The sequence below is a fragment of the Cynocephalus volans genome, chromosome 13 (assembly GCF_027409185.1).
Source record: "Cynocephalus volans isolate mCynVol1 chromosome 13, mCynVol1.pri, whole genome shotgun sequence".
NCBI classification, from domain to species: domain Eukaryota; kingdom Metazoa; phylum Chordata; class Mammalia; order Dermoptera; family Cynocephalidae; genus Cynocephalus; species Cynocephalus volans.
This window is the reverse complement of record NC_084472.1, coordinates 75798766-75870854: the sequence shown is the minus strand read 5'-3', so window position 1 is coordinate 75870854 and position 72089 is coordinate 75798766. Positions and strand designations below refer to the sequence as shown.

Below are 72089 nucleotides of genomic sequence, written 5' to 3'. Positions count from 1 at the left end.
CTGGCAGGCGCCACGAGGTTCCAGCACCCGGCTCTTGGGGGGTCGCAGGATGCTTCGAGATCCGTGCGGGGGCTGGCGGGCTGGGGACAGCCGCGTCCTGGGCTTGTGCCGTAACCTTCCACTCCGCGCTGCCTGCGATCCCCCCGGGTCTCCTGGGGGAAGGGGATTCCAAGCAGCGGCGGGGGCCTTGGCCGGGTTCTGGATCGCTCGGGTCCCTGTGCCTCAGTTTCCCCCAGACAGGGAGGAGGGTGTACTAGCCGAGACCCCCAAGAGCGTGAGTGCGGGTTCTGCGTCGGGAGCCGGGAGGGCGCCGTGTGCTGATGCTGCAGAAGTGCGAGAAGCTGTGGGTGCCGCCGGCCACCGCCTCGCGACTGGATCTCTCGGAGTTTGTCGCATTTGACTCCATAGCAAGTTGACATCGAATTGCTGCATGGCGTGGAATGGGGAAACGTGCTTCGTAGGCTTAGAAAACAGTAATTGCAGACCTGATTTATTTTAAGCCTGACCATTAATCTGCCTCCCCATCCAAAAAGAAAAAAGAAACAACTTGAGCTTGCGAGTTGCAAGATTTATAAAGCAGGGTAGCGAAACAGAAGGTTTGCAGGTCCATTCTCTGCTCACACTGTAGGACATAATCTATTACGGTTGAATTGTCATTGTTTTTAAGGGTACTTGTTAACATAAAAGTTTGGTTACTGTAGCGATCTTTATTTTGCTTTAATCTTAGCTTTATTTTAAAAACTTGGAAACCTAGCATTGCAGAAGCACAGTGTTTTTTGTAGCTTTCTCACTTTCGTTCCTAGATGAAACATTTTTTTTTCAGTTGCTACTATGCTGATCATAGTAAAATTGTTCAGAATGAAATGCAAGATGGAGAAAGATTTCTTTTCAGAAGAGAGTAAGTTAGAACAATGTAGTTCTACTGACATTTATTTAAACAGAAAATGCAATTTGTAGGTCCCACTGCGGTTTGTATTGTTTTTTTCTAAAACATTTACTACCATTATACCACTATTAAGATATTGGATCTAATAGAGGCAAGGTAAACAAACAATCCTTGTTCTAGTGGGAATTAGTTCTACCTCTAACTAAAGCTAAATTTTCAAGCCTGTTTCCATAAGTACTACTTAATGGGTCAGTTGTTTTATTTATTAAGTTTATTACACAACTTCTTGTTTGCGGTCTTACCAGACCTTAATAGACTGTAGAAAGGCATTGACTTCGTTGGATTGTGAATAGCCTTTAAGATTGGTGGTTGCTTATAAGTCTGAGATGCCTCCAGCTCCAATTCCAGATACTTGGGTGATTTCCTCAAGTTGGCTTTATGCTGTGCTTATACACAACCAAGATTTAATAATAGGAAAGGCTTGAATCGTCCAGCCAGCCAATAACAACAACATAATTACCATTTGTATGGGTTAGACCTGCAGTCCTCTGTTTTAACCAAATTGGTTGGTGATGTTCATAGCTCTTAAATACATTTGCAGACAAATTTAGAAGTTTGAAAAGCCCAACACAGATATTGAGTAATTGTGCTTCCCTTTTCTATAAAAATGCATCATTTAAAATCTCCCATGAAGCACTGCATGTATGTACAACTTATCCTGTGTAGCAGTAAGTCTCGTGTTCTCAGGCTCTATTCCCAAGGGTCCTTAGCTTTGGGTTCTTCCTGACCTAGAGGAAGAAGCTAGGCCTCAGTTTACACTTTGTGAATGTGAGGTCTAATACAGTTCAATAGATGCCCTTTTTGATCTAAAAATCTTGTGTTTTCTCAGTGTTAGGAAAGAATGAAATTTAACCAAAGACTTATTTACACACCGCTCTTGGCTTCAGCAACTTCACTTTAACCTAACCTAAAACTAACAAAACTAACAGGAGCTAGGTTGAAGAGGGGTTTTATTATCACTAATGAAGAAAAAATAACAAAATAGACTTTGTATTCAAGTTACAAAACAGGTGATAATTTTTTCCCTCTTGTACTTCGCTATTAGGTCCTTGCAGCTCAACTTCTAGGCACATAAGTTTTAGTTTTATTTCCAAGTGTTGAGATTTCTATACTGTATGGTGGTGTTAGTGACATTAGACATTCATAGCAAACTACTGCCTTTAAAAATAAGTCTTCTCCCATTCATGTGACCTTAATTTGTTCAACTCCTCCTTTGGCTTGTAATTTAAATACTTGAGACTATTTAAATTTTTCTTAGTTTGGACTTCATATTCTTTTTTTTTTTTTTAATGAAAGAACTTCTCGATACTGAAATGCCAAATAAATATTGTAGCCACGTTGCTTTTAACCTTCAACACAACCCAGTCAGACTTGTTAGACAAGTGATTTTTTTTTTTTTTTTTTTTTGAGTTCAGAAATCATGCAGATATCACTTCACTAACTAGGCATTTAACCCAGTGCTTCAGGTGTGACTAGCCTTTTCTAGCCAAGCCCGTTGAGGATACTAAAAACTTTGACAGTATTTTGTAATCCATGGCAAATCACATTAAAGGTGAAAATAGCCTTAAGATGCAAGATTTTAAGTTTGCTATAATGCCTAGAATGGTTGAAAGATTAAGGGGTTTGGTTGATTATATGATAATAACCTGTTAAGAACTGTCAGAAGTAGTTTATAAGTTATATTCCAAGCAGAAGTCCTGTGAATTTATTGGTTTTTCCTCTGCCTCCACCTAAAGTCTTGACTCATTAAAATATCATATTAACCTTTCTTCCTCACAAACTTTTATAGTTAGGTCCCTGAGGCTGCAAAAATGAGTAAGACATGGTGATTCACAATCTAGCCCGAGAGACATGCCTGAGGACAAATAAATTACAGTATAAGTGCTCCAGGAGAGCTATGCATATGGGACTGAGGAGACAAAGTAGTGAGCCCCTTGGGTTGGAGGAGGAGACGGACCCGTGCAAGGGTGACATTTCCACAGGATCTTAAAGAATGCCTTAGGAATTGGTAAAAGTCTTCTAAGCAGAAAAGTGGACACTCCAGGAAAAAGGAACACCATTATAGTAGGCAGAATAATGACTCCCAAAAAATGTCCACTTTGGGACTTTGCAGATTAAGGATCTTGAGATAAAAAGATTACTCTGATTCCAATGTAATCTTGTAAGTGAAAGAAGGAAGCGTCAGAGTGATGCTGTGTGAGAAAGACAACCTATTGCTGGCTTTAAGGATGGCGGGTGGCCACAAAGCAAGGCGGGTGGACCACCTTGAGGAGGTGGCAAAGGCAAGGAAATAAATTCTCCCCTAGAGCTCAAGAAGGAACACCGCCCTGCCACCTCATTGACTATAGCCCATAAGACCCATGTTGAACTTCCAAGTCACAGAACTGCAAGAAAATAAATTTGTTTTAAGTCACTACGTTTGTGGTAATCCATTACAGGAGCAATAGAAAGCTAATACAGCCACTTGGAAAGAAAGATTCGGTGTGATGGAACAATGAGCAGGAGCAGGAGGAGGGGAATGAAATGGTCCTTTTATTGTGATGAACTCAATGTTATGCTAAAGAGATTTTATCTTATCATAAGTAAACAACAGAAAACCAGCTAAGAGTTTTTAAATAGCAACGTGAAATGAAGACTGCTACCAGATTTATTTTCCTAAAAAAGCAATGTATAGCTAAACCCCATGTTTCACTAGGAGGTTTAATAAAGAGGCTAACCAGAGGTGGTCAGTGGCCAGTAGAGATCTGGAACCAGCATGTTATAATTCAATTCTCTGAATTGACCCGAAATGACAACATTTGTATGGGTGTTTGAAATTAGGATCTTCTATTCACAATTTGTAGGACATAGAAAATAAAGCAGAAGGGCCAAGTCAAACGTTGACTACTTTGTTTCTGCTCATTGTCCTCTTGACAGTAGTCAGCTGTTGTCTATGCCATGCACACACAAGCAGGGACTGTGAAAGCTCAAATTTAACATAATTAACTTGAATGATGAGATTTCACATGGGTCAACTCTGACCAGTTGGTAATAGCTGCTTGCAATGTCTTGGGTTTATAGTGGCTCAGCTGGGAAATTGCCACAATCAATTAGCAATGTTTGCCATGGCTTCATATTTGGCGGGGGAGGGGTGACAGCTGTAATGCTAGATGACCTAACTTACGCGTTTGAATATAAGAAACCAAGTCCGTCTTTCCAGACATGTTCAGTCTCTTATATGTGCAAGGCCTCAATATCTGCCATGTAAAAACTTCTAGTCTGGTTGAGTTGATATCTGTGTCTGGAAAACCTAAACTGAAGAAATCTTGTAACAAGTGTTACAAGAGTGGTTGTGAATTGAAACTGAACTATATGTAAGAAAAAAATTAGAGAAAAATAAAATTTAGGCAGTGTGATAAAAGGAACCCTGATCTAGCAATATCTGATACTGGAAACAATATGACTTGATTAAAATATCTCCGTAAAAACAAAACTGTACTTTACAGTGTGTAGCTTCCATTTCCATAACTTAAGATTTTTACCCAGATGTCCTTAGTGTTGCAATAATTATTCTTTTCAACTGTAGAGTACGAGCTCCAAATAAACCATTCTTAATTGAATCTTATCTGCCTTGGTCTTTAAGATACTGTGCCCATGCTTTTTTTATTGCTCCTTCTCAGAAGGTTTGTCCTCTGCCTTCCCTGGTTTCTAACCATGGTCTTCTTGTCTTGTGACTCACTGTTCTTTCTGGGTAATTTATTTTCTCATGATTGAATCAGTCACCCATACACCAGTGTAAAGTAAGGCAAATCTTAACTAAAGCTAAAATGTCTCATTATTTTAGTTATACTAAGTTTCCATTTATATTGTCAGAGCTAGGTCTCAGACCCTCCAAACCCATTGTACAGACTGGGTCCCCAGACCCCTCACACGCAGATCCGTGGTAGGTAATTGGGAAAGATTCCAGGAGCTGTTGGCAAATAACATGAGCTCAGTCCTCAGCTTCCTCAGCAGTAGCAGCTTACAGGTCCAGCACCTTACAGGTCCGGCAGTGGCAGTGGCCTTGCAGAGGGTCCCAGAGGCACTAGCAGCAGCAGCAGCCTCCAGCAGCAGCAGTGGCCTCCCCATCCCCCCCACGGGGGGGCATCCCAGGGATGGGAGGCACCGTGGATCAGAGCCACTCATCCTTATACTTAAGTCCATAATCCAGGACACCTGGGTGTATATGCTCAATTACACTAGATGATAACCATGGAATACCTGAGCACATATGCCTATTTACATCAAATGCTCAGCAAGATTCTGAACATCTGAGGGGCCCTGACCATTTTTTCCTATATTTCCCAACAATCCACCCCTTCAGGGTCCCTCACTGTACAATCTACACGTTCAGAATCTTCTATGTTTTCCACAGTGTTCCCTTAGCGAGGATAACTGACCTTGCATTCACATATCCTATTCCATCCCAGCAGTCCCAAAAGTCTTTAGCTCGTTCTAGCACCAACTCAGTAGTCCAAAGTCTCATCTGAGACCAAAGGCAAAACTCCTTTCAGCTGTGTACCTGCAAAAATCAAAAACAAGCTTATCTACTTCCAAAATACAGTGGCACAGACATTGGATACACATTCCTGTTCCAAAAGGGTAGGAATAGACAAGAAAGAAAGACAGTCTTCAAATCCGAAACCCAAACAGGGTAAACATTAAGCACAGTGGGCACCTGGATCCCCAAAGCATTGGGCAACCTTGCTCCTACAGCTCAGTCAGGTGCAGCCCATTGAGCTGCCCTGGTGCCTACGGCTTTTCCAGGCCATCGTTACACCCTGCCAGCAGCCCCACAGTTCTAGGTTTCTGGCAGCAGTCCTGCCATCCTGGCTCCACTAGACATTTCCTCAGTGGGGGCTCTCTGTGGGGGCTCCAACCCTACTTTTTCTGCTCCACATTGCTCCATAGATGACTTCCACAGTGGCTCCACCCCTGCAGCAGGTCTCCACCTGAGTTCCCAGGCTTTTCCATACATCTTCTGAAATCTAGGTGGAGGCTGCCACGCCTCCATGCTCTCACATACTGCTGGCCTGCAAACTTAACAACATGAATGCCACCAAGGTTTTTGGCTTTTTTTTTTTTTTTTTTTTCCTTCGGAGGTGCTGAGACAGGATTGCTCCAGCCAGAGCGGCAGGGATGCAGGGAGCAGTTTGCCGAGGGCAATGACACATCAGATCTACCCTCCAGGACAACTCAGTGCCCTCCCAAACGTCTCAAATGCCTCTAGGGCATTTTTCCCTGTTGTCTTGGCTCTTAGTATCTGGCTGCCTCACCTCCAGGATAATGTCTTTATTTTTTTTTTTTTAATTTTATTTTGTCGATATACAATGTGGTTGATTATTGTGGCCCATTACCGAAACCTCCCTCCCTCCTCCCTCTCCTCCCTCCCACCCAACAATGTCCTTTCTGTTTGCTTGTCATACCAACTTCAAGGAATTATAATTGTTATGTCCTCTTCCCTCCCCACCCCTAGGTTGTGTGTATATTTATTTATTTTTAGCTCCCACAAATAAGTGAGAACATCTGATATTTCTCTTTCTGTGCCTGACTAGTTTCACTTAATATAATTCTCTCTAGGTCCATCCATGCTGTTGCAAATGGCAGTATTTCATTCTTTTTTATAGCAGAGTAGTATTCCACTGTGTAGATGTACCACATTTTCCGTATCCACTCATCCGATGATGGACATTTGGGCTGGTTCCAACTCTTGGCTATTGTAAAGAGTGCTGCAATGAACATTGGGGAACAGGTATACCTTTGACTTGATGATTTCCATTCCTCTGGGTATATTCCCAACAGTGGGATAGCTGGGTCGTATGGTAGATCTATCTGCAATTGTTTGAGGAACCTCCATACCATTTTCCATAAAGGCTGCACCATTTTGCAGTCCCACCAACAATGTATGAGAGTTCCTTTTTCTCTGCAACCTCGCCAGCATTTATCATTCAGAGTCTTTTGGATTTTAGCCATCCTAACTGGGGTTAGATGGTATCTCAATGTGGTTTTGATTTGCATTTCCCGGATGCTGAGTGATGTTGAGCATTTTTTCATATGTCTGTTGGCCATTTGTATATCTTCCTTAGAGAAATGCCTACTTAGCTCTTTTGCCCATTTTTTAATTGGGTTGCTTGTTTTTTTCTTGTAAAGTTGTTTGAGTTCCTTGTATATTCTGGATATTAATCCTTTGTCAGATGTATATTTTGCAAATATTTTCTCCCACTCTGTTGGTTGTCTTTTAACTCTGTTAATTGTTTCTTTTGCTGTGCAGAAGCTCAGGATAATGTCTTTAGCAAGCAGTTTCTGCTTCACCCTTGTGTTTTTCTCCTGCTTTTGAATTACTTCAATCAGCTCGGCTTCCACCGGCTATACACTCAGTCTCAGGCCATTTTTTGCAGTGTTCTCCCACAGTTCAAACTGCATTTTCCCAGACCATCAAGGAGTGGCTGCCCTGCCCCTGGGCACATCCGTGGCCATTCTGCAGCTGCTGCCTCAGAGACAGGCACGTAGTAACCCAGACTAACTTTCCCACCTTTTCACCAGGTGAAATCATACTTAATTCTGCAGGGGCACCCATCCTCGGGTCATCTGCCTATCTGCATGTGGCACTCTTTTCTCAGGTTTTACAGCACCCGGCTAGCCGTTGGGTTTAAGTGGCACCCCCCAAGCCATTTGCCTTCGGACAAACGCAACATGCATGGGTTTACTACATTGTCTCCCAGAGCACGTTACACCATCCACCTGTAGGTCCCATAGCTGTAGTAACCAGGGGCTCTCCCTGTTTCTACTGCTTTGTTTCCCCAAGCCAACCTATTCAACCTTGGTATATGGGACATAGGCAGTGAACTGGATCACCTGTTGGTTGCCCACCAGTCAGCCTGGTCCCACAGGCTGCTCGTGCTTCACTTTGATAAGCAGGTAGTTCCAGGAGACACAGTCCCCACACCAGCTCACCACTGGGTTTGACATCCATCTTCAGTGCTGGAAGCAAGGATGACCTATCACTGTACTTCAGCCTCCAGGGCAGGCATCTGTACTTCTAGTCTGTCTGCTTTCTGCTGCAAGTTTCAAAACTATGCCGCTTTGTGGGGTTTCTGGTCCATGGTGGCTTACAGTGCAGCGAGCAACAGCCAGACCCCATTCAACAGGAAAGTGGCCACCAGGCACCACATACTCAAGAGTAGCCACATTTCCTCCCCCTCCCAAGGGACTTCCTGCTTCTTTACCTGCTTGTCATCCTGCAATGACTACTTGAATTGCTGGGCTCTTTCACCTACCCGTAATCCTGCCAGGACTATACTAATTGTAAAGTAAGGCAAGTTATAACTAAAGCCAAAATGTTTTGTTATTTTAATTATTTTGGTTATACTAAGTTTCCATTTATATTGTCAGAGCTAGGGCTTAGACCCTCCAAACCCATTGTACAGACTGGGTCACCAGACTCCTCACACGCAGATCCATGCTAGGCAATTGGGAAAGATTCCAGGAGCTGTTGGCAAATAACATGAGCTCAGTACTCAGCTTCCTCAGCAGCAGCAGCAGCAGCAGCTTACAGGTCCCGTAACTTACAGGTTTGGCAGTAGCAGTGGCCTTGCCGAGGGTCCCTGGGGCACTAGCACCAGCAGCCTCCAACAGCAGTAGTGGCCTCCCCATCCCCTCCATGGGGGGACATCCCGGGAATGGGAGGCACCACGGCTCAGAGCCACTCATTCTTATACCTAAGTCCATAACCCAGGACACCTGGGTGCACATGCGCACTTACACTAGACGATAACCAAGGAACACCTGAGCGCATATGCCTGTTTACATCAAATGCTCAGCAAGATTCTGAACATCTGAGGGGCCCTGACCATTTTTCCTATATTTTCCCAGCAACCAGTCTCCAAATTTGCATCTTCAAACCAGCCTCGCAAGTGCATATTCCACCCATTCTTTAATTCATTGATTCATTCAACAAATATTGACAACCTGAGATCTTATAATCTAATGGAGGGACAGATGTGCAGAAAGTTAATGACAGCAAAAATATGAAGTTATGAGTAAATGTCTGTAAGAAAAGGGGTGTCTGGGGCTACCTGGGGAGCCCTGGAAGGCTTTTGAACCAAGACTTCAAAGCTAAGTAGGGGTAGGGGTTTGCCAAATGAGCAAGGTAAGAAAGGCAGCATAGCCAGATGCACAGAGGTGCTGTGGGGAACTACAGTCAGCCCTCCCTATCCACGGGTTCTGCATCCGCACAATCAATTGCAGATGGAAAATATTTGGGAAAAAAGACAATAAAACACAACAGTGCAACAATAAAAATAAATAAAAAACAAATACAGCCTAATAACTATTTACATAGCATTTACATTGTATTAGGTGTTACAAGTAGTCTAGGGATGATTTAAAGTATACAGGAGGATTTGCATAGATTATATACAAATACAGTACACCATTTTATCTAAGGAACTTGATACCTCAAATTTTGGTATCGATGGAGTAGGGGTGGTGGAAGAGGAAGAGGAGGAAGTTCCAGAGATAAAGAGGTGGCTGGGAATCAGACCATGAAGGCATGGTATGTGGATTGCAGGTAAGCAAGAGTAGAAGCAGGTCAGTGAGGAAGGAGTCTAACTAGAGTGATGCCAGTTAGAGATGATAAGCACATAAACCAGGCGAAAACCAGGTTATGGTAGCCAGATATTTAAGAGTGAGAATGACTAGGACTCGGTGATTGATTTGAATGTCTGGGCAGGCAAGGAAAAGAGGTATTTTAAACAACTCCCAAGTAATTATAATTGGATTATGTGTGTCAGGTACTGCAGGAATGCATAAGGCACACCTGTCTTGAGGGATTGTGGGCTTAGAGCAGCTCTCAGGGGCTCTCCTGCCAAGGATAGGACTTGGCAGCATCAGAAAGACTAACTTCCACTGCAAGTACTTAACTAGAAGGGACTTAAAGCAGGGAAGGAGCACTAAAGCCCATACATAGAACCATGTGAGAGCAGAAGTTGGAACCTTGTCATTGCAGGGCACAGACTTTGTAAGAGAGGCATAAAAAATAAAGAAGGAATCAATTCCCTGATGGTTCCCCAGCTTCTGAATAGAAGCATTTGGGGCTTGCTGATGAGACTGAAAGAAAATTGGTGTGAGGTAGAGTTTCCTAATTTCTGGATTGAGACAGTAACTCATTTAGGGGCTGGGCTGAAATTGACTCTTTGTAATCAGTGGGAAAGAGGAAAGCTTGCCCAGCAGACATTTAAATATAATCCCAACCCTTTCCTTCCATTGAGGGTTTAAATTTGCTGATGGTGGGAGGAAGAGCATAAGGATAGAATTTGCTTCTTGAGGAAATAAATGAGTTGGAGTCAAGTGCTCCAGAATTGTTCGTTGACAGCCCCCCCCCCCCCCCCCATTCAGGCCAGGCTAGAGGGCTCCAGCTGGGGCTAGTTCAAATCATTCTCATTGGTTCATTAAAGCAGTACCTCCTAAACAAGATAGGATGCATCTGTTCCCATGTCTATACCTTTTTGAAACTAGCGAGGGCTCTACATATGTGGCAGTAGGGACCATCCCAAGGAGACCAGCTAACTTCTTTCTTCCCCAAAGGCCAGGCTCTCTTGTAAGGAAGTAGGTATACAGTGCCCATGCTGAAAGATGCAAAACCCATTTTCCAGGGTCCTTAGCAGGGAATGGTACTTGAGTGGAGACTGCGTTAGTGTTTGGCTCCAGGGTTTACCCAGGACTTCCTTATAGGTGTTTACAGCCTAGGATGGGTGTCAGTGACTATTGAGCTTTCTTGCTTCTCAGCTGCTGTTACTAATCCCATTTTGTAAATGTCTGCTTTCCTGCTAACAGCAGGCACTGGGCTGCGTTGGGCTGCTGCCAGCCATACCTATACTTGCTCTTGCCCTCTAGCTGCCCATCTTTCTACTGTTTCTGATAGCAGTCCCAAGTTGGAGGGAAGGGGGGGTTGTTTTTCCTTTCAAGACTTAAACAACCCTAGATTACTTGGTGTCTGAGTCCAGCTCCTGTGAGACTTCCCAAAGGTAAACTGTTTTTCTCCATTTCAAAACAATTTCGGGGAACTTGGAATTCATTTTCAGAAAGCATTTGAATATTGCCAATCGTTTGCCTTCCCAGGGGCTGAGCATTCCTCCCTGTGCATCTGTACCCAGGACCTGCAGTGGACTTTGATTCCCTCTTGACTTTGTAGGGCTTCTCGTCCTTTTCTCCAGGTTGTGACTGCCTCCCTTTCTTTCCCTAGGGTGTTAGTTTTTGCTTCCTAAGTAATGGATCATCTGTCCCAGAGTCCTCTTTATCATTTCTCCTAAGAAGCCCCAGAGGCTCTTATTAAATAGAATTTCTGGAGGAGTGCCCCAATTCCCAAAATTCTCGAGATGGGCATGCACAGCAGATCCACTGCACGAGCTTCATGAAAACATACTGTAACGTAGATTTTTGTTAACTGGCATGTCATGTTTATTTCTACCCTTACTTGTCTAAACTAAGCCATTACTCCTGCTGGGAAAACCATCCTGTCTCTATTCATCCTTCAGTTCTTGGATAATCCCAGGGAATGTTCTGTGACCTTTCCAGCTCACCCTTCTCTGAACTTTATGGCATTTACCTAGTTTAGTGCATAATTACGTATTGCTTTGTATGCAAGTATCACTAGGATTCTAAGCACCTTTAAAGACCTGGCCTTAAACTTTTTTTTAATCCCAACAGCAAGTGGTACTAAACTGTTAACAGTGGTCTCATCAATACTTTGAGTTCCGTTTAATTGGTATGACTGGCTCCTGACTTTTTTTTTTATCACTTAGAGCTGACTGCCCAGCTAAGAGATCATTGAGAACACCTGGAAAGTACGCACAGTTTAGCCAGGCCTTTCCCATTAAAGCTGAGAGAAAAGCAAAATTCAAAAATTGTGTGTGGAAACTATTGAATCCCCATTTTCAAATTTCATCTGGTGGTTTTGTTTAATTACAATAATTTGCCTTATTGTCACATTGATAAACAGATAACTTTGGTGGAAGACCGATCTTAGGATATGCACTGAAGTCAGCTAGAAGATTATTCAGATCCATGGCTGGCCAGTTAGCTCAGTTGGTTAGTGTGGTGCTGATAACACCAAGGTTCAGAGTTCGATCCCTGTACCACCCAGCTGCCAAAAGAAAAAAGATTATTCAGATCCAACCAAATTCTGAAAAATATTGCTCTTATGTACAAAATTTAAAAATTATAAGTACCTGGACATTTATGTCCAGTCAGACCATGTATAGCATTTAGACAGTTTGCCCAAGCTATGGTATCACTCATTGATCACTGCATATAGGTTACGAGAGCCCTGGACTGAATCTGAAGATGTGGGTTCTGCAAAGACCTTCCCCTTGTGGCTTGGTGGCTTGGTGGCTCAGCCCTTGCTCCTTATGCTGTCCTGTGGGCAGCATCACACAGGCCTGTCCCTGTCTTAGAGTGGGGGTGAAGCTCAGATCGGATATCCATGTAGTCTTTTATAAACCATAAATGCTCGGTGAATATAATGGAAGTTATTTTCACACTCTGGTTAAGAATTAAATCAGGGAGAGTTTGAGTTACAGGATCTCTTCCGATCTGTTTTTCACTGCACTGTAGTTTTTAGTCAAAGAGTCTATGGGATTCAGAGAAATGTTCATGATGCAATTCCACTTTGTGATAATAGGCTGGTAAAAGAGGAAGAGGAAAAGCTATTTAATTACCCTCTCCAATTATTGAGTGAATTTTTTCAAATAGATAAAATTTTATTCTGATGAAAGAAGAAACCTTAGGTGATCTAGTTCCTACACTGTGATTCTGAATGGCCTTAAACAACCCGAGACACAAGGAGTGAGGGGTGGTTCAATATTTTGAAAGACAGACTAGGTAAGTGATTGCTTTTCATTGCAGCAGCAGCAATAAGGACATGTATTTCAGACACAGAAAATAGCCCCTGTGAACTTTCCTCATCTTTCTGCAGTCTCTGCCTCCTCCTGCTTGTTACATGAGCTTCTGCTCTCAGGACTGTCTTTGGAGTATACCAGCCTCTTAAGTCTCACTGTAAGGAAAAGATGTATTTCTGAAGACTGCCTTTTAAAGAAATCTTAGTTTATATTTTAAAGTTAGTTTTGTGGTAAAGAATAGACATTTACCTAAAACGTCTAAGAAATTGGTAGAATTTGTAAGAAATGCAGGGTAAATGTAGATGATGAGTAAGTTAGTAACAAGTCTAATTGAAGGGCATAAAAGTAGAATAAATTCACTCAGCAGATATTCAGGTGCTCACTGGGAGCAAAGCATGTTTCTGGACACTGGACTTACAGTCGTGAACATCATCAACAGCAGAAGCCCCGCCCTCCAGGAGCTCCCATCACAATGGGGCAGACACAGCACCGAAGTATGTAGTAGGTAATGCTGTGAAGACCAAGGCAGGGTAAAGGTAGAAAGAAAGGCATGGGGGGTGGGGGGCACTCTTTTACAGAAGGGTGACCAGATAGGGCCTTGCTGATAAGGTGGCATTTGAGCAGAGACCTGAGGATCAGAAAGGAAATGTTGGAATAAGCCTTCCAGGTGTCCTGAAACATAGATGGAGTAGTAAGTGCAAGGGCATATTCCAGGACTGGCAGAGCCCCGTGCAGCTGGTGGGGAGAGAGGGAGGCATGGAGAGGCTGGAAATGCAGACTGCAAGTCAGCCAGGGCCTACCCTCAGGCCAAGGGAAGGCCTTCTCTGACTTGCACCCTGGAAAAGGGGGAACCGCTGGAAAATGTACATTGTAATAATTTAAGAGTTTCAGTGTTCCATTTTCTTTGAGTCATTTCCCCATGCACAAAGTGCTACTAATCTTTAAGAAAATAAGAGTAAAAGTAATGAATGCCTGGTGCTAAGCACAGTCGACAAATATTTGTGCACCAACTGCATTTTGTTATGGCGGAATTTTGTTAATGATAAAAATTACATCCCCAAATTGCAAGAGCAGACACAGGGCCTCTCTGCAGTGAATTATCAAGTGAAATGAAGGTCTCAAGGCCTGAGATGGGGGCAGTGGTATTCTCTGCTTAGACCCCCAGTGGTACAGGAAAGAGTCACACAACCAGTGGTCTGTGGCCTGAAGAGAACAGTTTGGGTCAGTGGCATGGCAACCGGTGCTAGGTTAGTCGCCTGCCCTTAGTTCAGGTAGCGAGGTAAAAATAGTGAGGCATGCTCTTTACTCTGAGCTGCCCCAGGAGTGGGGTTGGAGGGAGAACCCTGCAACTGTGTCTGAGAGGACCGTTCCTCCCTGTCAGCCCATCTGGTATCAAGGAGTCCTGTAGGAATCTGGGCTGATTCACATCTGCTGTGGGATGAAGGAATCTGGAAGGTATGAAGAGGTGGGGGGTGTAATACTCTGGAAGCTTGAGCCTGTTTTGCCCTTCATTATATTGTCCATAATGTAAGGAACACACAAGAAGTTGCATTCCTTATGGAGAACAATTTATCATGTGCTTTGTGGTGCACAGGCTGTCTCTGTGGGTCGTCCGCCAAGTCACAAATGGCTTGGTGATCACAGTATTTTGCCTTGACGGTATTACTGAAATGCGATTTTTATCTGTACGTGAACTGCCTTATTCTTTCCCTCTTCTCACCACCCCTCCCCATTTCTTTCCTTCTCAGCCCCAGTCATAGCTCCGGTTGTCCTGGTCACAAAATGGTAGATTTGGAAAGGACCGAAGAGCTAGGTCTGTGGCTCAGAGAGACCAGATAATCCCAGGGGTCATCTACTAGTGATTCACAGAGTTGATGAAAGGAGCTAGTAGTGGCCTCACTCCCAACTTGTGGGTCTTGATGTTAAAATTCTAAACTGGTCTGCTCTTCATACCTCCACCCAGAATTCCTGTTCTTGACCTTAACCTCAAGGCCCATCCCGTTTCTTATCTGAGGAACCTGACCCTGCCCCTTTGCTGTATTGTAATCTCAGCCCCCTGTCTCCAGGGGAAGCTGCAGCAAGTTCTTCACGCTGGCTGTCCCTAAGAAAGCTGGGTGTCTTCCTATTAGGAGTTACTCTCTCTCTTGCTGGATACTGTTAAGGCTATCCTTCAGATTCATAATGAATTATAATAGCTTTATTACGGGCTGTCCCTCCACAGAATAATCAACCACTCTTTATAAGATTGTATGGGAAACTTCCCTCCTAGTTCCAGACAAGTAAGTTACATCTGGCAAGTTGGAAAGCCATCTGTTGCTCTCTGATTTATAGACAGTGTGCCCTGCAGGCTGCACAGGGGACCTGGGTTTGCCTCCTCCATCCGGGCAGAGCACTGGTCAGTCTGGGCTGTGGGTGGGCAGCTGGGGTCAGCACTTCAATGGAACACCTTCCTGATATATATGATCTTCTGGCCATCTTTCCAAGCCGGAGAGGAGTTCTGATTTATTGATGGGTCCAGGCTTCCAGATATCCATCAGCTCCTGCCTGGCTTCACTCTGAATATAGGAGCTTCTACAATAAATACAAGAACTTCTCGGGTAATGGGCTTGAGATCAAATGAAAACAAGGAAAATTGAAAGTTGGCAGTAGTAGTTCCAACTAATTTGTTGGAACTAGAATTAAAATTTAAGTTTCCCTATATGCACACCCCAAATGAGTAGGGAGAATGTTTTGAAAGGACATAATTTTTTTAAAGTGGGGGAAATGTTGGAAAAAAATATTCTAATGGTAGAGACAGGCAGAAAAAGATAGAAGGCAGCTAGAGGTGCTCTGAACCAGGTGTAGTTTGAGTATGGAATCTGCGAAGGATGGTGTCAAAGATTAAAGAAAAATGCTGAGACAGCGTCCTATCTCTTTTATCTGCATCATCATCTTTTTGGGGGATTGACTTTGCAGCACGAAGACATCATCTCCCAGTGCATCTATCCCATTTGTATTCGGTTTCCAGGTTTGATTTATCCCCGGATCATCAGATTTCTGAGGAAATGTTTCTCTGATCAATTAAGGATTTATATTAATTGGACCCAGAACTACTGTAGTCTATTTGTATAGAGTGAGAAATTGAAGAAGTTGAATATGTACTAAAACATCAATAAACTCTTCTAAAAGACATACCTGTGATTAGAATAGCTTTCATTGCATGTCTCAACTGCTGAAACAACTTAAAAAGTGCCTTTGTGGAACCAAAGATTTTAACATAATCCCTGGCCGCATCTGGGCGTGAGCAGTCTCAGGCTTTTTATTCTGGTTCTAAGCCACTAAATTAATCCCATGACCCTGAGCAATCATTTACTTTCTCCTGGCTTTCCTTTTTTCATCTTGTATAGAGAAAAACCTTTATGAAAAGACTTCCAAGTTTTTCCAGGTCTAATGCTCTAGTTCTGTGAATAGTATGTATGATAGACTGTTTTTTATCTCATCTAATAATAATCATTATATCCATAAAAGAGAACCTTTTTTTGTTTTCTTTTTTCTTTCTTTTTTTTTTTTTTTTCTTCATTTTGGCAGCTAGCCAGTACAGAGATCCAAAGAAGACAACCTTTAATATAATTTTTTTCTCTTCCTCTTTTTTGAGGGTTTATGATTCTCTTTTTGTCTTTAAAAGACTATAGTAACAGGTCCCTTGAATACATTCCTTCTGATCAGGCTCAACCAACACTTGAAGTTAGTAGGATATCAGCAGTATCTCACCTGCATATTAAAGTGATTTTTTTTAATGATTTGATGACCCAGGGCAATTTAAACATTATATTTCTGAGAACTTTATTTTAAATCATTCTTTTAATCAGGAAAACATACCATGTGGGAAAAAATGTGATGAAGATCCAAGAATGGTTTCTTAATATTCTACATCGTCAAGAATAAAATATTACAGGGCCGGCCTGTGGCTCATTCGGGAGAGTGTGGTGCTGAGAACACCAAGGCCCCGGGTTCGGATCCTATATAGGGATGGCCGGTTTGCTCACTGAGTGTGGTGCTGACAACACCAAGTCAAGGGTTAAGATCCCCTTACCGGTCATCTTTAAAAAAAAAAAAAAAAAAAGAATAAAATATTACAAAGATAGCATCTCTGGGCCTATAGTTCATTTTTAGGCTTGAAAAACAGTGATTTTAAACAGATCAATTTTTGAAAAGTATATACCTTTTGTGTATCAGAAAATAAACAAAGCATAAAATTCTGTAGTGTGGTTGTAGAGTTATAATGAGACCTTAATGGTGAAGTTCCTCCCTTGTTCAGTGAGCTCAAACATCTCATCTGGTGGTCATTCACAGCAAATCAGGGTATATATTTTGTTCTATCTATTAAGTAGCTGGAAATTATCCTAACACTACACAGTTAATAAGTAAATGGTGTACCCAAAATGCCATGAGGTCTCTCCTTAGTCTCTTTTTCCTCCTAAGCGCCAACTACTTAAAGACAGGCCCTAATTCTTCTCATGATGTGCTGACATACAGCTCTCAATTTGTTACAGTTTATATATTTAAATGTCATTACCACTGCTTGGCATCACAACACCCACCATCACCCAGGAGTTCAGAGAGAGGGGACAGTGAAGCCAGGAGAAGTGAGGGAACCAGGCAGGAGCTACCCTGGACTCTGCCGGGTCACTGTTAGCAGACAGGCCTTCATTCAAGTGTGGCTGCGAGGGGATAGTGCTGCCCAAGGCAGTTGTTAGTTGAAATTCTTAATTCGTGTATTTTTGTTCATTCCACTGACAGTGCCAGGCATTGGTTTTTGGTGAATGAAACACTCCTTTCCTAAGAAAGTTATCAGTATAATTGTGAGCACCACCGCTCAGGAGGTCTGGTGCTACTTTAACCTGCTATAAAATGGTCATTAAATCCTGTACATTGTAATTCCTGTACCTTTTTTGGTCTGCCACTTCTTTCCTTCCTCATTGCTTTTAGTTCAGGCCCCTGTTACTTATTTCCTTGCTGGATATCATAGTAGTCTCTTAGCCATCTCTACATCATCAGCCACACTATGATCAAAGTGATCTTTCTCAACAAAATAGCCATGTCACTTCTCCCTTTCAAAACCTGTGATTACACCCATCCTTGGCATTGCATTCCACTCCCATCATTATCTAGACCAGCCTATCTTTCCAGCCTACTTCCGCCTTGATTCTTCTACACACCACCTACTACTGCCTAATTATACACTTTCCCAATTGTTCCAGGTTCTCTCTAATCACCATTTCTTTGAGTATGCTGTTCTTCTTTTGACATAGCTTCTCTCTCCTAGTCCACTTGGTGACTCCTTTAAAATTAAACTAAAGGATCACTTTTAGAAAGTTTTTCCTGGCTCTTCCAGACTGCTTGGGTCTTCTCTCCTGTACCCCAGTGGCTCCTGACAGCCTTCGGATGGGGCAGTCACCACAGCATCTTGTAATTGTTGACTTACGTTTCTCTGTCCCCCTACTAGATTCTTGGATGACGAGTGGTCAGGACTGTGTCTTACCTTTGTATTACTCACCTCTGGCAGTGTGCCAGGGTCATTTCTCAGTTAATGTGTATTGATTTGTATTGAACTGATCTCCTGTGGGTACTTCCAAAAGTAACCTAAAAGCTATGCTCTTTCATTTTTTTCATGTGATGATCACAGTTGCCTTCTGAATCGGGTATTACGTTTGTGTGCTTAGAGGCATCAAGAATTTTTATACACAAATAGACTTCAGAACAAGTTGAAGATACGTCAAGAAAGGAGGGCAGTATGAATATCTTTCTGTAATATGACTTTGGACATTGAGATAAAACTTAGCTGATTTACCACTTTGATTCTGGACTGTGGTAATTACTGTAGGAATATTCTTGTTCCACAAATATTTGGCCTTTGACTTTGGATTCCCAGAGTCCATATTCAGAGGCCACTCAGTGTATGTTGATCTTGAAAGATGTTAGGTGAGGCAAAATGGTCCAGTGAGAATTTTGTTGTTATAATTTTTCTTAAAAATGGCAAAAGCAAGTCATTTTTAAATTCTGTTTTAAAAAAAGACTTGTGTGGATATTTTAAAGTATGATATATGGGAAAGTAAGTTGCAGAAATATGTCCCTAACTAAAATAGCATCGGTTGGCCAGTTTTGAAAAGTTAGCATTTATGAGTTAGTGAGTATTTGAGTGCCTCTCTAGTTCATATGAAGTTGTGTTTTCCCCTCCTTACTTCATGAGTAGAAACCTATCAAGAATGTGTCTTTAACCAAAAGACAGCTTTTGTGCCTGGGATAACATTCATGCTCAAGTGAAAATAGTGTAACTCTGTAGATATTGCAGCAAAATCCACTTGTGCATTTTTATGTGAATATGAATTATTTATCATAGTATATGACAAAATGCCAGTACCAACACTGCCAAGAAAAAACATATATTCATTTAATACAAAACACCCTTACCTAAGAGACCCTTTCCTCCCAACTCCAGAAATATGTGGACAATAGTCTTGATTATAGGTGGAGACATAAGAAATAAGACTCAACAAAGCATTTGATTAAACATTTTTGTATTTTTGATTTGTTTTTCCTTTTTTTCTTTTATTATTCTTTATTGAACATTTTTAGATGAAATACAATTGATGGGAGATAGGAAAGGGGTCAAATTAAGGAAAGAACATTTGATGTTTGCTCATTTTTTTGTCCTATTTATAGAAAATAAAGTATTCTATGAAGGTTTTCTCAAAGGCCATGAGCAAACACATGAAGCTTAACAATTTGTCCATTGTAGCTTTTGTTAAGCCCTGGTTTTGAAATCTGTGGTTTTTGTTCTTGTATTTTGAAGGACTGCATTCTAAGCTGCTGGATTATGGTACTTATGGTTTACTCTTTAGTGGCTAAAATATCTTTCACAATGTTATCGTGTTATTAACTAAACTTTTCATGATGCTGTCTGTAAGATCCCAATCTGACAAGGTGAAAAAAGTACATTTATAGAATATTTCCGCAGCGTCCAAAGTTACATGATGTCTTATGTTCTTCAGGCAATGCTTTGTAACTTAAACAGTTGCCTTTGGATTCTATGTAAGGGTGGTTTCATAGGCAAGTACGTAAGCATTATTATGGGTGCCCAATATTAAGAAAACCCTACAGAACTGTATGTGAGAGTTTCTGCCACCCAGGAGCTCTCCTTGTAATTGAGAAGAAGTTTCCTCAACATGAAACTGAAGAGGGCAAAGTCATATGCAAGGGAGAACTGTCAGAAGTTTGGCTCAGGCTGCCAAGTGCCGTGGGAAGGTTAGAAGGACTAGACCTTCCGTGAGTTATGGGATTTGTAGAAAGGAAAAGGTTGAAGAGAGGATGGATGCTGCGTAGGCATTCAACAAACATCATCTCTAGGTGTCCCCAGGCTGTCCAGTGCCCCCTCTGCCTACCGCCCCACCCCCCACCTGCAGCCCACAGCACCCGGAGAACATACAAAAATTCTCTCTCTCTCTCTCCAGCTGGACTGTGAGTGGACATGGCCTATGGTGTTTTGAGCTTCTTAGCACAACCCATCCCCTCAAATCCCTGGCCATGTGCCCAGCACATAATAAATACTTTTTTTTTTAAATGTGAAAAGGAATGATATGAAATATAGTGAATTCTTACTAAAGCTGTTAATTTATTAGTGTTAATCAGTTCATTGCTTTATTTTCAAAAGTCAATTTTGAAATTACACTTTTTTTTTTTTTTTTTTGTCTTTTTCGTGACCTGCACTCAGCCAGTGAGTGCACCGGCCATTCCCATATAGGATCCGAACCCACGGCGGGAGTGTCACCGCGCTCCCAGCACCGCACTCTCCCAAGTGCGCCACGGGCTCGGCCCAGAATAAAAACACTTTGATACAAATAACCTATAAATTACGCATTATGTTTTCTGTACCTTAGTAACTTTTCAAAAAAAGGATAGGGGTAAGAATAGGGAGGAGGGGGAAACCAGTTTTTTTAACTAAAATTCTTGCATTAAAATGAAAGTCTCTGCCTCTATACATCTTAAGTTCTCTAAGGGAACTAGATGCATTTTCAGAACAGTTCCTATATTTCTAGTCCAAAGTGCCTACTGACATCATTAAAATATGATACAGAGTAGCATCCCCTTCTCTTTATTCTTGCTAGCACAAACAATGGGTTTGAAAATAGAAAACCAGTGTCTAGGCTTTGTTTTAAAACAGCTCTTGAAGTATGTATTTTAAAATTCAGTTTGATCTTCCATGTGTTGCATTCTCCCTAATTCTGAAAAAAAAGTTATAGTGTATTTACTACATATTTATTAGAACCTGTCTCCCCCTTTATCTTGTCTCTGATTCTCCTCCAAGGTATTTAGCCAGGTGTCTGCTCTGGCTTGGGCAGAGTCAAAGATGAGTGACCCCAGCTCCTGCCCTCATATGCTCACTGTAGCCTATGCCTACTGTGGCAGCTTATGCACTCTCAGACCAAGTCCCTGCAAAGGACCCAGTGCTGAAAGTCATTTGTAATTACTTCTTGTGGTGAGATGGCAGGCAATGTTGTATTAAACTGGTTGTCTGGTTAGCTCAGTTGGTTAGAGCGTGGTGCTAATAACACCAAGATCTGGGGTTCAATCCCTGTACTGGCCAGCAAAAAAAATAAAATGTATTATCCAAAAACACGGTATGTCTTTTGCATGTCATAACTTAAAAATAGGCTTGAGAAACATGATTTTAATAAAGATATTTTATACTTTGTGCCCAATAATTGTTTATCAAGCTGAGTAGGATGTAAGTGCTTGACACACATTTGGTTGCAAGTACTTAGCCAAAAACAAACAGCTAGTAAAGGTGGTTAGATCTAGGATCCTGGCCCAGTCTTTCTAAAACCTGAGGCCATGCTCTTAGCAACTATTCTGTATTGAATATATCAGCTTTGCAGCCACCCTGATAAAAAGAAACCACAAGTTTAACCAAGTAAAGAAAGATATTTACAAAGTCATAGCAAGTTATCTGCCATGCCATTGCAGCCTAGGCTATCTCCCTTAGCCACAGGATTTCTGCTGGTGGAGTAATGTGTTGGCATTACTAGAGCACTAAGAAAACTCTTTTCTTTCCAACTGAGGAATGTATGATCTGAAGCTAATTTATCACCATCAAGTACCTCTTCAGTTTAATATTATACAGAATTGGAATAATAATTCCTGCCTTTGGAGAGATCTTTATTCATTCAGCAGACAAATTCATTGAGCATCTGATGCGTCGGGGCAACTTCAGACATTGCAGATACAAAAATAAATGAGACAGACACTATGGTCAGTACAGTATTGGCATAAGGATAGAGATACAGACCAATGGAACAGAATAACGAGTTTAGAAATAGACTCACACATATATGATTTATTGTTTTTGACCAGAAGTCAAAATAATCCGTTGGAGAAAGGATAATCTTTTCTACAAATGGTGCTGAAACAACTTGATATCCATATGGGGAAAGAGATGAACCTTAACCCCTTTGTGGCATGCACAAAAACAACGGGAATGGATCAGTGTAAAAGCTGACACTGGGAAGGGGCACAAAGGAACTTTTTGTGGTGGTGAGGGAAATGTTCTATACCTTGTTTATTGTGGTAGTTACATGGGTGTGTAGATTTTCAAAGCTCATTAAAATGAGTACCTAACGGGCACATTTTAGTGTATGTGAATTATACCTTAGTAAAGTTAATTTTCAAAAATAAATCATATCTTGTCACTCCCTTGCTTAAAATTTGCCTATGAACATTAGATGAGATCCAAACTCTAAGCTTACTCCGGCCTGTGAAGCCCTTGGTGATCTGGGCCTGTCTACTTCTCTGACCCATCTTGCAGCACTCCCTCTCTTCCGGGCTGTTTGCTTTTGTTCTTTCTTCCTCGAACACTCTTCTCCCAGCTGGTCCCAGCTCAGAGACCACCTCCTCAGTGAAGTCCTCCCTGACTGCTTAACTCAGCTCTTGAGCACATCATGGTGTGTTTTTCAAAGCATGTATCACTACTGAAATTCTTATTTATGCATGTACTTGTTTACTGTCTGCTTCTTCCCGTGAGACTATAAGCTCTGCAGTTAAAGATAGTTTATTTAAAGTTTCAGAATTGCAGTCAGCCCTCCATATCTATGAGTTACCCATCCTCAGGTTCTTCAACTGTGGATCGAAAGTATTGTTTTGTGTATATATACACAACAGAATACTATTCGGCCATAAAAAAGAATAAAATCCTGCCATTTGTGACAGTGTGGATGAACCTGGAGGACATTATGTTAAGTGCAATAAACCAGACATAGAAAGATAAATACTACGTGTTCTCATATGCAGAATCTAAAAAAAGTTGATCTTATAGAAGTAGAGCACAATAGTGGTTAGCAGAGACTATGGAGAGTATGGAGGTGGGGGGGGGGAGGTTCAATGGGTACAAAGTTACAATTAGAAAGGAAGAGGAAGTTCTGGTGTCCTATTGCACAGTAGGATGACTGTGGTCAACAATAAGATATTGTATATCTCAAAATATGTAGGAGAGGATTTTTAAGGTTTCCACCACAAAGAAATGATAAATGCTTAAGGTGATGGATATGTTAATGCCCTGATTTGATTATTACACAATGTATACATGTATTGAAACATCACATTGTACCCCATAAATATGTGCAATTATTGTGTCAAACAAAAATAAATACAATAAAAATAATACAAATAAAAATACAGTATAACTATTTACATAGCATTTACATTATATCAGATATTATATGTAGCCTAGCGATGATTTAAAGTATAGAAGAATCCTCCCGTATAATTTACCCATGCATAGGTTAATATGCAAATACAAGGATACTTCAAAAAGTTCGTGGAAAAATAGAATTGAAAGATAATATGAATATTTCTGTGAACTTTTTGAGGTACCTGCTTTTATGCTGCAATACCTTGTACTATGCCATTTTATATAAAGGACTTGAGCATCGGTGGATTTGGGTATCTATGGGGAGTCCTGGAACTAACCTCCCTCTGATACTGAGAGATGAATGTATGTGAAACTTTAGCATTTAAAGTTCTAATTTGGAAAGATGAAAGGTCCAGGGTGTGGCTGTAGGATTAGTGTATGAAATGGAGAATAGGGAAATCGGTTAGAGTTAAATCTTTGGATGTAGAAGTGCAACCACCCGCAATGTGACCCCGTACGTAGTGGTGATGTTCCCAAGTGTCTGGGAGGCAGATAAAGATCAAAAGCAGGGAATTCAGTGAGTGAGCAGGAGTTGGTAAATCATAGTAACACAGAGCAGAGAGAGCTAGGTGAGGTGGAGCTTGAAGGAGCAAGGGCTGTTGCGTAGGGCAGAGGGAGTATCCTAGAATCCGCAATGGAGGGTTAAGAGAATGCCAAGCTGATTCTGGTGAAGTCCTTCCAGATGCTGGCAGAGCCCAGTGACCACTGAAATAGACTGGAAGTCACATTTACTGGAAGAGAAGAGGTGAAGGAGCACCTCAGGTGAACACTCAGGTCATCCTCAGTGAAGACAGGTAAGGGGGTGGAAAGAGACCCTGTAGTGCCAAATGAAAGACGCCTGCCTCGGTTTTTGAACTGATGGTTTGTATTTTAGCTAGATTGCTAACATTTTATAAATAGTATTTTTAAAGTATGAACGCTAATATTTATGTGTGTATGGTTTGTTTTGTTTTGTTTTTAACAGGTTCTTAATCAAGTACCAACTCTATGGATCCAGGACAGGTTTGTCCCATGGCCTGCTCTGAACAGTGTGTTGTCTGATAGAAGATTCCATTGGCAAACCATCTCTCTGTTGCCTTACAGAACAAGCAAAGAAGATGGATCCATCAAAGAGCCATCTGACTGTGTGCTTTCTACCTTCTGTGCCCTTTTTAATCTTAGTATCCACTCTAGCAACTGCTAAGAGTGTGACTAACAGCACTTTAAATGGCACTGACATGGTCTTGGGCTCTGTGCCCGTAATCATTGCCAGAACTGACCATATCATAGTCAAGGAAGGGAACAGTGCCTTGATTAATTGTAGTGTTTATGGCATCCCTGACCCACAATTCAAGTGGTATAATTCCGTTGGCAAGCTGCTGAAAGAAGATGAAGATGAGAAGGAAAGAGGAGGAGGTAGGCTTTAAAGTTGTGTCAAGTGTCATAAAATATAAACACAGACTCTGGAGCCGGCACCCTGTTGTTCTCATGCCGTTCATTTAAAGATCTCATTTTGTCTTGTCTTTCTAAGGCCAGAGACGGAATATATATCCTTAAGGACTCAAAGCAGTAGTTAATTCATTTTTTTTACTCACTGACTTGGGAAAAAAAAGAGTAAACATTGAAGTCTTTAAAATGGCCTCTTGGAATTTTGTAATGTAATGCATTCAAAATGTTATAGAGACAAATGTAAAAATGGATTTTCCTTAAGTGTTCCATTTATAAAGGAGTTCTGTTTTCTTTCATGAAAATGGCTCGAATTAACAATACTGCAGTTGTTTATCGTTAAATGCCAGTTTAATTCATTGACTGTGGATTTAAAGACCACATTTCTTAAAAGGATTCTCTGTGCAAATTCTCAGCGTCAGGCTGGGATCATTCTGTGGCCCTGGAGACCTGGCCGAAGTTTCCAGACTCAGGCCAGAGTTAGGGAGGATTCAATAGTAAGAAATGGCATCAGGCAGTAGGAAAATGCTTGGTTTTAAATGAATGAGCTTCTGGCTAAAAAGTGAATCACCTTCCTAAGCACCAAACTTACACAGGAAAGATTCCAGCCTGAGAAATGGTTGGGTCATCCGGAATCAGCATTTCTTGTTTTAGATGTGAGAAGTAATTGTCTGAAAACCCACGTCTGATCTGATTGAGCAAAAGGAGTTAATCTACTTTGCTCAGCATTTACTGTGTGATTGGGGATTGGGGATGGGGGAGTAAAAAGACCATTGTTCTGAAGTAGCAGCTTATTTTTTTCATTCGTGTTGCTCTCCCCATTGCACAACCCTTTAACCAACGAACAATCCCCCAAAGAGTTTCTGCTCCAGGAAAACCTACATTTTTTATCTCTTTCCCTCATCTTATCTTAATTGCTCTGAAAAAGGATAGAGACTAATGCCTTATATCTCCTTAGGAGCTAAGTGAATGGGGTTTTCTTGCAACTACATACTGGTTCACAGCTGTGTCCCGAATGGTTAAGGCTGCTAGAAGTCTACCTGGGATGTGGGGTTGCACAATAGTGCTATCACTTACCACATTTTTTGTTAGCCATTCAGGGTTGTACAGACTAATAATAAAGATTCTTCCCATAAGTCAAAATATCATATATTATGAATCATATGTATGTTTAATGTAGAAGAAAGGAGCTCTTTCCCCACCTAGTAAAATTGTGGGATAATAGAAATTTTAAATTAGAAGGGACCTCAGAGACATTATAGTTCAAATCCCCTTCTACTGAAATTCGCCCAAGGTCCTGCTGTTATTAAGTGGCTGTGACTAGAAGCTTCACTACTAACAGTGGAGAGATGAGGGAATACCATCCCTGGGCCATGACTGATTTCTGTTCCTACAGCCCCTTCCTACATGACTGCAAGTCAAAAGGAAGTGACATCACACTTGTGAAAGAAGGGCAGTAACCATGGTAACATAAACACACTCAGACCCCTGTACCCGCTTAGGTCGTTCTGTGGGACCAGGCCACTGCTAGGGATATCAGGGTGACTGAATTGAGAACGAGGACTCCAGACCAGAATCTGCCTTTCACATGGACACCGAAGTAAAGGTTATCCCTGGGTATTAAAGAGTTGGGGCTAGGCACTGTACTGCTGAGTCCTAGAGAGGAAAAAAACTATAGTAACAGCATAATGCTGGGGCCTGAATTTCAGTCACAACATCTTGATTATTGTCCAAAAGTAGTACTTTACTGCTTCAGACATATGTGTGGTGTCTTAATTTAAAAGGCCCTTATAACTACTGACTCAGTGTTTGCAAGCAGAATCTGTACCTTGCCTTCATCTGTATATTAAAAGGGTTAAACTAGAAGGTAGTCACATTTGGCTCAATTTCCTTTGTTTGTGGGTGCTTACATGGTCTATAGCAGTAGCCTGACAGTAACCCCCAAGCTAGTGCCAGTCAAAAGCACAGAGAACTGCTCCATCAGAATTCAGCACTCTCATCTTTTTGTTATAGCCAGCGGTCTTGCTGATAAATCAGCTATTTTAAATCTCATAAGGAAGATGCACTTTAGATTTTTTTAAAAGAACTCATGATACTAGTACTTTATGTTCCAGCTCAGCTTCTGTAATTACAATGCATAATAATAGTAATTTCAGAGCATAAGTAGCATGGGGTAATATACAAAGCATTGTCCCTAACAACCAAACAATGCGTAGAAAATAGCAGAAATGAGAGATTGCTCATCATAAAATATTAGAATTTTAGTGCTGGCATGGCCTATTAGAGAACCCATAGCCCTTAACTTTTCATTTCTGATGGAAGAAAATGCCCATATTATAACATGAACATAGATTTTAATTTTCAGAGCGATAGGCTAGAAATTTAAATGGAGCAGTGTTTCATTTATAACTCAAGAAAGAGGTGATTGAATAGAGTATGAAAAATGCTAATATCCTAGAACCTTGCCTAGATATACTAGGACTACTGTTAAAGCCAAACTAACAAAATTAGTATAATTTTCATTAACAACTGCTGCCATTTACTAAGCCCCTGTACCCACTTACATATATTATTTCTAATCCTTATAGTAAGCGTGATGGTGAGATGTTATTAAACCTCATGTGCACAGGTGAGAAGCCAGGTAAGAGGAGAGGATACTGCACAAGCAGAAGGTGGCCAGCCAGTGTTTATCGGCTCTGTGCCCGACCAGCATCTATTTTCCTTTAGGTCTCTGTAGGTGAAAAATGTTGAAGAGCATCTAACCCAGACTGAGTGAGTGTGGGAAGAGTTCCTGGACGGAAGAAACATTATAACCACCAGCATCAAAGTTAGACAGCGTTAGAATTTGTGCTGTTGTGTATATGTGCACAGCATGCACACAAAAATATGTCTTCAAAATCATCTTATGAGTTGCTGAAGGAGCACACGCTACCATTCACTTTGTGATTAGCCTAGAAAAGAACAATTTCATTTCTTGTTTACGCTGAAGAAGTGAGATAGCTATTCTTCATGCCAGCCCCACTGGTCTTAGAAAGAATGGGGCCATTTCCTGTCATTGGCAGTAGCAGCAGCTGGTTTGCTTTGCTTCCCTGGTGTTTGTCACTTCACCTCCACAGGATCAGGAGAGGCTAATGTGTATCTCTATCAGGAAGAAGATTTTTTTGTGGTCATTCACCAAATAACCAGTTTGGGATGGTCCACCAACCATGTTACAGAAATAACTCAGCGTTCAAACATGAATAACCCACAAATGCCCACAAAATGTACTGTTTTCAGTTTTCCTTTTGCTAGAGGTGAGTAAAAATGTATAGCTGCTGAGAAGTATTATGAAAAAGTCCCAATTATTTCAGGTACTAATTATCTAATGTATTTTTTTCAGTGGCTTCTTATTAAGACTTTAAACCATGTAAATTCATATTAGCACCTTTTTCAGATGATACGTAACAATCCATTTCAAGAAAATCTGTATGGGCCCTTTTAACACATCTGGTTTGTTAGAGACTAGGATCGAAATTCTTCCTTTAAGTTAGGTTTTCTACTTTTCTGTGGATTTGTTTTTCATATTCTTGTAATGTCCTGTCATCAAAAACAATTAAGAATTTTCATTAGTAATGAATATGCACATGAGTAAACCCAGCTGAAATGCACAAAGTTCACAGTTGTCACAACTGCTACTATGGCCATTATAATAATGTTTGCCTTTAGTTTACATTGCTCCATTGTTTTTATCTCTCTGCTTTTGCAAAGTTTTTGAATAGACTGTGAAGTGCCATTTAACTAATTCTGCAAGTGACAGTAACAAGCTGTGCCAATCAAGTTTTGAGACTAGTTTATCACCTCCCTACTTTATACATATATATATATATATATATATATATATATATATATATATATATATATATATATATATATATGCATGCTTATACGGCGGTTAGTTCCCATGACATTAAATGTAAATTACCTCTAAGAACAGTGTGAAGTAGTGTATTAACCTACAAAAATGTTATACTGAATTCCTCATTTAGTACATTAAATACTTGAGATGAAAAACTCATCAAAGGACGTTAAACACAATTTATGTAATTAGGACTCCATTATTGGAAATTCAGAAGAATTGCATAAGTCTTTCTTTCAGCAAGTTCCTTAACTTTTCTGTGCTACAATTTTGTCATCTCTAAAATATGAAGGTACTTCAAAAAGTTCATGGAAATATGCGTATTATCTCTTAATTCTATTTTTCCATGAACTTTTTGAAAAACCCTGGTAGATAATTACCCTTTTTTACTATCAAGTGGGGTTGTAAGTTTTGAATAAACTATTGTGTATTAAATACTTAACATAGTGCCTGGAACATACCAAGTGTATTAGTCCATTTTGTGTTGCTATAACAGAATACATGGAATTGGGTAATTTAGAAAGAAAAATTGAAATTTATTGTTTACAGTTTCTGAGGTTGGGAAGTCCAGAGTCCATCTGGTGGTGGCTAGAGTGACCCAGGGATCTCACACTGCAAGATGGTGGAAGCAGAGAGAGAGACAGACTCTCCTCTTATTTTAAAGCCCTCAGAACCACACCCTTGACCACCATTTTTAATCCATTCACTCCTGCGCGATACTACAATTTAATCAGCTCTTCAAGGCTCCACCTTTCAATTACCATGATAGGATTTCCCACCCTCTTAACAGTCACCGTGGGGGCTGAGTTTCTAATACATAAAACTTGGGGGACACAATTCAAGCTTCAGTGAATTTGGGGGGAACATAATTCAATCCAATACACCAAGCTTTCAATAAATGCCAACTGCTATTATTATTGTTAATATTGTACCATATCCTCATAGTAATAGATTTTAAATACTTAAATTCCTGTTTCTTGATATACTGTATTTTGTTATGAAAGGAAATAATTTTCTGGGTAATTATTCTCTAAATTTCTCAGCCTTTTTTAAATTTATTTTTTGTTGTAACATAGTTGATTGTACATGTCTGTGGGGTATAGAGTTGAATATCAATACCTGTGTGTAATATGTGATGCTCAAATCAGGATAATTAGTATATTCAGCATTATTCAATGTAATCGTTTTTTGTACCCCTTTACCAATTCCTCCCTTCCCCTCCCTCCCCTTCCCCCTTTCCCACCACTGGTAGCCTCAGTTCTGTTCTCTCCTTTTAAAAGTTCAACGTATTATTGTGATTTTTGTGTCTTTCTTTCTTTAATTTATTTGCTTATTTTTTAGCTCCCACTTATGAGTGAGAACATGTAGTATTTCTCTTTCTGTGCCTGGCTTATTTCACGTAACATGATTTTCTCTAAGTTCATCCATGTTGCTGCAAATAGCAGAATTTCATTCTTTTCTATGGCAGAGTAGTATTCCATTGCGCATATATACCATATTTTCCTTATCCAGTAATTCAACAGTGGGCATTTAGGTTGATTTCAACTCTTGGCTATTGTAAATAGAGCTGCAATAAACATGGGGGTACAGGTATTCCTTCAACATGATGATTTCCACTCCTTTGGGTATATACCCAGCAATGGGATTGCTGGACCATATGGGAGTTCTGACTGTAGTTGTTAGAGGAATATCTATGCCATTTTCCATAATGGCTGCACCAATTTACAGTCCTACCATTAGCATAGGAGGATTCCTCTTTCTCTGCATCCTTGCTAGCAATTATTATTCTGTCTTTTTGATAACAGCCAGTTTAACTGAAATGAGGTAATATTTCAGTGTGGTTTTGATTTGCATTTCCCTGATGCTGAGTGATGCTAAGCATTTTTTCATGTATCTGTTGGCCATTTGTATGTCTTCCTATAAGAAATGCCTATTCAACTGCTTTGCCCATTTTTAAATCAGGTTATTTGCTTTTTTACTGTTAAGTTGTTTTGAGTTCCTTGTGTATTCTGAATATTAATCCTTTGTCAGATGCATAGTTTGCAAATATTTCTCTGACTCTGTAGGTTATCTTTTTGCTCTGTTTGTTTTACTGTGGAGAAGTTTTTTAGTTTGATATAATCCCATTCATTTTTCCATTTGTTGGCTATGTTTTGGAGGTCTTATTCATAAAGTCTTTGCTCAGTCCTACTTCTTGAAGTGATTGCCCTATGTTTTCTTTTAGAAGTGTTATAGTTTCAGGTCTTATATTTAAGTCTTTAAGCCATTTTGAGTTAATTTTGGTATATGGCGAGAGGTAAGGTCTAGTTTCATTCTTCTACATATGGATGTCCAGTTTTCCCAGCACCACTTATTGAAGAGGCAGTCTTTTCCCCAGTGTATGTGTTTGGTGCCTTTGTCAAGGATTAGTTGGCTGTAGGTATGTGGGTTTCTGGGTTCTCTGTTCTGTTCCATTGATCTGAGTGTGTCTATTTTTATGCCAGTACCATGCTATTTTGGTTACTGTAGCTTTTTAGCATAATTTGAAGTCAGGTAGTCTTATGCCTCCAGTTTTATTTATTTTGCTCAGGATTGCTTTGGCTATTCAGAGTCTTTTGTTGTTTCATGTGACTGTTAGGATTCTTTTTTTCTGTTTCTGTCAGGATGTCATTGGTATTTTGATGGGGATTGCATTGAATCTGAAGATTGCTTTGGGGGTATGGACAGTTTCACAATATTAATTCTTCCAATTCAAGAGCATGGAATGTCTTTCCATCTTTTTGTGTCCTCTAATTTCTTTTAGCAATGATTTGTAGTACTCATTGTTGGACATATTTCACCTCCTTGGTTAAATTGATTCTTAGGATTTTGTTTTGTTTTGGTGACTATTATAGATGGGCTTACTTTTCTTGATTTCCTTTTCCTGCTAGTTCATTGTTCGGGTATGAAAACACTACTGATTTTTGCATGTTGATTTTCTATCATGCAACTTTGCCGAAATCATTTATTAATTCTAAGAGGTTTTTTTGTGTGTGGAGTCTTTAGACTTTTCAATATATAGGATCATGTCATCTGCAATCAGGGACAATTTGACTGTCTTTTCCAATCCAGATGTTATTTCTTTCTCATGCCTGATTGCTCTGGCTAGTACTTCCAATACTATGTTAAATAGAAGTGGTGAGATTGGGCATCCTATCTTGTTCCTTAAGGAAAAAGCTTTCAACTTTTCCCCATTCAGGATAATGTTGACAGTGGGCTTGTCATATATGGTTTTTATTGTTTTGATATATGTTCCTTCTATTCCTGACTTGTTGAGGGTCTTTATCATGAAGGTATGTTGAAATTTCAAATATTTTTTCTGCATCTATTCAGATAACCATATGGTTTTTGTCCTTGATTTTGTTGATATGGTGTATAACATTTATTGACTTAAGTAAGTATGATGAACCAACCTTGATTCCCTGGGATGAATCCCACTTGATTATGGTGCATAATATTTTTTTGATGTGTTGCTGTATTCTGATTGATAGTACTTTATTGAGGATTTTTGCATCTATGTTCATCCAAGTTATTGGCCTGTTTTGGTGTTAGGGTGATGCTGGCCTCATAGAATGAGTTTGGGAGAGTGGCTTCTGTTTCAGTTTTTTGGAATAGTTTGAAGAGAATTGGTATTAACTCCTTTTTAAAGGTTTGGTAGAATTCAGCAGTAAAGCCTACTAGTCCTCAGCTTTTCTTTATTGGGAGACTGCTGATTACTGCTTCAATCTCATTGCTTGCTATCAGTCTGTTCAGGTTTTCTGTTTCTTCTTGAATCAGTCTTGGTAGTTTGTATGTGTCCAGAAATTTATCCATTTCCTACAGGTTTTCAAATTAATTGGCGTATAGTTGTTTATAAAGTCTCTAATGACTCTTTGTACTTCTGTAGTATTGGTTGTGATGTCTCCTTTTTAATTTCTAATTTTTGTTATTTGGGTCTTTTCTCTTCTTTTCTTAGTTAGCCTAGGTAATAGTTTGTCTGTTTTGTTTACCTTCTCAAAAAACTATCTTTTTGTTTCATTGAACTTTTGTATCATTTTTTTGGTTTTCTATTTCATTTAGTTCTGCTCTGCTCTTAATTTTTAATTTTCTATCTACTAATTTGGGGATTGGGTGGTTCTTGGTTTTGTAGTTCTTTGAGGTGTAGCATTAGGTTGTTTACTTGAAGTCTTTCTGTTCTTTTGATATAAACATTTAGTGCAATAAACTTCCCTCTTAGTACTGCTTTTGCAGCATCCTAAGGCTTTGGTATGATGTGTCTTTATTTTCATCACTTTCAAGAAATTTTTTGATTTCCTTTTAATTTCCTCTAGGATCCATATTTTGTTAAGGAGCATGTTGTTTAATTTCCATGTGTTTGTATAGATTCCAGAGTTTCACTTGTTATTTATTTCTAGTTTTAATCCATTTTGGTCTGAAAAGATAGTTGAGTTGTTTTAATTTTTTTTAATTTGTTTAGACTTGATTTGTGACCTAACATGTACTTTATCCTGAAGAATGTTCCATGTGCTGATGAGAAGAAAATATATTCTCTTGTTGTTGGATGAAATGTTCTATAGATTTCTGTCTAGTCCAGTTTGTCTAAAGTGAGATTTAAATCCTTTATTTCTCTGTTGGTTTGTTGCCTAGATTATCTGTGCAATGTTTTGAGAGGGGTGTTCATGTCTCCAACTATTATTGGGGTCTGTCTCTTTCATTTGGTCTAATAGTGTTTGCTTTATATATCTGGGTGCTCTGATATTAGGTGCATATATATTTATGATTCTTATGTCTTCTTACTGGATAGATCCCTTTATATTATATAGCAGCCTTTTCTGTCTCTTTATTATTTTTGATTCAAAGTCTATTTTATCTGATATAAAAATAGCTACTCCTACTTGTTTTTGAATTCCACTTGCATAGTACATTGTTTTCCATCTCTTCACTATTACTCTGTGTTTGTGTGTTTACAGGTGAGATGAGTCTCTTGTAGACAGCAGATAGTTGGGTCTAGCTTTTTCATCCAATCAGCCAGTCTATGCCTTTTGAGTGGGGAATTTAATCCATTTATATTTAGCATTGTTACTGAAAGGTATTGTCTTATTTCTGGCATTTTATTAATTTTCATTTGGATGTTTGAAATGTCTTTTGTTTCTTTTCCTTTTATTGTTTGCTTTTGGTGTTTGTTGGTTTTTGGAAGTGCTAATATGTAGTTTCTTTCTCTTTCTCTTTTACATTGTTGTTCTACCAGTGCATTTTGTTCTTGTGTATTCATGGTAGTGATTACCATTTTGGGGATTCCAGATGCAGGGACTTCCTTGAGGATTACTTGTTAGGCTGTTCATGTGGTGGTGAACTCTTGTAGTTTTTTTTTTGTCTGAAAATACACTATTTCTCCTTCATTTCTGAAGGATGGGTTTGCTAGGTATAGTGTTCTTGGCTGGCGGGGGGGGGGTTGTTGTTGTTGTTGTTTTCTTTTAGTATTTTGAATATATCATCCCCTTCTCTTCTGGCCTGTGGAGTTTCTGTTGAGAATTCTGCTATTAGTCTGAGGAGGATTCCCTTATAGGTGATTTGATACTTTTTTCTTGCTGTTTTTAGGATTCTCTCTTTGTCTTTGAGTTTGGCCAGTTTGACTATAATATGCTTTGGAGAGGACCTTTTTGGATTGAATCTGTCTAGGGATATTTGAGCCTACCAAATCTGAAAGTTTGTGTCTCTCCCTATACTTGGGAAGTTTTCTGCTTTTATTTTGTTGAATAAGTTTTCAATGCGTTTTCCTTTCTACTCCCCTTTAAGAATACACATGATTTGGATGTCTGTGCACTTAAGGTTGTCTGCTATCTTAGATTTTCTTCATTTTTTTTAATTCTTTTTTTCTTTTTTGTCCACCTAGTTATTTCAAAGAGACTGTCTTCAAGATCAGAAATTCCTTATTCTTGCTCTAGCCTGCTGCATAAGCTCTCAGTTGTGTTATTTTATTTCATTGAATGACTCCTTCAGTTCCATGAGTTCTGCTACATTCATTTTTAAAGTATTAATCTCTTTGTAAATTTCCTCAATCATATCCTGGATAGTTTTGCTCAGTGTATTGTGTCATCTGACTGTGTCTTCTTGTATCTCATTCAGCTTCCTTAAGATTTTTACTCAGAATTCTTTTTCAGTCCTTTCAGGGGGTTCCTGCTCTACAGGGTTTGGTACTTGAGAATTATTGTATTCCTTTGGTGGGCTCCTATTTTCATGTTATTTTATAGTATGTCTACATTGATTTCTGGTCATCTGTTATAGCAGTTGCTTCTTCTATTGCTCTCCTTCCCTGGACTCCACTGAGGATCCTCCTTTTGTCAGTGCAGTCAAGTGGTCGGTGGTCCACCTGCTCAGTGGCTGTTGTGGCTGCCATAGCTGCTGCTATGGTAGCAGACTGCCTTTGCAGCAGTGGTGGTCATGGAAATGGCTTTGGCAGGATGCCCACATGGCAGTGTTGGCTATAGTGGCAACAGGCTGCTTGCAGGACAATGATGGCAGCCCAGAAGCACTGATGATGGTGGTGATTGCAGCAGTGGCAGTTGCAGCAGTCACAGACTTGGCTGAGATGTCCACAGTGGCAGCCTGTGCACCTATGGTATCTGCAGCAGCAGCAGGGTTACCTCCCACTGGCAGCAACATCAGTGGCTGCAACTGCCTCCCTCTTGTCTGCAGTATCCATGATGGCAGCAGGGTCACTTCACGGTGGCAGCAGGGGCACCAGTGGCTGCTATGGATCCCTCATGTCTGCGGTGTCCACAGTGACAGTGGAGATACCTCACGGTGTGGCAGCAGTGCCAGTAGCTGCAACAACCTCCGTCATGTCTGTGGCCTCCGCAGTGGCAGCAGGGTTACTTAGTGGGGGCAGTAGTGGTGCCAGCAGCTGCAGCCATTTCCTTCACATCTGTAGTGTCCTTGGCAGCGGCAGGGTTAACTCACAGCAGTGGCAGTGGTGGCACTGGTTGCAGCCACCTCCCTCACATCTGCAGAGTCCACAGCTGAAATGATGGGCCACCCGCAGGACTGCTGCCCTGTGGGGAGCTGCACTGCAATGGATGACAGTTCTGGGACCAGACAATGGCTCTGGTGACAGTGGTGGCAGTGGTGGTGGGCCCATTTCAGTCTTCTTCTGTGGAAGGAATGTGACCTGCACATCTAGTCTGCTCTCTTCCCAGAAGTCCTCCTCAGCTTTTTAAAAACTTTGAATAAATACAAAAAGAAAAAAAATTATATCCCTTAAATGTCATTTGAAATTTCAAGGTAATGTTGTGACTGCTGTGATAGCAAGTTTGGAATTCTCTCCTCCGTTAGAGGCCCCCTTTTCCCAGAGCATCACTTTTGTGTCTAGGGCGCTTTGATATCCAATATGCTTCTATCTCTGAAAAAGCAGTATATGTAAAAATTACAAAGTATATTATTTACAGGATGAACTTCATGTCTGCTTAACCCAGTGGTTCTCAACTGGGCCCTCTGTCCTCCAGAAGACACATGGCAAGATCTGGAGACATTTTTGGTTGCCATAATTGGGGAGGGTGGTGCTATTGGCATCTAGTGGGTAGGGGCCTGGGATGCTGCACAGGACAGAGCCCTACAACAGAGTTATCTGGCCCAAAATGTCAGTAGTGCCAAAGTTGAGAACCCCTGGTCTAATCCAAAAAAGCACCTAACTAAAGACTTATTCCAAGTAGATCTTTGAGTTGGGTGTTTCAGCCCATAATGTATTTTTCCATAAAAGAGGTTTAATTTATGGTACTCGGGTTCATTTTCCAAATTGAGCCATATTAAAGGCCAACCTGATAACCACCATTTGTGTGTTTCTTTAGTAAGTTGTGCTTCATTTGGGATGTGAGCCCAGATAACTTTACTTTTAGCAGTGAAAAGACCCTTCTAGGTCCATCTTAGATAAGGATGACAACTGAGATTCCCAAAATGGAAGTTATTTATGTGAACCAAGTGTAAAGTGCTCTTGTTTTGGAAGACCACCTGTAGGTAATCTCAAGAAAGACTGTCACTAGCCCACATGGAATTACATGCTTGACACTTTTAAAAAAATAAATTAGATTACTAGATCAAATTAGCTAAAGGATCAGATGTTTTCTTTTCCAGAAAATAAAAAGACAGTAGGTTTTTTTCAGATATTAATCCCTTTAAGCAGAACATAACTGCAGATTCTGAACAACAAAATCCTTCTACCCTCACCTTCCTGAGCTGAAAGCTGAGGCTGAGTCTTTATTATCCTGGGCCACCTTTGCTCCACATGATGTAGGAAATAGCTTGTTAGGGCTGCCCTAGTACTCTCTGAAGAGGTCTCCTGGGAGGATTGAGGGGTGGGGGTTGGGGCACAAGAGCCCTTGCAATTTGTGTTTATAACCTGGCTCTTCGCAGTGGCTTCAAGGAGCTGTCATCTGCTACACAATTCTGCCTATAACAGGTACAGCCATGCAGTGCTAAATTTGTTTTCAATTATGGTTTGTAAAAAGGCATGGATCCTTTCTCTTCAGTAGCCTATATTTGCATAGTGGAAAATATGCACCACATTTATAGACACACACACACATACATGCACATATTTTGTGCTTATTTGAAGAGTACTGATTTAGTGTGATATGCATTCAGGTGAGTGTTTTATTTCACTTATGTTTGCATAAACATTTATTGGAACTCTCATTACCTAGATGTTTTTATTTAAATTGGTTTCAAGAAAACAACACACAGGCATACCTCAAGATATTGTGGTTTCTGTTACAGATCACCACAATAAAACGATTTTCTCAATCAGGATGGTAATTGCTGAAGATTAGGGTGGCTGTTCCTTTCATGAAAGGTTTCTCTGTGGCATGCAGTGCTATTTGATAGCATTTTACCCAAGTAAAACTTCTTTCAAAATTAGTCAGTCCTCTCAAATCCTACGACTGCTTTATCAACTAAGTTTATGGAATATTCTAAATCCTTTGTTGCCATTTCAACAGTGTTCACAGCATATTCACCAGGAATAGATTCCATCTCAAGAAACCACTTTCTCTGCTCATCTGTGAGAAGCAGCTCCTCATTCGCTAAAGTTTTATCAGGAGATTGCAGCAATTCAGTCACATCTTCAGGCTCCACTTCCAACTCTGCTTCTGTCACTATTTCCTCCACATCTGCAGTTACTTCCTCCACTGAAGTCTGTTTTACTTTGCCCGGATCTATCAGAGAAATCACTACCTATGGCAGATACAGTCTTACAAAATGTATTCTTAAATAATAAGATTTGAGGGCTGGTCTGGTTAGAGTGCAGTGTTACAATACCAAAGTCAGGGGTTCAGATTCCCATACCAGCCAGCCACAAAAACAAACAAACAAACAAAAAAAACATTTGAATGTCAAAATGACTCCTTGATCCATGGGCTGCAGAGTGGATGTTGTGTTATCAGGCATGAAAACATTAATTTCCTTGTACATCTTCATCAGAGCTCTTGGGTGACCCGGTACGTTGTCAATGAGCAGTAATATTTTGAAAGGAATTTTGTTTTCTGAACAGTAGGTCTCGACAGTGGGATTAAACAGACATACTGCCATCCAGGCTTTTTCATTCTATTCACAGAGCACAGGCAGAGCAGACTTAGCATAATTCTTAAAGATCGTAGAATCTTAGGGATGGTACATGATCACTGCTTCAACTTAAAGTCATCAACTGCCGTGGCCCCTGATAAGAAAGTCAGCCTGTCCTTTGAAGCTTTGAAACCAGGCATTAACTTCTCTCTAGCTCTGAAAGTCCTAGATGGCATCTTCTTCCAATATAATGCTTTTTGCCTACATTGAGAAATCTGCAATTATATTAGCTAGATCTTCTAGATAACATGCGTTAGCTTCTACATCAGCACCTCCTGCTTCCCTTTGCACTTTTATGTTATGGAGACGGCTTCTTTCTTAAAGCTCATGAACCTACCTCTGCTAGCTTCAGAATTTCCTTCTACAGCTTCCTCACCTCACTCAGCCTTTATAGAATGGAATCGCGTGAAGGCCTTTCTCTGAATTAAGCTTTGGCTTAGGGGAATGCTGTGGCTGGTTTGATCCTCTATCCAGACCACTAAAACTTTCTGCATATCAGCAACAAGGCTGTTTTGCTTTCTTATCATTCTTATATTCACTGGAATAGCACTTTTCATTTCATTCAAGAACTTTTCCTTTTCATTCACAGTTTAGCTAACTGCTTGGCACTAGAGGCCCAGCTTCCAGCATGTCTCAGCTTTCAACATGCCTTCCTCACTAAGCTTAATCATTTCTAGCTTTTGATTTAAAGTGAGAGACATGCAACTCTTCCTTTCACTTGTACACTTAGAGGGCATTGTGGGGACGTTGATTGGCCTAATTATAACATTGTGTCTCAGAGAAAAAGGAGGTCTAAGGGGAAGGAGAGAGACAGGGGAAAGGCCTGTCAGAGGAGTAGTCAGAACACATAACATTTATTAAGTTGGCAATCTCAAGCAGGCACCCCAGAACAATTACAATAGTAACATCAAAGATCACAGATCACCATAACAGATATTATAACAAAAAAGTTTGAAATATTGTGAGAATTACCAAAATGTGACATGGGGACATGAAGTGAGCACGTGCTGTTGGACTTGCTCGATGCGTGGTTGCCACAAACCTTCAATTTGCAAAAACATTATCTGCAAAGCCCAGAAAGTGAAGCGCAATACAATAGCATATGCCTGCCCTTGTTTTGGCCGAATGACGCCCCTCCTTAAAAGTGTGAGTGTGTGAAGCTTAAGAGCCTCAGTGTCTAAAGGGGATTGTGAGCAGAGTTTTAATCTGTTTATCACACTCGGGGATAAAGACAACGCATGCATCAGTTTGTTTACATGTACACATTCCCAGGATATCTCTGAGGAAAAAGAAATCCTTTTATTCAAATAAGTAATTTGAGGGAAATTGTAAGAGCTTAGCATTTGGGTATGATGTTAATTTTTAACATTTGATGATCTTCAGGAAAAGTTGGAAAGACTTAGGATTTGTGTAGACACGGTGTTTGGAGAAGAGCTGTGATTACAGGATCTTTGTAGGTCATGCTCTCACTTTCCATGTGGTTCTTCAGTTCCAGAATATGTTAACACTGCTCATTTCTATAATGCAGTAATTTGGTCAGAAGTCGTTTGTGTGAGCAGTATTTCTGATGGTGCCATATATTGGTTTCACATCGAGTCACAATGACCCCTATTTGTACCATAGAATTTCTCACTGTTTACAGGTTTAATTGTAGCCATGTGATGCTGTTGATCTGCTTCTGTCATTGCTAGATGGCACTGTCCTATTGACATGACTTTGTGCCATAACGTGTGCATGCCATAACTTGTGCATGCCACCACGGTGAGCACAGTGGTCCCAAGTCAGCCACCTTCCTGGTAAGTGACCAGCGTTACAGCTTCTCCCAGAGAAAGTTGGCAGGGGAGGAAAGCTTTGGAGCTATGTCCCTGGAGAGACGCACTAGTCTGAAAAGGAGATCTTTTTCATTACCTTGATGTTTTTTTAAAACATTCATTAATGCTTTTCCAGTCAATGTAGGCATGCTTGATTTAAAGTATTTTAAGAAGTCTAAAAGTGGGTCCATAGGTTACATTCATTTTACATTTTGATGGATGCCTTTTTTTAATTGTACATATATGTGGCATATAGTATGTTATTTTATACATGCATATATTGTACAATGATTCACTTAGGGTAGATGGCATATCTATCAGCAGAACTTATGCTTCCTATCTACCTGTAACTTTATGCCCATTAACCCACCTCTCCCCCTCCTCCCTTATCCCCCTTTTCTTCCCAGCCTCTGGTAACCATTTTTCTACTCTCTACTTCAATGAGAACCACTTTATTTATTTATTTTTAAGACTCCACATATGAGTTAGATCACGCCATATTTGTCTTTATGTGCTTGGTTTACTTAATGGTTTCCAGTTCCATCCATATTGCTCCAAACAGCAGGATTTCATTTTTTTAATAGCTGAATAGTATTCCACTGTATATACATCACAGTGTTTTATCTATTCATCCATTGACAGGCATTTAGGTTAATTCCAGCTCTTGGCTCTCAGGAATAATGTTGCAATGAACGTGGGAATGCAGGTGTCTCTTCAATATATTGATTTCATTTCCTTTGGATAAATACCCAATAGTGAGATAGCTGGGTCATAAGGTACTTCTATTTTTAGTTTCTTGCGGAACTCTATACCATTTTTCATAATGACTGTATTAATTTACATTCTCACCAACAATGTAGGAGAATTCCCTTTTCTCTGCATGGTGGGTGCCTTTAAATCAACCTTCCAAAAGTTTTACCAATTTACCTGCCACTTGCAGTATATGGGAATGCCCCTTTCCCCCCATTGTCAGCAATATAATGTATCAATGTCCCCCTCCCCATGGCCCTTATTTTGGCAATCTGAAAGGTGGAAAAGTATGTTTTTAAAAATTACTTTAATCTCTTTAAATTGAATTATAGCAATCATTAGTGACTTCATACACATAGACGCCATTTGCATTCTTTTTTTTCTGTGAATGATCTGTTCATATCCTTTTTCCACTTTTTCTTTTGGGTTTGTCTTGACTTGCTTAATTTATAGGCGTTCTTTAAGTTTTATACTCATTAAACATTTGTCTTTAAATATACTAGAGTTTTCTCCCAGTCTGTCAATTGATTTTAACTTTACTTTAATATGGCACATTTTATAATGCAAAAAAAATCTTGATTTGGGGGAAATCTGATCCATCAGTGTTTTCCTTTATAGCTTCTGAGATTCTTGAAATGCTTAAAAAGCCCTCCTTTCCCAAGGTTACAAAAATATTTTTATACCTTCTATTAATTTATACTTTAAATTTTTACAGTAGGTCTTCAGGCCTAATTTATTTTTATGTATCACAGAAACTAGTGATTTATTTTTATTTTCTTTCACATGAGCAGCCAATTATCCCAGCAGTCTTTCCCCACTGATTTGAAATATCATCTTTCTCATTTTTAAAATTCCCACTCTAAGCTGCATCTGCTTCTGGACTTTAAATTTTCTCCACTGATTTAACCACGGGTCAAAGAAGGCTTTCCCAGGGAAGGAGGTAAGATTTGAGGGTGGTGGTTTAACTGGGCTAAGAACGGGTCAGGTGGGGGACTGAGAGTAGGGGTCAGGAGGGCCTTCTAGGACAAGAGGAAGCATGTGGAAAAGGCCTGTGTCCCCTCTAAGAAATAAAAATAAATATGAAGCTCTTGCACATGTCGAGGTCCTCCTGTGATCGGGCCTGTGTTCCTCCATCCAAGCCCTTCTTGGTTTTCTGCTTGGTTTGGCAGCTGCAGCAGCTTGCGCTGTGTTCTCTCTCTGTTCCAATGCTCCCTCCCACAGGATCGCCCCTCTGGCCTTAAAAGTCCTTTCTCTTTACTCCCATTCCTCTTCCTACCTGCACCACCCCACCCCATCGTGGCTTAGTACTGCCCCCTCCAGGAAGTCCTCCTGTCCTGTCCCCTCCACCCCCTCCCATATGCTGTTACACTCACCATGTGATACAGTAGTGTCTGTTGGAGTCTGTTTCCCTCTTGGGGCTGGATATTTTTTGCAGTCAGGGATCCAGGTCTTGCTTATCTTTGTATTCTCATCGTCTAGCATGGAGCCTGGTACACAGACAGTTTGTTCAATGATATTTGTGGACTGAATTAGTGAATAAGATAGAAAAAATCATTGCCCTTCTAAAAATGTCAGCTTTGTTGTTCAGCATAGCACATGCCCTGTGGCATAGCTAAGAAACATATCAGTTAGCTTTTCTTTTTGCAAAGGAGAGATTGTCACCTCAACACTTGTATTCATATGTGAGAGATTTTCACATGTGATGCTTGTGCCTGGAGTTTCTTGGGCAAGACTGTGACAGATTCCTGGGCTATCTGTATTCTTCCAGGAGAGATGCAGCAGCCCTTCTACTAGCCTAAAACCTCAGGTGTGTATAACCTTATGGGCAGGACTTTAGAGTGGGAAGAGAGAGGTTGGATGGAGGAAGGGCATTCCGAGGGGGTGTGACAATAGGAGCAAGGCCCAGGAAATGAATAAGTGAACTAGCATGAAGAGTGTTGGGAAATACTTCACACATGATCTTTGGATCATAATATATGTATTCATATTTGTCATGATTCATGGTTAAGTCAAAATATTCACTTCACAAATACATGACTGAGCTTCAAACTTTAATAACAAAGGAGATTAAATGTTGAGCAAAGTATGTAAAAGATGCTAGTCTGAGGACCCACTGTTCTGGGCTAAGAATCAGAATATGCTCCTAACTAATAATTTATCTGATAGACATCTCACAGTTTTCCCCAAAACAAACCACATATACCACCTAATTAGGTTGCATTTGATTCGAAACTATGCCCCTTTTAACAGTGTGACAAGAAACTTCTGAAGTGTCTGTCGGTTCTCTGAATTTAACTGCTTGGTTCCAAGTTAATTAAATATATGTCAATAGACAAATAAAAGCATGCCTGAAAATAATATAAAGTTCAAGTTCAGAAACATTTTTAAATATTCAGTAGAGGAAAACATTGGGGATCCTTGCGTGTCAGCTTTGGGCCAGGCTCAGTGGACTGTGGAATGAGGCAACAGAGGGCCTGTTTTATTCCAGTGTCCCCTGTTCCAAGGAACATTCTTAAGGAAGCCAGCGAGACGGAGCAATGAGGTACCCGCTGGGGGCCTACAGCTCCTCCTACTTGCAAGCCGTGGTGAGTCTGGCAGGAGGCATCTCCTTCGATGCTGTCCTGTTACTTTGCCTTCTGAAAGAACATCTGTGAAGACTGGTTCCTGGTGTCCCCGAGTAACCCTTTTCTAACAATTCAGCCAGTGTATTTTACCCCAAAGTAGAAAATACTGGTTTGGAAAATCTAGTGAATTTTCAGTCCCTTGTGAATGTGTATGAGCACACAAACCTAGTACTGGGCCTGTGAAATTCTCTCATCCAGACTAGCCAAGGGCAAACCTTCCACCCCTTCCATTCCCTGAACATGAATGTTGACACTTCAGCTGCAGATTTATCCAAATATACAATGATCTGAGGCCAGGAAAATTACTTTATCAATTCTTCTTATAATTTGTATGTCTCATAAAAGTAGAATACAGCAGGTATAGAAAAAATAAATAAAACTCTAGTTGATTGGGAGCTTATTCTGTATGGAAGGTATTGGGTTCCAGAGACTCACAGACTATACTTGCAGTAGTTCCTCATATTTTTCTTCTTCTGTTGGAAAATGTAGCAGAAGGTAGGGTGAGGGAGGGTGAGGAGGTGAGGTTATTTGTATGGGTAATGGTTAGGATCAATTTGTTTACCTCCTCCCCAGCCCCGCTACTTTTGTAGAGAAATTACATGTGAATACAAGGATAGAGTAGTCTGAACCTGGGTGTAGAAGAAAAGCACAAGAAAACACTGAACTAAGATGGCGGGCATCTGAGAATAATATAAAAAGCTTCCTCCCCATACCTAAAGAGCCATTTTAGTGCTAATTGTGTTGTATGTATTTTTGCATTTTATTCTTCTCTAACAATTAGAATTCTCCATCTCGCTGGCTTCCTTAAGAATGTTCTTTGGAACAGGGGACACTGGGATAAAACAGGCCCTCTGTTGCCTCGTTCCACAGTCCACTGAACCCCTGGTCACTTAACTGCTTATAAGATTTTTTTTTTTTAAATGTTGCTTTGGGGAAATATTAAGCTTTTAATTAGAGTTAAAAGTCACTGCCATAGGGAACAAATGAGGAAAATGCAGTGCAGTAATACAGACTTAAGAGGAAACTATACATTGAATTGCCCCAGCTCTCAGGAGTGGTTAATTGGCTTGGAGAACTAGAGCACTTTTATGGAGAAACATCTGCCTGCTCCTTACAACTCCCAAGAGGCCTGACCTGGATCCTCCTTGCTCTATAGGCCAATCTAGTTAGGTAAAAGGGGTTCAGAAAGGCTCAGACACAAGGCTCTAAAGCCAAACCTAGTATCATATTTCACAGGCATCTTTTGACCTGCAGGTAAACAGGAAGATTAAAAATTAATCCAAACTAAAGAGTTTCGCCAGATTCAGAACCTCATTCTCAGGGCAAGACCAGATCCTTTTCAAAGAAAGGGGGAAGAAGAATCACATCTATCGACGTGCGTTCTCCCTTCATTTCAGGCTCATTTTCAACTTGATGGGTCTGTAATTTATTGGCAAGACTAAAACAAATTGATATTAATTCATATCCAGCCTCTGAATATTCACATTGTTTGCTTGTAGCTTTAAATAGTATAGACAATTCATTGTAGAGTCTCGAAATTAATGACCAAAGTTACATGTTAATTAACTAGTCATACAAGGATAACTTCAATGTCAAATACAAGAAACCCAGTAAACGATTATAATTTAATTGAATTAACCATCCCAATGAGCATATATTCGATCGAGTCATGCTCAGAGGCAGGTTAGAAAATCAGATGCTATAGTTAAGGAATTCTTTAATAAGAGCACAGTGTTTTCCACATTGTTTATTTCTCTCATGTTTCACTAGGATGTGGAGTTCCATGATATAGTTTGGTGGTTAAGAGTAAAGCCTCTTGAGCCTGTTCATCTTCTAGTTCCACTACTTACAAAGTGGTGACCTTGGGGAGGATAGTGAATCTAACTGTGCCTCAGTTTCCTCATCCTGTAAAATAGGACCAGGATTAGTACCTACCTCATAGAGTCACTGTGAAAGTTGGATGCATTAACACATGGCACTGTCTGGCACATAGCAAGCATGCTGGGTAAATGTTCCTTGTTACCATTAGTACTAGTAGATGTTTTTAGAAATGCGTGAGTTTGTACTAACGGGAACTGTGTGTCCTTGGTTGAATTCTCTGCTCTCCCTTCTGACAGGAAAATGGCAGATGCACAGCAGCGGCCTCCTGAACATCACCAAGGTGTCCTTCTCGGACCGAGGTAAATACACGTGTGTTGCTTCTAACGTCTATGGCACCGTGAACAACACAGTGACCCTGAGAGTCATCTTTACCTCTGGGGACATGGGCGTCTACTACATGGTTGTCTGCCTTGTGGCCTTCACCATCGTCATGGTCCTCAATATCACCCGCCTGTGCATGATGAGCAGCCACCTGAAGAAGACCGAGAAGGCAATCAATGAGTTCTTTAGGACAGAAGGCGCAGAGAAGCTGCAAAAGGCATTCGAGATCGCCAAACGGATCCCCATTATCACCTCAGCCAAAACTCTAGAGCTTGCCAAAGTCACCCAGTTCAAAACCATGGAATTCGCCCGCTACATTGAAGAGCTTGCCAGGAGTGTGCCTCTGCCTCCTCTCATTATGAACTGCAGGACGATCATGGAGGAGATCATGGAAGTGGTGGGGCTGGAGGAGCAGGGGCAGAACTTTGTGAGGCATACTCCAGAAGGCCAGGAGGCCACGGACGGGGACGAGGTGTACACAATCCCAAGCACTCTGAAGCGAAGTGACTCTCCCACCGCCGACTCAGATGCCTCATCGCTACATGAACAGCCTCAGCAGATTGCCATCAAGGTGTCTGTTCACCCACAGTCCAAAAAAGATCACGTGGATGACCATGAATGTATACAGTTTGACGTCAAAGATGAAGAGGAGACAGAACCGTCGGCTGAACATTCCCCAGAAACTGCAGAGCCTTCTACTGATATAACATCCACGGAGCTCACGTCGGAAGAGCCGACACCGGTTGAGGGATCAGAGAGAGGGCTGCCGCCAGCTCACCTGGAAACTACAGAGCCCGCAGTGACACACGACAAAAACACCTGCATTATTTATGAAAGCCATGTCTAATATCAACTCCGAAAAGCTATGCATATCAAGAAAATCAGGGGCTGCTCCTTGTAATACACATGTAGTACGCACTTGCCGCTAAGCCTTACCGGGAGACTCGCATCCCTTAGGTAGGAGAGATGCCATTTAAAGAGGGGAACCACCTGTGTGCAGCTTATGGGACTGGAATTTTCCCAGTAGAAAAGGATGCAAGAAACATCAGGGTGCAGAACTGATAAAACCGGACAGTAGGTGTCTATCCATGTGATACGAATTTTTGAGGCTTCTCTCTGCCAAATACCTTAATCGGTGATGCCCTTTTGGCAGAGTACACTACTGTAAGATATTCTGAGTTCAGGAGCCCTGTCCAGTGCACACTGCGTTGCTTTTCCTTTTAAAAATTATTGGTCTGCTACTGTAGCAAATGCACGTACCTGGGTTTGTTGCACCTTCTCAGTTTTAATTACTTTCACTGTTCCTTTATGGTGAACTAGTTATTATATTAATACTAATTGCTCTTTCTGGCTCGGTCCTCTTTGCCACTTTCGTCCTTATTTTTCTGTAAAACATTTACCTCAGAGGCTTTGGTCTCAGTCACCAGTACCAGGGCTGATATCTACAAGTCATTTGTAACGTAACAAAGTAGTTGCTAGGCTCCTTATTTTTTCCATTCACCAGGTCTATTTCATGCATTGCTTTTTTTGTTTCCAATGAAGCTGCTGTTGTGAAACTGAGAAGAACTTTGCCCTGGAATAGCACTTTAAAAGTCAGATAAGAATGTGTTTACCTGTTCAATTCTAAAAGCCTTTTGGTGAGCTCAACTGAGGTATAGAGGGAGATTGTGAAAGGTTAAACATACCCACAATACCCGTGAAAATTGCTGCTTATGTTTAAGTAACGCCGTCCTCTAAACAAAGACTGATTCTTACCTGGAAATTTTATTGCTTCCAGGCAGAGGTATTTCATGAATTCTTCTAGGCTGCAGAGCAGTGGCTTCTCAGAAGGGCTTGCAGGGACCATATGCCCTCAGATGACTCAAACACGTGATTTAGGGTGGCGAATATAAGGATCTGTGAAGCTGTGTAACCAGTTCCACTTTCGTGAGCTGTATATTGACTTGTTGGTCCTTTAAGGGAGAGTGAGATGTTATGGTAATGGCATAGGGAACTGTGCCATCAAATTTTATGCCAAAATTATTGAATTATTATTCAGTCCCACAAGAAAGCAGTTATATGCGAGGCAGCATGATGTGATGGAAAGAAGACGAAACTAGTCCTCCAAAGGCTTAATCCCTTACCTGACTGTGCCAGTAACAGCTGCCTGACTTTGGGCAAGTCTGGGCCTCAGTTTCCTTATCTGTAAGAGGGGGTAGACTATATGAGTTCTGAGAACCATTGAAATGGACTCACTCTGTCACAGAACCAAACCAATATTAACATCCTTGCTATTTTTCACAATTACTTTAAAGATTTTGGCTGTCGTCTCTGGGTTCACCTAACATTTTGTGCTCCATTGCTTACTCAAAGAAAGCAGTCTGGTTTTGAAAAATCATAGCATTTTAAACATATTGTGGATCTTTTCCCCACTTCCATCCCCCACCCCCCCAAATCATTTGGACCACTTCTACAATTTAAATTTAATCTCGGTGACAATGAGTGGGGTTATGTCATTTTAACTTACAAGCAAGGGAGACAGGAACCTTAAAGTAGTTATAACAGTCATGGCCATGTCAAGTGATGGCGTTACCATGTCAGAGGTCATGTGGGCCATGTTGATAATGAGGGAGTAGCCCCAGATGTTAATTTCTTACGCTGTTGCCATCTGGGGAAGTTACCTTGGACAACTTCCTTCCTCTCTCTGAGGTTTAATCTTTTTTCATCTGTAGTCCCTGATGGTCCACAAGATACCTTCTAGCTCAAACATTTGTAGTTTTATGGAAAGTTTGTGTCTCTCATGATAACCCCTGTTGCACAAGACAGCAAAATTGGGATCAAAGATAGGTACACAAGACTGGGTACTTATGCTATCCAAACTTTACAACAAACATCTGGCTCTGTAACTTAGGGCAGTGGACTCGGTTTTAAAGGTGGCCTTGACAGGTCTATTTCTAGTTAACTGGTGTGGAAGGCAATGTGACAAGACATGGAGTTTGATCACACATCTCTTGAATAGGAGCAAACTATTGGCATCCAGTTAGAAGTGTCTTGGATAGTTACATAAAGAAATTAGTCATGAGCAATCAAGAGAAACCATGACTCCTGTTGGGTTCTCTGAACTAGGATTTTATGGATTTGGATAGCAAAAAAGTTTTAATTTCCAGCTCTTATAGTATAAAAATTTTCCAGTTGTCATGGAGGTCAACAAATTCTTACCATGGATTTACACCCCCAAAGCAACAACAAGGACTTAAGCTTATTTTGTGATATTGTGTGAACTTTTCCCCATTCCATTTACTTCCCATTCCACCCCAACCCATGTGCAGATTTCCACATGGAAACTACTGGAGGGCCAGCCCGTGGCTCACTTGGGAGAGTGCGGTGCTGATAACACCAAGGCCCCGGGTTCAGATCCCATATAGGGATGGCTGGTTAGCTCACTGGGTGAGCGTGGTGCTGACAACACCAAGTCAAGGGTTAAGATCCCCTGACCGGTCATCTTTTTTAAAAAAAAAGAAAGAAAGAAACTACCGGAGAAGGCATCCATTCCACCTAGACATTGATTAGTAAGCTAAAAGTGGATGGATATTTTATGAAGCAAGAGCAGAAATGTATGATCAAAAAATGTTTCCAGATTTTTTGCTTCTTTAGACAGCAATGGTGGGGTAGATTATATAGATTTTCAAAACTTTCTCCCTCTTTACGGCACCAAAATGTTCTTATAATTTGGTAATTAGAAACCTAAAGGAAGGTTAGCTTCCAATGGGAACTCTCCTTCGAGAAATTGTACACTCTTCCTATCCATTCTATAGCTTCTTTATGAAATCAGAGGCCCTCCTGCTAGAATAGAAAATGTAGAAGACCTCATGACTTTCAGCTAACCTTTCAAAGATAAAGTGCACTGTTCAGCTTCATAGGAATTCATAGGAGTGTGACTGAATGTGTGTGCATGTACACACTCACGCACATTGGACTCATTTGGGCAGTTTTAAGACTAAATTCCAAGCCATTTCCTTTGGGTCTTATGTAGTCATTCTTAGAATCAAACTGTTTTTGGTTTCTGAGTCATCCTGGTCATATCTTTAGCAATTTGTTTTCTTGAAATTCTGAAAATGATTTACATATGTGTGCATATTTAATTCACTTAGATGATCTGTAAATTTGGATGGTATTTATTCTAAATGGGGGAAAAAACAGATTTTTATATGGAAATCTATGTAATTTATAATGGTTTTGTTTTATATATTATATTTTCATATCTTTAGGGCACATCTACTACTATTCTCATCTTTTTGTATATCATACTTGGAAAAAGAAATACTAATACTTGACTAAAATCTCTAGGAACCAAATGTGGTATATATGATATGTAACATATAGAAATAGCTCTAAAAATATCTGACTGTCTCACCATCCCAAGCATTATTGTGCCATATCATTACACCCAGAATGAATTGTCTTGGGTGCTTATGAGCATTCCTTTTTCTCAGCTAAGGCTAAAAGGCCTGACATCCCACACAATGGATTCTAGAATCCGCTTCCCTTCTTTAATTTTTTATTGTTTGTTTCATTTTAATTGCACAAGTCCATGTTGTTTAAACTTCCTTTTGAAGGTCAAATGTGAGATAACAAGAAAACAACTTCATGGAAAGACTGAATGAATTTAACTATGCTGTGTAAATTATTTTAATGGACTGATAACGTTTTAAATCTAATGCTTGGATTGTTATTTACTGGTGATCTAGGATCTGCTCAGCTCTTTAGCACATGAAGAAATTGTAAGGTACAAAGAATATTTGCTTATTTTGAACAGGCACATTCTAAATGTAATGCAGCCAACACAGATCAACTTGACTATATAGAAACACCAATCCCAACTACTGGAAGAAATATTTTAGAACGACAAATCAGATACCTGTTATTATGCCATTTAAAATACAGTGTTTTATCAGTGCTAAAACTCTTAAATGTCATTCCCTACAGTTCTGTTAACAGGGGATTTCCTTTCAGTGTTTCATTTTGTAAGAAAATCGAGCATTTAACATATTTCAGATACTCTTGTTTTCTCAGCACAGTTCAACAGGTCCTTTACCTGTTTTCACATATCTTTTTGGCAGTCCTTTAAGTAATTCCTGTTTCTATTCTTGCTTTTTAAACAAACTTATTAGTACTCTTTAAATATCTACCAAATCTCATTGTATGAGGGTACTTCAAAAAGTTCATGGAAAAATAGAATTAAAAGATAATATGAATCCTTCCATGAACTTTTATATGAATTTTTCCACGAAGACCCCTCATATATTCTCACGTATTTTGAGCACCTGTTATCTTCCAGATATTGGTCATTTTTACATTCACCTATTCATTTAAAAATCCTTCAATAGATAACAAAGTTCATTTTCCTAATGGCTTTTTTAGGTTTTTTTCAGTGATTAACCAGGTTTGGATTAAACAAATCAACGGTGGTGGAAAAAATCAAAACAGAATTATTTTATTTTCCAAAGGACTGAGCGTTTTATCTGTTGTACAAAGAAAATATCATATGAAGATAATAATGATCTTTAACTGAGTTTTTTTAGAGATGAAATTTATAAAGGGGCTAGTACTAAGAATCCTACAACCAAATTGAAGCTAGAGAATATAAAAATAGAAAGCAAAGAGTTCTAAGAATATTCTAGCATAAATTATGTTTATATAACTAATAATAAAAGTCTCCAAATGTATCTCTCAGACGCCATAGAGCTGCTAACAGTGAGTTACGGTCAAAGAAGATGCTTGCACTTATGTTTGGTTTGCTGTATTTTAGTAGTTATGGATGTCCTTTGTTAAAATTGGAAAATAAGATGAAAAATGTATCTGGCACAAATGTCAATCTGGTGATTTTGAGAACTATAAAATGTTCTCTTTTTAAAAATAATTTAAAGATGTATACAAATGACTAATATATAAATTGGTATTATAGTAGCAAAAACAAAACATCATGTGATCCATCCTGTATTTTGATTGTTGCTTTAATAAAGGATTTGTGCAGGTATATGGAATGTGTGTCATGTCCTACCTGAAGGGCATGTAATTGTGGCCTGATTTACTCTTTCCAGTGATAGGAAATCTGTGGCCAATTCTTATCCCTACCTTTTGCTTCTGTGACATTTCCTGGGAAAAGGGGAAAATGTAATTTTCATGTACGACTACAAAATTCTATCCAAATTCAAGCCTTCATTCTGCCCTGACAAATTTTATAACAATTAATCTTTCTATCTCAAGAAGTACTTTTTAACATGTAAAATCAAGCTTCTATAGAGAATCCAAGAAACTCAGAAGCCCAGAACATTCCACAGGAAGAAGTCTTCAGTAGCAGAACTGCTACAAAACACCTTGACAGCACCAAATCCAGGTCAAATCAAAGAACATGCTCAGTGGGTTCCTTTCACAATCAGTAAGCTGCAAACACTAAATTCCTCTAAGATGAGGTGAGTTGTGGGGTATGTAAACAAGCCAAGAAAGGGATTACCTAATGAAAAAGAAACAATAATGGAAAGGGCAGAAAGTCCATATTTTCCTGTAGGGCAGACCAAACAGGCAAACAAAATAGCCGGGTGAGTTCTCCAATAAACTATGCGTATAGCCATCCATAGGTTCTCTTAAGTGAGAAAAGGTTTAAGAGAATTATTAATGGAAAAGTTAACAGTAGTGTCATCACAAAAGAGAAAATAGGAAAGTTTTGTCCTAACCAAGAAATTTTGGCTGGGGATTGGGGGGGTGGGGGCATATTTTCAAGACCCATAACAAATGGCTGCTAATTTTTTTTTGCAGGTTTTAGAATGCCACATTCTGCATGGGGCTTACTTAATCTAAGGGGATAGGTAAGGCTTAATATTACCAAGTGATTTTCAAAGAAGTGTACAGTCACAGACCTGGAAAAAAAGTGCAAGGTTCAGTGTCCCTGACAAGTAGTAGATCAGCTCTGTTTGAAACCTCTGATAAATGAGGAGCTCATTACATCATGCAGTAGCATATTCTGTTGATAAATTTTAAGTGCTGAGTCAAAAAAATCTTAAAAACAGTACCCTACTGGTCCTTGTTGAGCCACTTGGAACTGAAAACATAAGTTAGTCCTGCCACAATAAAATTGTCTTCTTTACTGTTAACACAAAACTAAAATTATAAATATATTCATATGAAAGAAAGTATTAAACAAAGAGATTGGGTACTCCTGATACTACCATATGAACTCTATGCCATGAGGTGAACACCCTTCTGAATAAGCAGGGATGTTAAAGGCAGAAAAAGGTTCTCCCACCACCGTCCTGAGATGCCTTAAGGCTACAGCTCACTGAATAAAGGGTTGTTCAGTAGCCAGAAAAAAACAAACGGACCAACAGATTCATTGCCTCAATTGATTGAGAATGCTTTTGAAGGACCATTAGAATTGATTTCCTGCAAGAAGAATATGTATTAAGTGGTGACATATTGAGGTATTTTTTAATTTTAATTTTTTAATTGACATGTAATAATTGTACATATTTATGGGGTACAGAGGAGTATTTTGATCATGTATATACATTGAGGATTAAATCAGGTTAATTAGCATATCCATCACCACAAACATTTATCATTTCTTTGTGATAAGAACAATGAGGTATTTTTAAGTACCAATAGAATGGGGCCAGTGCCAATTGCATTTACACTGTTAGGTAAAATGAAGATACCAAGGGTAAAATAATCATTTTCTTAAGATATATAACAAATACTAAATAATCTTTTTTAAAGAACGAAAGTTGATATAGCAATATGAATTTTTCAAAAAATGAATTTCTTACTACCCACGTATTTTCTATCTCTGGTCCAATGTTCATTGAATTATTTTGGTGAGCACTTGCAATTAAAGAGTGGATGTTTTTACAGTTGACCCACGTTTTAAAGTTTATTGTGGAATAGGAATCCCCCCAAACCAGGCAAAAAAAATCACCAGAGCATAGAACTCTAGCAAAATTAGAAGACTTTTTATTGTTCAGTGTATGTGCTATACAGTATCTATTTCCCCCAAATTTTCATGATTCATATGAAGCTGTTGTATCTTGGAGATCCCTTAAGTGATCAGTGTCTCTGGTTTTAAGTCGGCTTGGTCACTATATCTGCTGGTGCTGCAACTTCTTGCCATTTAGACATTTGATGAGGTGAATGAACAAAGTCTCAAAGCTTTAAGAGATTTCATGATTTTACGTGAAATGGAAAAATACAAGTTTGTTTGAAGAAGGGAAAATTATTCTTCAGCAGTTGCATGGATTGCCCTCGTGAGATGGTGTTTTTTGTTTTCGTCCCTGCTAGCATTACTTCAGCTGTTTGACCAGCAGACCAATTATTATGCATGATGTAAAATGCTTGGTTATGGAATAGATTCCATGAGAAAACTCTTCTGCCAAGTAGTAGACACTTTATCAGTGTAGCATAAAAGGTAAATTTTAATGTTGGTTATATCTGGAATTACTTAAAACCAAAACATTACAAAATCTAGGACCTGGTATTATATTTGGAGAAATGTTTTCAACCTAATGAAGAAATTTGAAAGTGTTAAGACCTCAGAAAATTTAATTGCATGGTGTGCATTCTATCTGTAGGAAAAAAGCTGATATGGGGAATCTGTGCTTGTTAGTTTTTTGGTTTTTTTTTTTTTTTTCTTTGACTGGTAAGGGGATCGCAACACTGGGCATGGTGTTATCCACACCAAGCTCAGCTAGTGAGCGCACCGGCCATCCCTATATAGGATCTGAACCCACGGCCTCAGCGCTACTGGCACTGCACTCATCCGAGTGAGCCACGGGGCTGGCCCCTTGTTAGTTTTTTTTTAAGGTGCAGAATATATCTGTATCAACTCAGCCTAAATTATTTGTCTTTTAGTAATAATTGAGATAACGTTAGTGATATTTCTGAACCCTGTCAGATTCTGGAAAAAATCCAAATTTAAAAATACATATATTATTCTTGTATCATGTTGACTATTTTATATTACCTTCTCTCATCCCATAATGGATTTAAGATGGTTGAGTTAAATATATTTTGCTTTATGTGAATCCTTTTAAATTGTTAATTGCTGTATTTTCACATAAGCTTACAAACTCTCAATAACCTGACTACTTGATTAATTAAACATTCCACTCCCGATCATTTTGAATCAATGAGAGATTTACAGTATGATTATAAAAGCAGAGCAGCTAGATGAACTTTAAATGTGTTTATCTGAAACTAAGAAGGCAAGGCTTTCCGCTACAACACAAGAATAAAACATTGCTATTATACTATGCTCACAAATAGCGTGTATAGTGGAAAACAGAGTGCAAAAACCCATAAAACATTCAACGTGTTTCCTCCAAATCTTTAAATATAAATTTGGACTTGACTTTTTAAAATTTTTTGTTTATGAGATTTTTTAAACACCTCAATATAAAAATCAGTACAAATGTAGAGTTATAAACCTCCAAATTGTATTCCTTCTTCATTAAACATCTACATTCACGAGCATAGAAAAATTCTAACGTAGTCATGATTTTCCTATTTGTGTGAGATCTAAAGAGGATGGCTAAGCTTTATGACAGCTAATTTAGATTCAGCCTATACCAGACATGAAATTGTCCCACTCCAATTGGTAGCAAAAATGTATTTGTACTCACTGTGGTGGGCTAAACCTTGATGACAGTTGCAAACACTCATGTTTGCTTATCTGTTGCAGGTATGAATTTTATCTTTCTAAATACTCTGAGCCTGGAACATAGAACACATTTTTTAATTAGACTTTTTATTTTGAGGTAATTGTAGATTCAATAGTACAGAAAGGTCCTGGGTACCCTTTACCCAGTTTCCCCCAATGATAACATCTTGCAAAACTGCAGTACAATATCACTACCAGGATATTGACATTGATAGAATTCCCTAATCTTAGATTTCCCTAGTTTAACATGTACTCATTTGTGTGTGTGTGCATGTGTGTGTTTATTTAGTTCTATACCATTTTATCACATGTGTAGGATTGTGTATCCTCCACCACAGTCAAGATACAGAACAGTTCCATCACAAGGATCCCTCGTGTTGCCATATATAAACATACCTACATTCCTCCTACCCTCAGAAAACATTTTTTTAAATTAGTAAACTTTGCTTCATTAGATAATTGAAGCTTGTCTGAAACCAATTGTAATGAATGTGTTTTTCCATAGAAATATGTGCCAATTTATCAGTTTCTTGGTGTCTGATTTCACATCACTTCAGAATGACTTGTACAGTGAAGACAGAGAGGTGGTTTGTGAAACAGAATAGGAGACATCCATACACATGAAATCCTAGACAACCCTTTAGAAGAAGGGTACTGTAGGCAACAGTATGTCACAGTGTGGGAACTTTTGGACATCCCATTCATACCCTAAACTGCCCTTGTGGCCAAGAGATGCAGAACACAGAGGAAAGGCATGGTTTCCACATGTCTTTCAAAGTCTCAAAGAGGAGTACTCCATTATCGAAAATTTCATGTACCCACCACCTCTCCAGAAGTTCTAAAACTAAGGCCACAGAGTGGTAGAAAATCTTGGGTAAAGGCTCAAACAACCTTTGCGATACCAGCAGTCCTATGTTATCCTTGCATTCTTCTCCCTTGAATAAGACAGGACTTAGTATTAAATATCCAGCACCCAGGCCATAATGAGATACCTTCTGATTCTGATGTTATATTAAGAAAGCATTAAAGGCCTTGGTAAAAACCTAATGTCAATTATCATTTCAAATATCAAAGTTAAGACAACTGGCCACAAAGTTAGGAGAACTGGCCTCAGCTCAAACTCAGAGGAAGGTGCAGGAGGTAGATTGTTGAACAGGATCACTTCATGAGTCTGCAACCATCCTTTTTCAAAGCCACTGAAATGCCACCATGAAAGATTCATTCCTTCAGAGTAATATTTTTCTTATTATGCAAATTCCCTAGACCTGTAATCAGCATTAGCCCCTGTCAGGAATGATTAATTCCTAGCATGAATTGGATTAATCCTATGACTCTGCCTAACAACCCACCGAAATCTGAGCATGTAGGGGTCGGGGTGGAGGAGAACAGTAATGTGAACTCAAGGACCTGTGGAGGGCTGTCCTGGAGGGGGGGCCTCAGCAGTCAGCATGCTTCAGGAATGCTGACCTTCTGGAAGCCGAAGACTGAGTTGCCTAAGGGAAGCATGAGAAAACCTGAAAAGTACCTTCTCCTTTGTGCCATTAGCCAGGACCAGCCACACCCAGATATCACTGAAATTTTTCAATGTAGCAAATAGCATATGTGTCAGCTTGTCAATTAATCATTAAAATCACAGAAAATTATACTCACTTACTTTTTTTTCTATTGAAAGATAATTGATTATATTTGTGGGGTACAGAATCGAATATCCATACATGTATACAATATGTGGTGATCAAATCAGGATAATTAGTATAGTCATGTTTACCAAACGTAATCACTTTGTGACTCAACTAATTTCTCGCTAACCACCCTCTCCCTCCCCCTTTCCCACCTCTAATCACATTTCTGTTCTCTCTCTCTTTTTTTTGAAAGTTCAGTGTATTATTGTGATTGTTTCTTTCTTTCTTTCTTTTAGCTTCCACTTATGAGTGAGAACATGTGGTATTTCTCTTTCTGTGCCTGGCTTATTTTACTTAACATGATTTTCTCTAAGTTCATCCATGTTGCTGCAAGTGGCAGAATTTCATCCTTTTTTATGGCTGAGTAGTATTCCATTGAGTATAGATACATTTTCCTTATCCAGTTGTCTGTCAATGGACATTTAGGTTGATTCCAGTGCTTGGCTATTGTAAATAGACCTGCAATAAACATGGGGGTGCAGGTATCCCTTCAGTATGATGATTTCCACTCCTTTGAGTATATATTCAGTAGGCTCACCTACTTTCTAGTCAAGAAATTCCTTCAGTCTGAGTCATGTTGTCTTCTCAATGACACAAACCTCAAAGGTTAGAGCATTTTGGCCTAAGCTAACTAGTGTCCTGTTATAAAAACCAAGTTGCCAAATCATTTCTGAGAAATGATTCCCAATGATAGTGGACGACAGACTTTCCATTAAGTAGCAACATTAAAGGATCTTTCAAATACTAGTTTATTTTGAGTGTGATAAACTATAAGAATACTTTATTTCCATCAAGTGTAAAAATGTTCTTTATAATTGCCATATCAGTAGCATTGCTGTTTTTCTATTTTCCACTCAAAACTCAGAATTAAGCACCAAAATCTATTCACTATACTCCAACTATAATGTTCAATTTCATTTGGCACTACTTAAGTTTTGCTCTATTTTCTCTGCACATGATGTATTTCAGTCTTACAAAATTATTTATACTCATTTATCAACAGCAGAATGTAACATTTCCTGTCCTTTTTTTTGTATCAAAGAGTATTTAGGTAAAGCTCGGAAAATGCTTAAATCTTTTCTCCAATTTCCCTCCATAATAACACTCATTATTCCTCCTCACAGTTTCACTTAAGTAATAGATGATTCCACATTTTAAAGAACAAAAAAGATAAAAATTTTCCTGAGACCATAATAGCAAGTCCATAATAGATTCTGCATCTAGACCATGAGCTCTGTAAAGACAGGAACCACGTGCCTTTCTCCATAATGCTTCCCAGGGAACTTAAAAGATTGCTGGCCTTAAGTAAATAGTAATTAAATGAAAACAATATGTCTTCCAGCTAATTAAGATTTTAACCCAGTGAAGGGTAAGAAATAAATTTTGAAGCATCTCTTAGGACCTGAAACCATACTTGTTCAGACCCCCATTCCCAGATGGTTGCTATGTTCTGAATGTTTGAGTTCCCCCAAATTCTTATGTTGAAACTTAATACGCAATGCAATAGTATTAAGAAGTGGCACCTTTAGGAGGTGATTAGGTCATGAGGGTGGAGCCCGCGTGAATGGGATTAGTGCCTAATAAAAGAGGGCTACAGGAGCTCACTTGCCTCTTCTACCATGTGAGGGCAAAGCGAGAAGGTGCAGTTTCTGAGAAAGCAGGTCCTTACCAGACACCATATCTGCCCACTCCTTGCTCTTAGACTTCCCAGCCTCCAGAACTGTGAGAAATAAATTTCCGTTGTTTAGAAGCCACCCAGTCTATAATACTTTCATTATACAGGCCAAACAGACTAAGACAATGGTTTTTCGGGGAAGATTTCTTTTTTCAAGAGTAGAATGTAACATTAAATTTTTTCACATTTTTTTTCTTTGCCACTCTAACCCAATATTTGAAAGAGCTATTTAAATAAAAGGCTTTGATCCACTCTAGTTCTGTCATGGTGACACAGTTTTCCACAATTAGAAATCTGCAGTAAATTCGAGAGAAATAAATTGTAACATTAAAATTACTTCTGTGTCATTATGTGTCATGTTCTCTGCAAACACTTTACAGTCACTGGAAGATTGAGCAGAATAAAGCCATGAATCAAGCAGAATAAACCCACATCTTTTCTGCAGTTCGGATATTGGCAGGGACAATAAATGTGCTCCAGTTATAGGTTAATACATTAACTGTCCAGCATGCCCTGGCTGTGTTCTAGGTTGCTTTATCCTCAAAAGAAACAAAACAAAATTCTACTGAAAGACAGGATTGGAGAACCCAGTTCCTAGAGCCTTCTCTGTAATCTTCACCAAGGTAGACCGCCTCCAGTGGAAAATTAGCCCACAAACAGCTGATGAGTTGAAATTTTGCTTTCCTAGATGAGAAGGTGTTTATCTTCCCTGATTTGCTTCCAAACCACAAACAAGGCAGCATGGCACATGGATCTCATTGTTGCAGGAGCAGGAAAATACAACTCATTCAGTGAGGGAGTTATTTCAAGACTGAGAAAGGAGAGGATATAAACATAACTGGCATGCTATGCCACGTTAAACATGTATAGACTCCAAAATCCAGAGCATGTGCATGGTTGATTGATTACATTTTCATTTACCCAGCTAGTGCCTGTGTCTGTGAAGGGCCACCATTCACACTGGTCGTGAAGAGATGAAGGACTTCTGCAGCTTGCATTTTTCCAAGAAGTCACCGTTTCCTCCTCCTTCCTCAGAGAAGCCCAATTCCTCCTTGTCTTTTTATGTCTCTCCATCCTGACCTTATGGGGCAGGCTGGCTTCAGCCTCAGAGCCCCCAAACCCACCCCCTTCCATGCCCTGTGGTTAATGAATACCTTTGTTTTCCTCTCAAATTTAGCCAGATGCCCACAGTAGAATGGTGCTTAAATTTACACAGGCAACTACTGAACACATCTCAGGAGATACTGGCTTTTCCTGGTTCTCATATTTCTGCCATAATTATCTCGTTACCTCCAGCCATTCTCAGTCACGTTATGCATCAACTAACACACATAAAATGTCCAAACATTAATTGTTCTTAATGCTGTGGGTTAAATTTTTCCCCATATTTTATAAGGGACTTTGAAAGATAAGGCTGTATACCTTCTTAATTCCACCTCTCTTCCAAACTTCAAAATAATCAGGCCTAATTTATCTCCACTAATCTGACTCTTTTCTGTCCTGATGCCTTGACCTCAAAAGCTCATTTTCATTCTCCGTTTCTTGAACATACCCTCCACTGTCCTGTACCTGCCATGGTCACCATCATAGAACATTGTCTTCGTTCACCTTTGTTCTTCAGGACACCAAGAAAGCTCCTCTTACATGCTGTGAGCTATTGGGCCCTAAACTGCTTCCCTTAGTGACAAACTGCTTACACACCATGTGCCTTACTTGCCATCACACATGCACATGGGTTCATGCATGCACATGTGTTCATTTGTGCATATGCACACGCTCATACATGTTACACACAAACTTAGCACTCCACTGGCAACCAGACGCAGGCAAGGAGAGGGAAGAAGTCCTAACAGAGTGGGGATTTATTCTGATCAGTCTCAGAAACAGTAACTATGGAAGATCAAGAGAAGAGGCTAATCTCATAATGGCAGAATCACACCACTGTATGACACAGATAATCTCACAATAGCGGGAATGATATCTGCAGCCATAAAAATCAACCCATCCCCTCTCACATCCTTCATGACACAGCACATGGGCAGGAATGCCCTCACAAACAAAACAGCCAGTTCTTTGTCTTGGTTCTAACACTACCCTCCCACCCTGAAGTTTAACATTTTAGAGGCAGTGGAGAGGGTAGAATTCAAAACCAGATTCTAAACTTATTTCCTCTTGAGTCCATTTATGGCCAATCTGTCACATTCTGAACGGCCGAACTCTCTAACTGCTGCTACATGAATCTGAGCAGGGTCTTAGTGCCCAGAGCTCTCCATTGAACTGGCATCTGACAGTGCGGCTGCTGCTTTCTTATTTAACACCAGCCCTGCCCACCCTCACTGTAAATCCTCTTTTCTAGCATTTGCAGAGTCACAAGAGGCTGGACTCTAGGTATTATTTAACTAAATGGTGCAAATCCTTTTGAACCTCTTTGTAAATCACTTCTCCCTACTTATTTGCAGTATTTATCTGAGCAACTGTTGGCCTCTTTGTCACAACCTGTTGAAGGAACTGTTGGATCCAGATATGAATAGAAAGTGGGCTCAGTTGATATTACTTTTATGAGAATAATTGTGCAAATAAAATCTTAATTGTTCTTGCTATGTGCTCAGGAATTTAATTGTACCAATTATGAAAGTACTTACTTTGTAATCTTCCCTTAAACTAACTGAGTCAGAACAAATCCTACTGTGGTGTAGAGTTACATTATCTTCTTACCCAGTAAGCAATAAGTTCATGGAAATGAATACGGTGTGTTTACTATAGTTTTCCTGTTCTAATAATCTCTGGGTCTACTTCTATTTTACACTGTGTATTAAATTAAGATAAACAGCTGGGGAAAATTTTACGGATAAGAAAATGTGGAGAGTAACTTTGCATATTTCTTAGAATTCCTCCATGCCTGGATATGGGTTGCATTGTTTTTCTGCAGACCAGCTGATTAGGGATTCCTGAGGTTCACCAGGATCTCCCTTGTGTTAATTGGTAACTAGATAATTGTGCGTCTGATCAGGACACCTAAAAGTAAACAGCAGCACATTAACCTTGATAAGTGGAGAAGTCTGCCAGAGAAAAAAATAGGCATTTCTTTTTATAAAAGTATCCATCACTTTGATACTGGTGCATATGACCTCTTGATTCATCAACAGTGGTGTTTCTCAGTAAAGCAAAACAATCATTCTTTTGTAAAGTTCAAGTAATAATCTTCAGATGAAAGGCCAAGAAGTCCTTTTAAATTTGGAGAATAATCCTGAAGCATTTATCCATTATTCAAACTCTGCTTCAGATTGAGTATCTCTGAAATAAAAAACTAAGGCATCTATCCTATTTTGTAGTTGACAAGATTCTGAATTCATCCCCCATTAAAAAATTCTCCCTCATGTGGTCTATGACTGACCGAGTGAACCAATAATTTCCCTTTTCTTTTCAAAATTTTATTACATTTTGATTAATCAGATGATGATAAGATTTAGACACACAGAAAAGGATTTAACAGAAAGCTAGTCATTCTTCAGTAATTCAACTTTATTTTTTGGGTATTTGCAAAAGTTCAGAAAATACGCTCCAAGGTGAACACAAAAATGAACCAAAGTTTGAAACTGACTTGACTTTTTTGCAGAGTGCATAAGAAATGTAGTAAAGGGCCGAGCCCGTGGCACACTCGGGAGAGTGCGGCGCTGGGAGTGCAGCGACGCTCCCGTCGCGGGTTCGGATCCTATATAGGAATGGCCGGTGCACTCACTGGCTGGGTGCCGGTCTCGAAAAAGACAAAAAAAAAAAAAAAAGAAATGTAGTAAAAACTATTATAGAAGGTAAAAACTAATAAATGCCTTCATCAATAAAGAGAGAAAATCCTAGTGAAATTCAAGGGGGGAATAACATGTGCTTTTGACTGGGAGAAATCAGGAGAACTTTGTGAAGAAAAAGATAATTTGAGATAATCAGTGAAGGATAGTTAAGATTTGAACAAATGTAAGGAAGAAAGACTTCCCAAGAAAGAGATTTGATGTGAGATGGGGGCCAGGGGCAGTTGAAGCAATGAAAGCCAAAAGCTGCTCTTGGGCTGAATTTGAGTGTGAGGCAGACAGCAGTGAGAAGGACGGGGAGGCTGGCAGGAGCCAGCTCATGGGACCTCCAATGCCCAGATGCAGCCCTCTCGCCTTACCCTTGGGCTACATGGACTCACTAAGGAGAGAGTAAGCATGATACATCCCTACTTTAGAAAAATGAATGGAGAGAAAGTGGAGGCCCAGAGAGCAGTCCAGATGAGGGTCTGAACTAGGTTAGTGGCAGTGAGGGTAGAGCAAAAGGAAGGGACGTAAGAAATATTTCTAAGATGGCATCATCAGGGGCTCAGCAACAGATGGCTTATGGAGCAAGAGACAGGAGGGAGCCCAAAATACACTGGAGATGTTAAGCTTTGATGACTAAAGAATGGTAGTAACGTTAGCAGAAGTAGGGAGGAGAACATAAAGAAAATAGAACATTTGGAGCAATTATAAGTTATTCACATGATTTTTAAAAATCCATTTTAGCTACTGAAGATTAACATATATGTGTATATAAACATGTAATGTGACAGAAAGATTTTCTCTCTCAATACATTTGGAATTATCAAATATCTTCTCTTCTGATTCCCTCACATGGCAAGATTTTAAGAGCCTGCTGAGATATGAAATATGCAGTGGCATTCTATATATTGAAAATAAAATACAAAAACACTAAATTTTCTAGCACTTAAAAATAGAATTAATAATTAGTCTTCTGTTCAAAATAGACCCATCATCTTTGGTATCTTGACAGAGTAATTACTTGAAAGTCTTATAAGTTGGAAGTCCCCAAACCAGTGAAGGGGTGGGGGGAATTATAAAGACATGTTGGGCAAGCAAGCAGAAATGAAGTGCCTTGGTTAGGATGCTTTTGGCTGTGAGGAGAAAACCCAACTCAAAATAACTTAATATTAGGATTTTTTTTTTTTTTTTTTTAAACTCACATAACAAGAACTCTGGAGGTAGACAGGTTTGCAGACTGGTTAAATCATCAGCCTAATTAAGTACCAAAGTTTTCTCCAGCCTTCAAGAATCCCATTTTCTCGACGGTTCTTCCACTAAGTTTCCTCATGGCCTCTAGATGCAGGCATCGTCTGCTCATGTATGCAATTTGGAAACAGAAAATAGGAAAGGGCTGTTTCTTCTTCTTGTTCTTTGTTTATCTCATTTTGTTTTAAAGAAGGGAAGTCTTCCTCCTAAGTATACCCAGCAGACTTCCCCTCACACCCCATTGTCCAGCACTGAGTGAAATGCCCATCCCTACATCAGTCAATGGCTTACACCAATCATAATAAACACCCCGTGATTAGGGCCAATCTCACTGAAACCAATAGTTGTTAAGAGGTGTGAACAAAATCAGGATTACATTAGAAAGCAGGACAGTAGGGATAAATGGTAGTTAGGGAGCAAGAAGTGGTATTTGCTACAATCCCAATGGTAGGGGAGAGAGAGAGACAGAGAGACAGTGTGTATGCCAAGAGAGAAAATAAATTGAGAGTGAATTTAGAGAGTGAATTTTTAAAAAACATTTTATACCAATGAATTCATAAATTGAGAACAATTTGCCCTTATTTTCTATCACTGTTTCAGGGGACTTTCATAGCCATAGAAACCAGGACAGATTGGCATAAAGTTCTTGGCCTCTCCAGCCACAGTCATCATTTGGAAAGGAATTCTAAGTCACCAGAGAGCTAATGCTTATTCTTGGGAGAATGTGAGAGCAAACCCTCCTCACACTGCCAAACTGGCACAGGATACTGCAACCACTCTGCAAATGAACAGTGCACAATAAACAAGCCAAGGGAGAAAGCTTACAGTTCTAAATGCCCTCTTGAGGAAAGAGAGAAGGCAGTTCCTGGGAACAGCAAACCAACACTGTCAGAAAAGTGGGATCATTGATTTCCATCATGAATGACTAATGATCAAGGTGGCACGGTTTAGAAAGAAATAGAGCTTCTGCAGCTGAAAGAACTACCGGCCTTGTTTCCTGTGATGTTCTATTTACACTTACTTGATAAAAGCATCATGATAAATTAGACCATCTCAAGTTTGTTTAAACCCGTCTATCTCAGATTCATGAAGTATTTTCCCATAAATCCAATTTTCATTTCCATTTGTCATGCCTCCAGGACATTTCTTACTTGATTAGGGATGGCTGATAAATGTCTAAGGCTTGGGTAAGATAAATATTGCACACACAGCTAAGCTCCTGGTATCTTCATGTCAATGCATATGGTATTTTTGGCATGCCAATTTGATTAATTTCTGCATTTGCCATCATCAGACAATATGAAAGCCTTGAAAAATTAATGCTAAAGTATACAAATCCAACTGACTGGCCACCTATCCTTACCCAGCATGGTAACAGACCACCCCATTCTGGATTCTCAACTCACTGGGCCATATGCAATCACTGCCACAGTCAGGCGGTCAAGGATACCTTGGCCTATGTGTTGATTGTACCATCTGCATTCTCCTTTAATCATGTTCTTCCAAGTCAACATGAAGAATATCAATATGCCAGAATCAAAATATGCTACCACAGCAAATGATGGTGATGATAATGATAATTATCATTAATTCAATAAATGTTACTGATTGCCTACAAATGTATATGCTAGGGTACTATTCAGGTTTTTTGAAACTCAGCAATGCACAAGGCAGAGTCCCTGCCCTCATGGAGCTTATGATCTAGTTAGCACAGACAGTCAATACATAACCAATTGAATAAGTTAACTTTTGAAAGCAATAAGCAATATGAAGAAAATACATCAGTATAATGGTATGGCAAGTCATAAGAATGACAATAACAACAACATAACCTGTTGTATGTGTGTGTCTTCCCCTCCCACGCACACACATAAAACATATAAACTTGTTCAGAAATTTTGACTAAAACCCTGGTTATAAGTGTGCATGCATCCACACAGAAACCCCCTCTGAGTCAGCCACAGTCCAAGACTTTATTTTACAACAATAACAAGTTGCATCACAACAAAGGCATCAAACCTAACAACTATTTAACTCAATCAACCAATATTTACTGAGTACCTGCGATGTACCAGGGAAGCACTGTTCTGGGCACTGGAGATACAGCATCTAACAAAAGAAAGTCCCTTCTCTCATGAAGCTAAAGTCTAGGGGAGGAAACAGACAATAAGCAAATCAACAAATATGTAGTATATTGGATGGTGATAAGTGTTAAGGTGAAAAATGATACGGGTAGAGAGAAAAGGCAGCGTAGTGGGTGGGGAAAGGTCCTATTTAACATCTGTTGGTCTTTGTATGAAGGCCTAAATGATACGAACAAGTACAAAATCCCTGCAGAGTAGAGTGCTTGGGTTTTTCCAGAAACAGCAGGGATCCAGTGTGAGCTAGTGAGAGGGGAGCAGCAGGAGATCTGGCAGGGGAGGAAGGCAGATCCTATAAGGACTTTTTCAGCCTGTTAAGAACTGCGACTTTAATTTGAGATAAGAAGCCTTTGGAGGGTTTTAATAATGGGAATTAGATGACCTAGGAAACTTGTAAAATGGAGAAGTAACTTAAGTACTACGTAAAGTCCAAGGACTAAGATGAAATCGTGTGGGGTAGCAACTCTACAGTCTTGTCTTCATTAAACTGGCCCTAGTAGAGTACAGCAGTCCTTTGTGGAACCCCCCCCTCCCCCCCCACACACACATGTTGTGCCACAGTATCTTTAGCCTGGGCTCTCTGAAGAGTCTGGCCAGGAATAGCTCATTCTGCCCATCTCCACACTGGCTGCGGCAATGCAACCTGCAGTAGACATCTGCCATTCTTTCAGGCAGCTCAGTAGCTGTATTTGAGGAATCTCCCACCCCTTGAGACAGAGCCTGCCTCTCACTCTGGAAGTTGAAAATGCCTAATACTGGCCAGCTTCCCTTGCAGCTAGGACTGGTTCTACAAGTAAGAGATACCCTCCCTCGAGGTTGGATAGGAGGATAGTGACATGTGGAAGCAGGGGCCATGTAGCATCTGTGATTCTGAGGGGGTGGAGTGGCAGTACCTTCCTTGCTCCAGGTCCAGCCATGGCAGAGGTTCTGTCATCCAAGCTGGCCTATGTGATCATAGTGGTACAAGTTTCAGGGTCTGTACCCAGCCACTGAGGCAGTGCACTGTTCTGGTTATCTATTGCTGTGCCACAAACCACCCTGTAACAACTATTTAATTATACTCACAGGTTCTGTGGGCCAGGAATTTGGACAGAGAACAATGAAGATGACTTTCTTTTGTTCCATGATATCTGGCTCCTCAGGTGGGACTCCAAAACGTCTGAGGGTGACTAATGTCTAAAGTCTGGGATCGTATGGAGGCTTCTTCACTCACGTCTGGGGCTGGGCTGGAATGACTCAAACAACTAGGGGCTCACTGCACATCTCTTTCTCTCTCTAGTCATAGGACCTCTGCGGTCTCTCCAAAAACTATGGGGAAGCTGAGAAATCGTATATGGTGGCTCAGGGCTCCAAGAGCAAGTGACTAGTCTAGAAGTCACATAGCATCAATTTGAAGCAGTCACAAACCCACCTGATTCAAGGGGAGTGAACACAGACTCCACATCTTGATGAGAAGAGTGTCAAAAAATTTGCAGCCTTGTTTTAAAATCATTACAGGTGTCTTCATTAAATCATGTGCCACGAGGTTGTCCCTGGCTGTGTAACCCCTAAGCCCAGCTATTTCTCCATCCTTCGAAACTCTGTAAGCTCCGCAATGTCCTTTTATAAAGTCTTTCTCTGGTTAAGCTATCCAGAGTTCATTTCTGTTGCTTCCTTCTAACAACTCTGATTGGCACAAACACCAACCTCAGCTGAAGACTTTTGCCCCCAGACAGTTCAATAAAATATGATATATGCAAATGAACTGGAGGCAATGGATCATAGCTAATCTCATTCCTGGAAGGCCAGCCTTTGAACCAGGGCCAGATGCACACCTTCTACCTGTCACTAAACCCATCCCCCACACTTATCCCTTATCTTCTCTTACTCACCTCCCTGTCTATAATCTTGTCCCTTTCAATTCTGTTCTCCAACTTTCACACAGAAAGATCTACCAGTTCAGCTCATCTGCCATGTTTCCCTTACTTGAAACCCTTCTTACCTGGCCCTGAAAGCTCCCGAGAACCTGCCGCCTACCCATCTCTCTCCCCACCCCCATCCCTTTCTCACCAGTCCACTCTCTCTCCCCAGCCTTGCACTTTGAAATTCCTTATCTCTAGTTTTATGCTTTAGGAACAACAACCAGCTGAAAGACTTTTTCCTGCTGTGCCTTTGATCAAGGAAATCACTCTCTTTGGAATGTCTTTCTTCCCCCTTTCCTTTCCAACTTCCCCCTATGAATTCCTCGCTAACTCCTACTCATTCTGGCCCACTTCTCTGGGATCCTTCCTTCTTTCCTAGTCTAAGTTGGTGCCCCCCTTCCCTTGAATTTCTCTGGGACAGAAGTTAGAGTATTGTATCTGTTCATAAACCTGCCTGCCCTCTGTGATTGGGAAGATATGAGAGAGGAACCTTGAGCATCTGAGCTTCCTCAGTGTCAGGGTTAATATCAGCTCACGGTAAACGAATTTTGGTTAAGTAAGTGAAATGGGTTTTGGCAGTGGGTTTTGAGTCTGATTGGATTTGCACTCACTTATCCCAGACTCCTTCATGATTAAACAGACACAGAACACAGTGAAACCACCAAAATGCATCAGCCTATTGGATCTTAGGTTTTTTTTAATATGGAGAGAAAGTATTTAATAAATAACGGCAGAGAGAGAGAGAGAGTTTAGTAAATAGTGGCACCTTCCTTATAAGGAATACATGGGGTATTTATAACATTCCCCTGACTTTCTGCTGTGTTTCTGAAAAGACTTGAATTCTCTAAATCCAAAGCATTTCTATTACTGTTGTTATCCCTAAAATCAGTTCATGATTTTTGTGACCATAAAACCTTGGGTCTATAAAAATTATTTATATATGCGTGTGTGTGTGTGTGTGTGTGTGTGTGTGCACGTGTGAGTGTGTGCAGATATATATAGTTTGTTTTCTTTTCTCTGATCAAGCATTCTGACTGCCTCAGTTGCTGCTGGAAAGAAAAAAATTTCCAGAATTCCCCACCAGATGTGAAACCTCCATCGTCTTCAGCATGTCAGACCACAAAAGCAAGCACCTCACTAGAGCTGTCAGAGGACAATTCTTTTTCAGACTGCTAGTCTAAGGGCACAAAAACTAGCAATCAGTTGAAATAACAGAAGGAAAAGGAAACCACGGTTATGTGGTATTGCGTATTTTGACTATTCATGAAATTTACAAGTTGAAAGTTATTCATACAAAGAGCAACATTTTCCAGGGATACTCAGGTTTTAAAATCTCACCTATCTACAGATTTAATATTTATGAATAGCTTTCCACTTAGATGGCCCATGTTTTGTCTGGAAATAGCATCTTGCCATTACCTCATACTTCTCAAGAATAGCTGTCTTAAGGATCAGTGAGCAGATACAACTTTCTATCATCACAAGCTCCCCAGAATATTATAGCTATATAACATTATCAACCATGATTATAGCCATTAATGTAAAGTGCTGGAAAGCAAGTTTTGTTTGTTTGTGTGTTCGTTTTCCAATGAAGTGTTAACATCATTGGACATCAGGGGGGAAATGTACTGATTCACCAGGTTTAAATCTCTCAGAGGCTGAAATATATTTGCAATGGTTTCTCATGTAACTATTTTAGGCCATAGTATTTCTCATAGATTGGACTTCTGCCTAATCATACAGTCAGATTTCTTCAACCACCCAGATACATATGGGCAAAAATAGTAATTCCGCACCAAGTTATTATTAGCTTTTGCTGACTGAATCATGGCTGAGACCTATTTGTTTTTAGAAGTGATATTGACATAATCAAATATGACCAATTTGATTCTTCCTAGCTTATGTCCCTAGTTAGAAATGCTCTCTCATAAATGAAGTGTCCTTCATTAAGTATTGTCAGTTTACCCATAAAACTTGAACCTTTAAGGAAGTCTGACTTACTATGTATGTTATAGTGATATGCTTTGTATTATAAAACTTTGGTGCTGGCCATAGCTACTGTCTATTACTTTAGGTCTAGGGCTCTAAAGTTAAAACCAATCACCCATCACCCAGTATAAAGGATTCTGAAATGGTGAGAATTACACAGTACACAAAGGATTAGAATCACTACAGTCAAGTCCATAGTGATGACAAGAAAATGCCCTTTATCTACCAGGGAGCATGAAATACAGGGATCACTACATAAGTGTGAATGTGTGTGTGTGTGTGTGTGTGTGTGTGTGTGTGTGTAATTGGAGTGATCACTTGGGAAATTTTATTTCACTTGGTTTGACATAGCTCTAAGGCCTAATGTAATAATCCTAAACCACCTAAAATTGTTTCTATCAGTCAATATAATATATTATTTTGAAGTATAGTTATAATAACAAAATGTGCTTCATTATTCAGAAGGTATGAGTTGGGCATTACTTTTAAAAACAGCATTTGGTGCTTTCCAAGACTAGCAGTTCAGGTTTAACATGAATTACTGGCCCATTTAACCCTCTGTTATGAAGTAGTTCTTTGTGGAAATTAGGCCAAATTTAAAGTGTGTGTGTTTGTGTGTGTGTGTGTGTGTGTGTGTGTGTGTGTGTGTGTGAACATTAATGCACACGCATGCATACATACATGGGTCAATGAAAACCATACAATTAAGTCAATCTCAAGGATTTCATGAGTTTTATTAAGCGATTACTATAAATGCTTTGGCTGCACGGAAAGAACAGTAAACTGGTTACTACTTCAGGGCCCTGCCCCACAGAATGTGCTCTGGCCAACAGAAATCATCCAAGGCTCAGTAGACTTGACTTTCTTCCTCTCCTTGAGGCATCTCACGCCCCAGCCTGAGGACTAGGCCTGTGGCCCAGCAGGAGAAGGCAAGAGATGAAACATGTAATCTTTGGGTTTATCAGTTTTCCATTTCCTTTTCATTTTCTCCCACTCCTTTCACCAACTTCCTATCTTGTGCCCATTTCTACTGGATTTTATGCTCATCCAGCTATTGAGCAAATCTCCAAGTAAGTTTGAATCTGATAACTAATTAAGCAAGATCAAAGTAATATCTCTGATGGTGAATTTCAGGCAGATAAGGATAGGCAATTGGACTTAGGAGGGGTGGTTGGAGGGGATTTGAGGAACGGGTTTGGAACATTTATCCCTCCTCATTCTGCCTACCCTTAGGTTCTAGGAGTCAGAGGTCCAAAATGTTAAGAATACCCAATCATTACTGTTTGTGCTATCACAAACTTCTGCCAGACCACCCCCACCCAATGCCCTTAAAATAGATAAGCCAGAGACATTGGCTCATCCTAATCCATCATTCTTCTGTCAATAAAATATCTTTCATAACTATAAATAACTTAGAACACAGTTAAAAAATGGCAAAGCCAAGAGCTTATTCTACAGTGACAGATAAAAGTAACATTTTAAATCAGATTAGATTGAAGCACTGACAACATTTAATAAAATGTTTCTAAGCAACAGGGTAGAAGAATCAAAGAGTTTCAATAGAGCTGACATTAACAGAATAAAAAAAAAAACCTAAAAATAGCCTCTTTTTAAAATAATCAATTCTCTCCGGAAGGTAAAACAAATTTCTTCCCAAAACTCAAGTCTATTGAATAATAATGTCTTTCCAAACATCCCATGTATGGTCTAGCATGTAATGACCATGTTCATAGCCAAGGTTTAATATGCATGAAAAACTTGGAGACTAAGTGCTGGAGAACAGTGATGATTTAAATGCCCTGGCTAAACAGAAAGGACATTGTTGGGGGGGAGGGAGGAGAGGGAGGAGGGAGGGAGGTTTTGGTAAGGGGCAACAATAATCAACCACATTGTATATTGACAAAATAAAAGTTAAATAAATAAATAAATGCCCTGGCTATGTGATACACGCTTCTTCAACCAGGGGTTTTCAATATAACTTATAAGTGAAAAGGAAAGCTCAATATTTCCTTTTATCTATGCTTTGGGCCCATGTACTAGAAGTTTTGATATTTTGTTGCTAGTGACACCCTAGCTT

The 72089-nt window shown here is 39.8% G+C and overlaps 1 protein-coding gene across 1 annotated transcript; it reads left to right on the top strand.

The window, feature by feature from the left end:
• The first annotated feature begins 24681 nt into the window (after positions 1–24681).
• Positions 24682–46747, top strand: MFAP3L (microfibril associated protein 3 like). Its single transcript, XM_063077546.1, has 2 exons — positions 24682–24979; positions 45816–46747. The coding sequence occupies exons 1-2, from the start codon at positions 24682–24684 to the stop codon at positions 46745–46747; spliced, it is 1230 nt and encodes a 409-aa protein (XP_062933616.1).
• The last annotated feature ends 25342 nt before the right edge of the window (positions 46748–72089 follow it).

What these genes read in the sequence shown, in the direction of transcription:
- MFAP3L (XM_063077546.1), top strand. Translation starts at nt 24,682, where the DNA reads ATGGATCCATCAAAGAGCCATCTGACTGTGTGCTTTCTACCTTCTGTG. An exon ending in TGAGAAGGAAAGAGGAGGAG is followed by an intron (nt 24,980 to 45,815) that starts GTAGGCTTTAAA and finishes CCCTTCTGACAG; the next exon opens with GAAAATGGCAGATGCACAGC.